Here is a 70,869-nt window from a genome sequence, read left to right as displayed (position 1 = left end):
TGCAAAGGAAAACTGAACCAAGTGGGGAAGCTTTGTGCCCGGCCCCTGAAGCATGGCTTGGGTTGAGCAGGCTGCTCTTGCTTCTTGGATTGGGTCCTGATGGGCAGGGTGGGGCATCCTCTGGCAGCCGGCTCCAAGTTCCACCCGTAATTCTCAGTTCATGATCATGGCGCTCTTTGCCAGAGATAAAGGGGAAGCTGGAACCAAGATGCATTTCTGAGAAAAGCTGTGATCCCAAATACCTGACTGAAGATCCGTGGCTGTTTTCCTAAGGCACTGGGCCAGGCAGAGCCCATTAAGCCTCTCAGCACATGACGCCCAGCCTGGGCTATTTAACCCCTCTCTCCTACCGACGCATGAGGCGCTCCAGGAAGCCCACCTTGATGGAGTTCTTCCTTTAATGTAACTGGAAGGTGCCAATTTGTCCCTGTGAAACCATCTTCTTTTTTGATTTGCAATATCCCTTTGGCTTAAGATTTTGGGATTGTTGGGTGGTTGGGGGAGGGCGGGGGGTGGATGGGAGACTAGGTGTAAAGACAAACTGCTTTTGTGGGAAAAGGTAAAAGTGAGAAAGGCAAGCTCAGTAAATGTCAGAAATGTGTATGTGCATGTATGTGCGTGTGTACACACGCACACACACACACACGAAAACATCTCTACAAATACACATGAGCGTCTGGGTTTGTGAAGGTGTGTTTTCTTCTTCCCGTGACCATCAGAAGCGGCCTGGCCCTGAGAGGCCTGGGGAGCTGCTTTGTTTAGAACTGAAAAGGACCCTTCGGCCGAGCTGCCTCCTGCTGTATTTAGACAGACTGGTGGGCTCGGGCATCCTGCCTCCGCTCCCTTCAGTCCTGGCGGAGGAAAACCCAAGTTTGGAGAGGGAGAGAGAGAGAGAAAGAGAGAGAGAGAGGAGGAATGAGTCAGAAGGGGGAGAAGACCCGTGGGATTCCTTGAAATAGCAAATTCCTTCTGTAACTCCCCCACGGTACACTGACACTGTTATTCACTGCATTTAACAACAAAAAAAATTAATTTCAGGGACACAGTCTTTGTATGAACTAAGAACCTGACACAAACAGGAAGTGGGTGGGTCAGACTTTGGTCAACACTGGTGGGAACGGATTCTATGGCAAAAGCAATTTAATTTTACTTCGGTCCGTGGATCTTGTCCCAACTGGGCCGGATGGCGAGTGTGCGGTTCTGAGGATAAGCTATGCCAAGTGTATCCTTAACGTTTGTCCACTTCACCTCCTTCCAGAATCCTGATGCCGAGCCACCCAAGACCGTGACCGCTGCTCTGGCCGCACCATGTCCCGGACGGCGAACGGCGGGTAACCCAGACCTCCCGGCACCTACCTCCTCATCTCAGAAACGGTGACAACAGCCCCTCTCATTAAAATGGTTATTAGAGGTAGAGAAAATGTCTGGGAAGCCTGGGAGCTCAGTAATGACGGCTAATAATAATAATAATAATTATTATTATTATGAAAAGAGGAGGAGGGAAGGAAGAGGGAAAGAGGAGGGAACTAATTCTAATTACATAAAAAAGTCACTCTACTGGGCCATCTGGGGAACGTAAGAGCGATTTTATAGTACGCTTTAAAGAAATCTCATTGAGCCTTCTCTTAAACAAGCTTGCTAATCTTCCTGATGGGATTGTTTCTTTGTTTCTAAACTTCAACATTTTATTCTGTTTTAATTATACAGTATTTTAGGTCTGACATCAAAAAAGTGCATCATCTGTTTTTATCTTTCTCAGACTCTTCCACATCCTTGGTTACTGTTGCCAGGTATCCTGGGGTCACCCAAAGTACTTTGGTTCTAGAGACCTTTCAAAGTAAGCCAGCCCAGCAGTTTAGAAAACTTCTCTTGTTTGTGGACAAAAATACATTAAAACAACCAAGGGAGTGATTATTCTCTGGGATAATTATTTTTAATGTCTTCCTGGACACGTTTGAAATGCTTTTCGGGTCCTTTGGGAGTCCGACGAGGAGGAAATCTTTCTTGTTTTACGTCTTGGAACTTGTTTGGTAAATGTCTGATGTTTGCACACGGTGTAACATTCACCCCCCCAACCCCCGTCCTAAATGATGTCAGGATTTCATCAGCATTAAGTAGGCAACAAAAACACAGGGTGGAGGGATCAACGGTTTCTTTGTGGCTTTCTGGTTACCTTTCCTTTGATGATACTACTAAACACAGCTCTCAAAGCTTGTGCTTTTGGGTTTGATCAGCCAGTCACTTCAGTTCCAAACCAGAAGAGCTCCCCCTTGGGGTCTCCTCGTTGATAAACCTCTGCCGAGAAATCCCTGACTAATTCCAGCAAAAAGATGCCGTCAGCGTGCTGGGTGTCTTTCCACGCCGGGGCCTTGTAACAGACAATGATGCTTTCCTAATTTTACCCACATTGTGATTCGCTAATTATGAACCCACCGGGGACCTTCTCTGCGAAACTGAATGCCTTTAGTGCTCCCGATTGCCACTGAGAGGAGCCAAAGTGAATTCTTGGACCTGGTGTAAGTGAGGGTTGTTACAAAGATACTTTTTTGTTTGTTTGTTTTGTTAATCCTCACTAGAGGATATTTTTTCCATTGCTTCTCAGAGAGAGTGGAAGGGAGGGCGGAGAGAGAGAGATGGATTCGAGACATTGAGTGGTTGCCTCCCGCAGGCACCCATGTAGACTGGATGCTCTTTAACGTCCCTTGCAGCTGTAACTTGCTGCAAAACACTGATTCAACCTGGAGAGAAATTATCCTATGGATCCCGTGTGAACTGAATGATACCTGGGCAGGCACCATGTGGCGTTAGGAAGAGGCAGTGATGAGGAACTTCTTGGTAATATTTAGATTCCTCTTGCCCCAAATAATGACTGAGAGCATGCACAACATTTCTTTAAAAATGAAGAAGGCCAGCTGTTGCAAATATTCTCATCTTCTGAAAATGGTTCTGTTGATGTAATTCAGAAGGGAACTGCAGCCTCCCTGGGGCTCTCCATGCATGAGACCCATATGAGATGAGCAGGTGGATTTTTTTTTTTCTTTTTTAAATCTGGTTTTCAAACACAGAGATGATCAAGGAGCAGCTTCAGCATTACCCACCCATCTTAGATCCGTTCGTGACAGACATAATTAGAACTGTGCTCGGTGAGTCCAGTCGCCTTAAGGAAATAGAGCAGAATTGACCTAACAGATGTTCGTGCTTATCCAATAATAATGATACATTGTGTTTATTTGGAACACAACTAAATCGTTCCTACTAACTTCAAGGTCCCAGTGCAAAATCCTGGATTCAGATCCTGTGGATTTATCACACCCACCGGAGCACATTGGCTTTCCAAACCTCTGAATAGATTATTCTCTTCCATTAGAGTGGTCTCATCCTTTCCAAAAGATAACATCTTGTTTCTCTGGCATGAATTTCTTTCAAAACACAATTTGTGAAAACGACGTGTGAGAACACATGACAATGGGAAGTGCTCGGCGGGAACGCTGCAATAAATATGTCAGGCATAAAAACTAGCTGATGCTGTTTATTTGGTCCTTAAGAAAGTATCGGGATACAATAAATTACCATCATTTCTCAACCTCTCCGATTTCTCCGGTAACACATCTATGTTGGCAGACCTTAGTGGATAGTGCTAATTTATTTGTGAATCATCAAAGGAAAGGATAAAATACACGTCTCCAGGCAGCAGAGTGGACTGCGAATGGACGGAAAGCCGAACTGGGCAGCAGCAGCGGGTCCCTGCGCCAGGAGCAAACGTGTCAACGTGGGGAGAAGGGCTTTGTCCCACTCCTGGCTGAACTCTGAGGGGTGAGGTGGCTGATGTCGAGGGACCAGCCTTGTAGCCCTTTCCCACAAGGCGTTCCATGATTCACGAAAAGGACAATCTGCAGCATGACACGGTGAACTAGGTCAGAATAATATTTCTTAATGGCGATTCCTACAATGTCCTATTAATTACAGCAGTGGTTCAGGATTTTCTGTGCCTTGATAGGTTGTATTTTTACGTACGCACACATTTTTAAAATTTAATGCGATATAAAACTGAGTTCCAAGGAATCTCTACTATGTAAGTGGTAAAAGATGATGTGGGGGAGAGGAAGCAAAATATGTGCCTATCCATCTATACCCCACAAGCCGGTATTCAGGAGATGATCTCTGTGGACATAAAAGTTTATGCTGCCTTTGATTTGTGTGGTTTGAAAAAAACCCCACACACTAGCAATATTTAAGGATCTTGGAGCGTAACATCAGAGCAGAAACTGTTTGCCCTAAATTTGCATGTCCTCTCTGGTTTTTTTCTCTTACTGCTCCACATGGACTCTCCCTCTTCTAGGTAAGTTACTTTATCCACAATTCCCTTTCTGGACTGCATTCCTTACAACTGATGCCTTGCCTCTCTTCTCACCTGCTTATTTCTGTTCCTATCTTTTTTTTTTTTTTTAATCCGCACCTGAAGACATGTTTATTGATTTTTAGAGAGAGAGGAAAGGGAGACAGAGAGAGAGAGAAACAGACAGAGAGAGAGAGAAACATCGATCAGTCAGCTCCAGTATGCACCCCGCCCGGGATCGGCCCACAGCCTAGGTATGTGCCCTGAGCGGGAATCAAACCCGCAGCATTTTGGTGTACAAGGTGACACTCCGACCAACTGAGCCACCCAGCCAGGGCCCCACCATCCATTTTTTGAGCCTGGGGAAGACGCATCCTCCAGCTCCACTGGGTGGGGTTGGGGAATCTAGCACAAAGCCTCCTGCTCCATGAAGCCTTCTTCTTTTTACTCCAACTAGTCACGCTCTTTTCTTCTACTGGCGGTAAAACCCTGGAGTAGGGTTTCTCGGCCTTTGCACAGTTCACCTTTTAGACTGGATAATTCTTTGTTGCGGGGAAACTGCCCTGTGCATTAAAAATGTTTAGCATCATCCCTGGTCTCTACCCACTAGAAGTCAGTAGCATCCACTTTCCTACCCCCACCGAGTTGTGACAATCACAGATGTCACTAGACATTTCCAGGTGTCCCCCTTTGGGTGGGGGGGGGCAGGCAAATCACCTCAGTTAAGATCCACTGCCCTAGGGCTCTCCCCAAATCGGATCACAGATTCTGGGTAACAAAGGTCAGGTTCTTAGCAGTGTTCTGGTACATGTTCAAAGTTATCGAAGGATTTAATAAATAAAAGATGTTTCCAACATTTGCAGTTTGGAATTAACACATTAGGTTAATTTGAATCAGGTTGGATCCCCAGAAAACTATGAAAAAGGATTAGATTATTGCTTCTCTCCTCTTAGAAGAAACTGTACAGAACTGTAATTTTAATACTATACCATTAGGCTGAAATGAGAAACCATCAATCAGAGAACATCTCTGCATCTTTTGAAATATTATTGTCGCGTAATGACCCTTATCAAAAGACCAGTGAGAGAGGTTCTGCTTAAGTTTAGCACTAAAAAAGTGTGTCTCTTGCGAAAATGTTGTTTTCCTTCTATTGCATAATTAGAGATATTGAACTAGTTTCATTTCCGTTTTTGACATGGCTGTCAGGAAGCTCAGAACTAAGTTTTATGCTTAATTACAGTAACTATCCTCATCTTTTAATTTCTAATATTAGCCGAATCTTTCCCTCATCTCACTAGTTTCACTTAACTCTTGTCTTTTACCTTTGCTCTAACAGCTTTCTTAAATCTGTCTTTTTAAAAAAATAAAATTTTAAGCAAGTGGACTCCTTATTATTTACTATCAGAAGTACCGGGACACTTTGGGGAGTAAAAGGAGAGCAATTAATAATTAAGCTGGGGCAACAGCTTAAACCAAGACTGTCGTGGGCAAAATCAAAATGTGGTGTCACTCTAGAAATAAATAATAAATATAACAGACAACAACAGTCATTCCATTCCCAGGTTGGGGATAATTAAAGATAAACATGTGCCCTAACTAGAGAACCAAAGTTATGTGTTTCTCATTCATCATGGGTCACATCTGTTGATTAAAGTTTAATGCATATTATCTCTTGGGAAATTTTGTAATTAGCCTCTGTATCCATAGGAAAAAAAAAATTGGGTTTTCTTAAATGTATTTAATTTCTACCCAAGGGGAGGGGGGATCCTTTAGATCTGGAACAGTGATCACAATAGAAGTTTCATTTGTTTGTGATTTATGGAGACTTGGAATAAATGCACTATTGACCAGTATCAGATTTCTAATGACTCTATCTTGTTTTTCCTAAGCAACTTCTCATAAACGTTTGTAATATCTTGAGCAGCTAGCTGATACTATGTTCAAGCCTGTTTACAAAGCTATTAATAAATGCTATGTGGCAACTCCAGGAAGAGAGTCAAACTGTTTTTTCTCTCCATTGACTGAAAACAGTTTCCTGCTTATTTTGAAAAACATGGGATGACCAAAGTCCTTGATACACGCTGGATATTTTTGCAAAGAAAGTCAGTGGAAATAAACAGGATTCTAACTTTTAATCTAAAGGGCTCATAGTCGAAAAGGAAACCATGGTCAATGCCTTGATGGCAAAGTTTTTCATATGTGAAAGTGGTACCCATGAGTTTAAAAGACAATGGGAATTTGCTTTTGTGCATTTTCACACTCAAGTTCTTGATGGCTGATCTGGTTTTTTGGAAGTCAGTTAATAGCCTCTAAACAGACAAATTGAAACTTTAGTAACTACCATTTGTTGATTTCTGACTACATCCAGGCACCATGTAGGCACTTTACATGTGTTGTGTTCATTTGTTCTTAAAATAACTCATTGAGTTGAGGGTATCACTAGCTCCATTTTACAGTTATGAAAATACAAAATTCACCCAAAGTCAAACAGAAAATAAGCGGCAGAGGAGAACTTAAATCCCAGCCATCTGATCCCTAAGCTCTGTTCTTTGTACCGTTCTGTACTTCCAGAGTCAACAACTACCAGTGTGAAACACAGGCTCAGCCCAGGAAGACAGCCAGAGTAGGGAAACAGTAACAGTAACATCCAGGCAGCAAACACTATATGGTAGGTACTGTTCCAAAACGTTACATGTATCTCATTTAAGTCTCACAACAGCCCTGTGAGAAAGGTGCCATGTCTACCTTACAAATGAAGACACCCGAGAGCGAACAATGTACCCCAGCACTCTCAGTAGTATTCCTTCCGATGGTTAATTCCCATGTAACAGGTCTTCCGATGGTTCTCTGCATTATCTAGCCTTTTACAGTTTTCAAATTTCTGTATGCTTTATTTCGTTTTTACTATCATCTTCATTTTACAGATGAAGGGAAATGAAAAATTGAGAGCTTAAGTTATTTCCCCAAAGCCACAATCACTGGCAGAGACAGAATTTGAGTGAGCCCAGGTGGGTTTTTTAATCCTCCCACCTGAGGATATGTTTTTATTGATTTTAGAGAGAGAGGAAGGAAGAGGGGAGAGAGAAGCATCTGTGTGAAAGAGAAACATCGATCAGTTGTCTCACATATGTGCCCCAACCCGGGATGGAACCTGCAACCTATTGGTGTATGGGATGATGCTCCAACCAACTGAGCCACCTGACCAGGGCAAGCCCAGGTGTTTTTATACCTAGCGCAGGAGTCTTTATTTTAGACCAGGCTGCACACCTGAAATGTGACTGTGAGGAACAATGCAATCCTAAACTTTTCAGGCTGAAGTTAACCTATATAGCTTTCTACACTAAAAAGAATCTAAGTTTGATTTTGAAGCAAAGGCACATGTTTCCTGTTTCAGGGCCTAGGACAAAATGATTTCCATTTAGTTCAAGGTGGCAAACAATCTTGCTTAAGGTCAGACTTCTTGGCAAAGGATTTCTCTTCCTGCCCTTCTTCCTGATCCCACAAGAACAAAGATTGCTACCTTTTCTTAACTCACACCAATATTGATACTAAGTCTAGAAGTCATCAGTTAATGAGAAGCAAAGAAAAACAGAATCTATGTCAATATAGATAACAGCCACCACTTATTGAGTGCTTCCTCCAACCAGCTAAGTAATGACATGCCTTACCTCACCTAGTTCTCACGACTTGAACAGGTGCTGTTGTTATTCTTATCTTGAGGAGAAAACCGAGTTTTTCAGAGGTTAAGTAACTTTCACAGTCACTCAGCTGGTGGTGGTGATTTTGGCCCAGCTCTATCTAAACAGCTGCCCTCCTGATTCCATAAAGTCCAGCCACCTTGTAGGCAGAGATTTACCCAGCCCAGGCATTCCAAATCCTTCAGACCCTTCCAGAGTCTGGACAGTAGGGTGGGATACTTAGTAAACTCATTAAACTGTGACAGTGTGTTGCCCTCACTGGTCTTGCTCAGTGGTTAGAACGTTGGCCCTCGGACTGGAGGGTCAAGGGTTCAGTTCCAGTCCAGGGCACATACCTTGGTTGCAGGCTCTATCCTTGGCCCTGGTCAGGGGGCCTGCGTACAGGTGGCAACTGATGGATGTGAGAGAGGCACATGGATGTTTCTCTCCCCGCCGCGCCCCCCCCTCCCCCCCCCCCGTAAAGCAATGGAAAAAATATCCTCGGGTGAAGACTAAAAAATAAAAATAAAAATAAAATGTGGCAGTGTGGACAGAGGACCGTAAAAAGTGAGAGCAATGTGTTGCTTCCATTCCCATCTCACCTTCAGTCTCTAGTCTAGCAGATCTCAGTCCTTAATAGCAGTTATCACTATCTGAAAGTATCTGACTGGTTTGCTTGTAATTTGTCATTCCTACTGAAATGTAAGCTCTGAGAGCAGGGCAGAACCTGTCCCGTTGTTGCTACATTCCCAGTCCCTGCCACAACGCAGGGCACAGAGTGGCTTGGTGCTGAACGAATGGATGGCACCTAACGGATATGGAGAGAAGGGGAGCCTATTTCCCTTCTGGGGCAGACACCTTGATTTTTTTTTTTTTTAAAAAAAAGCTTCAGAACAATCATTTCCAAAAGGCAAAGAATGTCTGATTTGCCATGATTTACAGAGAGAGATGTGATTATGATCTTTTCAAGTCCTTGCTCCTTCAACGTTTTGTCTTGGTAAACCTCTGCTAGGATTTCTGGCAACTCTCCTTCCTCACTCCCCCGCCCCTCTTCTCCCCACCTACCCCTAGTGAATACACGTCCTTCTGCAGACCAGCTGCATATCCGGGTTTGCAGACGCAGGCCCAGGTGGCTCTTCACTAATGGCTCATCCGTTATCTGTATGAAGAGTCAGTGCCTTTTCGGAGGATTTTTTTTTTTTTTTTTTTGAAGCTAAATTGACCTTTGGAAAAAAAAGAGGAAAAAAAAAAAAAGCATTCTACAGAATGCAGTGCCTTTTGCTCTCAATTCATCTCTTCTTATTCCTTTGCCTCCCATCAAATAGATCCCATATATCTTTCTCTTAAAAAGTTGTCTACTGAATACTGTATTCGAAATGCAGACGGCTGGGCTGAGTCTTTCCTTTCTGTCACACTTTTTGAAGCATCACAATTCTAACAGGCTGCTCTAAGGAATATACTCTTCCTGCCCTGCTACTGCCCCCATTTCCTAACTCAACATTTGGATATTTTCACAACATATATCCAGTTTGAAAGATAATACTGATATCTTGTTTTATATGGACCTTTATGCACTTGGACCTGCAGAGGGACTGACTTCGTTGGGATACTTTATGGCTTTCATACATCTGAATGATTTATATCCCGTTTTGTCTAAGTATTTATGCTAATAAATTTAACAGATTCCCCGGTACTGCCGGGTCCTTCGTTTTCTTCAGGGGATCAAAGTGAGAGGAAAATAAAGCAGCGTGTTACTAAAGAAAGAAGAAATTGGCCCAACCAATTTAAAAACGCAAAAAAACCCGGCGACACAAATATCTGATTACCGAGCAACCGTCAAAGACATTCCTAGATCCAGGTATATTTCTGTAATTAAGCCGTTTCTCAAAGGCAGAATCACAAAAGTGACAATATTCAGCAAGCTACCTTACTGAGGAATAGTTTGGATCTGTATAATTAAATCCAACACGGAGGAGAAACTGACAACTATTAAACTGAGTGTGGTTGGGAGAGAGAAAGGGGATAAGATAAAACCCAGCCTATAAAATATGTTCCATTATCTTTTATAGGTTAAAAACACAAAAGACATACTTGGAAAGAGTTTCCTAAGATGAAAAGATTTGCAGATTGTGTGGGGATTTTTTTTTTTTTTTTTACAGGTGCAGAATAAGCTGGGTAGTTTATTTTTTTTTCTCTTGGTTTTCTTTTTCCTATTTTTTCCCCTGTTGTTTGCAAAGTTGAATCTGGGGTCAGGAGTTCTAATTGTAACCTCAGACTGGAATTCCAGATGGTGCGCTCAGGACTGGAAGCAGCTCTCAGTTCATCAATTTCATGGGCCTACGTATCTGCTCTGGCCACGGCCGGGCCTCCATCCCCACTGTGGCATTAATGCAGAACAAATTGAGACATATCCTCTATATAATTAGTTCCAGAATTTAAAAAGATTTACGGTATAAGAATAGAGGCAGCGCTGCTGAATCTTTTCACTGGGGACTCTCCGGGAGCTCAGGGTCCGACCATCTCGCGGTGGCATCAGAACAGGCGGGTAACACCGCGAGCCGGGGTGGGGAGGAAATTGTGCACTGCGCACCCTGCAGTGTGTGCAGATCCAGTGCCCCCAAACCGGGTCTGAGAACTGAGTTTTAAATGTCGATGGGGGAGTTGATGAAAAAAAATCGAGTTAATTTTCAAATTAACAGAGGGAGTGCGGGGTGGGGAGCTGGGGGTGGACTGTAACAAAAGTCCCTCCCTTAGTTTATTATTATTGTTTTCAATTTAACGAAGTGTGATTTCTACCGCATGCATGGGGTTGGAAAGCAGCCTAAAAGCCTGCCCCGCGGCCCGGGGCAGGCAGATTCCTAAGAGCTGGAGTCGGCGGGGCGGAGACCATCAGCGGCCACGCTGCCGACGCTGCGCGGGGAAGTCGGGGTGCTGGCCCCTCCGCACCGCGGCCACAGAGCCCTTGTTCCTTCGGCGCGGGCAGGCGACCCCAGCCCCTGACAGATCGCAGCGCTTCGGGGTGTTAATTCAGTTGTCCGCAGCCGCGGGGTGACGCCCGGAGCGCAGCCCCGGAGTACGCGCGGGTCCCTGGAGCCTCGGCTGCAGGCAGGGCCGGGCTCAGGGCTTGGTCTGCTGCAGTTGACAGCGCCAGGGGCAAAGAGGAGGGTTGCTAGGTCCTCACCGCCCCTCCCACTGAGGCACAATTTTTTGATCTTGCAATAATTAAGCACCTTTCAGGCCCAGGTGTGCTTTACCAATTGTCCAAAGCCACATGGGCTTCCAGCTTCTCTCTCTCTTCTCGTTCCTTTTTTTTATTCCCCAGACAATTAGCTCTAGAAAGGCAGAGGGGATGGCGGCGGTGTGTGTGCGTGTGTGGTGCCTGTGTGTGGTGCGTGTGTGTGCGTGTGCGTGTGTGTGTGCTTGCGCGCAAAGCCCAGAGCTGGAGGTCCAGAGACCTGGGTTTCAGCTTGGCTTTACCGCTGACTTGCTACGTGTCCTCGAACAACTGTTACAAAAATTGTAACGTTTACTGTGTACAAAGGCCAACACCATCCCGCCTGCTCCTCACGACCCCACGAGGCAGGCGCGAGCATCACATCATCCCTTTGGCCGATTAGGAAACTGAGGCTCAGAGACGCTAAGAAAATCGTTTAGGGTCACACAGCTGTCGGTTACCTGGCAGAGCTGATTCCAGCCTCTGGCTACCAACCCCTTGCTCTGAAGCATCGCTCTCTATAGCTGCCTTTCCTCCTTCCGTCTGGGCCTCCGTTTCCTTCTCTGCGAAATGAGGAGTTTCCTTCTGTGCCAATCGGCGACGCAAACAAGATTCTCTGCGCTACAGGTCTCGGCGCTGGCGGGGGTGGAAAGGGGGGTGACAGAAGGGAGAGACCAGGTCTCCGAGGGTTTCATTTCCCGGGACCTGGACAGGCCTCGAGCCGCAGGAGGTGCGGCCCGGCGCCTACCTGCGGGGCTGGCGGAGGGAGGACCTTCCTCGCGGCCATACTACCTGCCCTTTCGCCCAGCTCAGGGCGTCGTGGGCAGCTTGGTGGGCGCAGGGCTCCCGCAGAGAACGTTACCCAGGGGTGGCAGAAGAGGGGAGCGTGGGCGCCCTGCAACGGCAGTAGTTTGCGGGTTCCCCTGCGTTGGCCCTGGGGCGCCTGGGCTCCCGAGCATGGGGATGGGATGCGGCATTCAGAGGCTTCCTCTCGCGTGGGGCGCTCCGACTCCCGACGCGCAGCACTTTTCAGCCCCACCACTTCGGACTATGAGGTCGGGGCGGGGGGGCACCCCAAGGTTGAAATGGAATCACACCACAGTTGGTTCAACTCCCCTTTCCTCTCCCCCCACCCCACCCCACCCCACCCCGGTTCCTCTGCACAAAATTTTGTTTTTTAATGTAAAGGCAGAGAGTGAAGTGCCTTTGCCCTATCTGTGATTCAGAAGCACAAAAGCTCACACCCGGGCTATCCCCTTCAAAACACTGCCCCCGAATTTGCAAAGGATAATAAAAGAGAAACAATCTGCCCTTTTCGTTGGGAAATCGAAATCCCTGGCTTTTCTTAAAGGGTCCGCCGTCCCTTCCTTGCAGCGCTTGAGTGAGCCCTACTTAGGAAAAACGACCTGGAAGTAGAAGGGGGGATGGTGGTGAGAAAGGGGTCTGGGGCGTTCTAGGGGCAACTTGGTTTCATAACTTTGGTCTCGCCGGGCCTTTCTCCACCAAAAAGACCAAACGCGCTTGCCCTCTGGCCAGCCCTCCATCCCCGCCGCAGGCTGAGAGATGGGGGTGCGGGAGAGGAGCTGGGGGCTTACGGAGCGCAGGGGGGCGAAGGAGCCGGCCTACGGAGCCAAAGCCACGCGCTGAAGTGCTGCGGAGAGGTGTCCACGCCCGCGGTGGTGGCCGGGGGAGCAACGGGCAGCGCGTGTTCCCGACCTTTGCCCTTACGGTCTCCGCGCCTCCGGGACCAGCGACCCCAAGAGGAGGAAACTGCACTTGGCGAGTAGGTCCCGAGCCGGACCCCGCGGCTGCTTCGTTTGCTCAGCGCAAATGAACTGAAACCGAAGTGTCAGACATGGAGAGGAAGTCGAGGTTTTTAAAATGCTCGGTTGCTTTGTAAAACTCCCACTGCCCTGACTGTTGCTTCACGTGGGATCGGCTGGAGAGCTGCGGGCCCCATCCCCGACCAGCCGGGTGTAAGGCGGCCTGGCGGCGGCCGACCGCTTCCCGCGCGGAGCCGCGCGCCGCCCCGCCGCCTCCTGGCTCTCCTGGGCGTTTCCAGACGCCCCTGAAACCCACTCCAACCGGGGTTCCCGGCGCATCTCCTTGCCTAGCATCAGTTCCCCGATGGATGCTGACTGATCTTGGAAACAAAACAATGCAAAACCTCTAACACCTGCTCTGAGGCACGGGTCTCCCAAACAGTGACTAGGTGGAGGGGGGAGTCTGGTCTGGCGATGCTACGAGGCTCTCGGAGCCCCGCGCGGTCTGAACGCGGCCTTGGACCGTGGGGTCTCCGGAGGTTCCCCTCCTCGGTCCGCCTAACTGGCTTGCGCTCCCAGGTCAGTTACTGCGAATCCGGAATGGTACCCGGACGGCGGGTGGCAGCCGAGCGGGGCGGGCGCGGCTCGGGAGACCAACCGCCCCCGAGGGCTTCGCACTCGAACCCTGCCCATTCCCCACCCCCGTCTCCAAATTGGGCGCCGGGGTTCTACGGTTGGCATATATGCAGGTTCTGGACGTTTCCCTAAGAGTTTTCTTCCTTCCCCAAATGCCGCTGTTTTCCCGGCTTCGCCGTAGAAGAGTTGGATACTCCCGACTGGAAGAGGGAGTTAAACGCCGCCGACGCCGACTTTAGGCAGACGGCAGCCTCACCACGGAACCAATTACCAGACGACCGAAATACGCCCCGTTTATCACGACGGAAGCAGCCCCTCCAGGTCACCCACGTTTGCCTTGAGTCTGACCTCCGGAACCCACAAGGGGCCCCTCTCCTCCCCGGTGCCCCCGAGAGTATGGCCCCCACTCCAGCCCCACGGCTCTAACAGCGAGAGCCCGACCCTCGCGCGCGGAGCGAGAGAACCCGCCTCTTTGGAGTCGGGGAAAGTTCCCTGCGCTTTCCTGAAGTTCCCGCCCTCGCGGAGCCCCCCGCCCCTCCCTCCACCCGCCCTCCTAGATTAACACCCCCACCTCCCTACCCCGTCGCGCAAAGCAGCAGAGGGGACGTTCACCGCTCACCTGGGTGCGCCCAGCGCCCCGAGGCGCCCACACTCGCGGAGGCCGAGACGGGGAGGTGTGTGGGGGGGAGGGCTGTGTCCGCGGGCCGGCTGGGAGAGCTCGGCGGTAGGAGAGGAGGGTGTCTCCGAGAGGGGCGCTCCCTCGGGCCCGCCCCGCCCTCAAGGCTGGGGCGCCGCGCAGGAGCCGCCGCTCGCCCTGGACGGGCTCGGACCGCGGAGTGAATGGAGCGGCGGATTCTTGGCTCCTCCCCCTCCCGCGCCGCCGGCCCCTCTTATTTGAGCTTTGGGAAGCCGGGGGCAGCCAGGCAGCTTGGATAAGGAGTTCAAGGCAGCGCCCACACCCGGGGGTCCTCCGAAACCCGCCCGCCCGCCCGCGCCCCCCTTCCCGCCCGCCCTCGCACCCGCCCGCCCGGAGCCGGGGCTGCAGCCCACACGCCAGGGCCCCGCCGCCTCCTCGCCGCGACCCTGGACTTCCTCCTGCCACCGGAGCCGGCTTCCACGTGTGTCCCGGAGCCGGCGCCTTCGCACGCGCTCCGCTCCGGGCCGGGGTGTCTGCAGCAGCCTGAGCAGTCGGGGATCCGGGGCCCGGGGGGCCTCTGGGCCAAGTTAGGCGTGGCCGAGCCCGGCTCCGAACGGCTGCAGGACCGCAGGAGCCGCGGGGCGCCCGGGGCAGAGCTGCAGCAGATGGGCTCCGACCTGCGGGACCTGAACGCCCTGCTGCCCGCGGTGCCCTCGCTGGGCGGCGGCGGCGGCTGCGCCCTGCCCGTGAGCGGCGCCGCGCAGTGGGCGCCGGTGCTGGACTTCGCGCCGCCGGGCGCCTCGGCGTACAGCTCGCTGGGCGGCCCTGCCCCGCCGCCCGCGCCGCCCCCGCCGCCGCCGCCTCACTCCTTCATCAAGCAGGAGCCCAGCTGGGGCGGCGCGGAGCCGCACGAGGAGCAGTGCCTGAGCGCCTTCACCGTGCACTTCTCCGGCCAGTTCACCGGCACGGCTGGAGCCTGTCGCTACGGACCCTTCGGCCCTCCTCCGCCCAGCCAGGCGTCCTCCGGCCAGGCCAGGATGTTCCCCAACGCTCCCTACCTGCCCAGCTGCCTCGAGAGCCAGCCCGCTATTCGCAACCAGGGTAAGCAGGCCGGGGCGCGCCCCCTACGCCGGGGCGGGGGCGCGGGCGCGGGGCGGCCGTCGCGCGCGGGGTGCTGCTCCGTCCAAACCTTCCCTGACCACAGCTCTGAGCAGCTGCCTCCCCAAGGACTGTGAGGGCAGCGGAAGCAGCAGCCGGGGAAGCGGAGGCCCAGGAGAGGGAGGACGCGCCGGCTTGGGCTCCTGGCGGACGTCCTCGGGAACCGGGCTGTTCGCATGACCCGGGAGGCCGTATGGGGCCCCTCGGATCCCTGGAGATTCCGGGGCCGCGAGCCCCCTTGGCAGCGGGAAGGGGGTGCAGTGTCTGGCTGTGCCACGGAAGAGGTTTTGTTGCTCAAGGCACCACCAGACTGTCACCTGGCCTTTTCACGCATTTGGGCTGGATCCAGAATGGGACCAGCACAGGATGAGCGGCCCGTGCTTGTCTCCGCCTCACCAAGATGCCCAGGAGCTGCTCTAGGCCTCAGCACGGTGTTGGCACATTGGGCGCACCGTGGGTATCACGGAGCACGGGCTTGAAGATGAGGAGAGGGAAGAGCTAGCGACTAATCAGTGGCTTCCCTGGGACAAAGTCCGTGTCCGCGCGTGGCGCCCGCGCCTGCCAGTGTGGAAGCGGATCTCCTCCGTCCCAGCTCAGGTGGCGGCCACGGCTCCAGGGCTGGAAGAGGCCCCGCTGGTCCGATTCCAAGCGGTGCGGGACCCGGGCCTACTGAGGCCCGAGCTTCAGGCGCCGCCTCGTCACCGAGCGCGGGGCTCAGCTGGGGAGGTTTTTGCAGGACTTGAGGGTTGGAACGATTTCCAGTCACTGTGCATCGAGGGGCACAGACGGTAGTTTTCTCGTCCCGCACAAGTCTTTCTCCTGGACCAGCACGGAACCAATCGGGCCGGGCCCCTGTAGTTTGGTTTCTAAATTTATTTTAAACTTGGCCCCCCGCCCCCCACTGTTGAGAACCAAAACCGATTCGGGCTGATTCCATATTTTACAAAATACTTTCAGAACGCAACGCCGAATGCTTTTACTGCAGCAAAATTTCTCGCGGGCCTAGAGACTGGGATGTTTTTGGACGGAGTGGGGTGGTAGAAGCAGAGTGTGTACTGTTTGCAGGAGGTGCTGGGGCTCCCAACGCGCGGAAGAAGGGCTCCGTTCTTCTCCCCGTAGCGCTCACTTTCTATACCGTATCTCCAGGTGGTCTGTCCCCACGTAGCCCAGCCAGGAGCACCTGGCCCACAAGAAGCCCTGGCAAAAGCGAAACCGCCCTTCTCTCTTCCAGGGAATCTGGGGTCCGTGTTTCTTGGGGGTCCCTCCACTCTAGATATTTCGGAAATGAAATGAGTGTTTCAGGCTCAGGGGGTGTTGGAACAGCTCAGTGTCCTTCTTAGAGGCTCCTATCCTCTGACAGTGCCACCTCTAATTAGCAGGCTTGTGTTACCTTTGGGAAATCTCCAGGTCTCAGTTTCCCAATCTGTAAGAGAGGAGTTGAGATGGACAACTTAGGTATTGGGTCTGGCCTGATATCTATGCAGAAGCCCCACTTTCCCTGGGCTTCGGGCTCTCAATACAGAAGGTAGAGCAGCCCATCTAAACTTGACTGGTCCCTTCTGGCCAAGACTGGCAGGCAGGTGTGTGATGTGAGTTTCTGTGTAAATGTGTGCTGTGTGGAGAGGCCTGAGAAGCCATTGATTTAAGTCTTTCAAGGGCAAAATACTATTGCGCCATTATTTGAATCCATCTAGGTACTGTGAGGATTTTTGGAATCTGGGCTCTGCCACTTGTTGGGTCCCTGTGTCCAGCGTTCTGCAGGGCAGGTCTGTTGCCGGAGATGTCATCAACTCAGCATGGGTGGGGAGGCCAACTTTGGGCACTACTATCCAGTGGGCACTATTCTAGTAGGTAGGCCGGCTGCCAAAGGAGTTCCCCCTTCCCACCCTGAGGAAAAGCCCAGTGGAGAGTTGACCTCAGACCCAGGCCACAGCCTGTAACTCTGGTTCTGTCCTTGGGCTTAGGTGTTTTCTCTTGCAGTGAAAATGTAAATGGGCCACTGGCTCAGCTCTTGGGACTCATTTGGCAGCTGGGAGCTGGGGTGGGATATCAGAAGCTGTTTCTGCTTCAGCCCTGATGTTGGCCCTGGATGGGCCCTGAGGCCTGGAGATTCCAGATTTATTTTCTTGACTTCTGGGGTTTCTGTGGCTCTCCCAGAAACGTAAGGCTTGGTGGGAGGCTTGGGCTGAGGGAAGCAAGGGCATGGGTTCCTTCCACAAAGCGTAGGAATGGCTATCAGCAAGCCCAGGACAAACTCCAGCGGAGAGGAGTAAAGATCTGGATCCCTGTCCCCCAACAGGGCAGCCTAACCATGGTCCACAAGAGAGGACAATTAATTGCTGGCACCCTCTCAACTGCTCCCCACCTCAGGCATCAAACCTTGTTTTTTTCCTCCTATTTCTTTCTTTCTTCCTTTAAAAATATGTTTTTATTGATTTCAGAAAGAGGAAGGGAGAGGGAGAGAGAGAAACATCAATGTTGAGAGAGTCATTGATTGGCTGTCTCCTGCAGGCCCCGAAACCCCGGCATGTGCCCTGACTGTAATCGAACCCCTGACCTCCTGGTTCCTGGGCCAACACTCAGCCACTGAGCAACACTGGCCGGGCTTTTCTTCTATTTCTTAAATATGTTTTTCCTATTTCTTAAAAACATTTATAGCTGACATCTTAACCTTACTTCTAAACAATTCAGCAAACATTGAGCACCTACTCAGTGCCAGGCACTGGAAATTGTGTATTAAAACCATGTGCCTCAACCTTTCCCAGAAGCTGAAAGCCTGACATTGGAGGAGCCCCTTATTTTTGAGTAAGGAAATTTGGATTCTAAGTGATTAGATGTGCAAGAGGTCTCTCAGTTTGTGGCAGAGCTGGGACTCAAACCCAGACCATTCTAGGCTATTTTCTACCTCTTTTTTTCAGGGATCTTGATCCACATGAGTTTCTTCTGTCCTGCTGGATAGGCATGGAATCCACTGTAGTCAGTTTGTGTGAGGGTTGGGGGGTTGCCAGGGCAGAAGTGGGGTGAGGATTTGGGTAGCCCCAGATTAAGGGCAGGGGTTTGGGGGAGAGGAAAAAAAGCCTGCTTATCAGTCAGCCTATTCCCCAAGCCCCACTGGAGCACTGAACTATAGCGTAGGAGGCGGCCTTGGCATCACCAGCCACCCAGGGGTCACTGGGGAGACCAGCTTGCCCAAGGGCCAAGGGCTCCCTCTTTGGGTCGTATTGGAAAGGGTATTTCGTTGTGGGAGAGATTTTCCCGTTTCCTGCAGCAGCTGCGGAGCCCTCAGTAGCAGCCTCCGGCCCACCTTCCTGACTGCGAGCTGACCACCAAAGCCCTCAACTTTGGGGGGAGGGGGCGCTCCCGGGCCAGGTGGTTTCCCGCCCTCGGCGGCTGTGGGAGGCGCAGAGGCGTCCAGCCTCTCCGCGCGGTCAAGGTTGCGCTCTTCCGGGCCGAGGCTAACCGTGGGAAAGGCGCTACCTTGGAATCTGGAATCCTTTCCCCTAAGGCCTGTCTGAGCTGTACAAGGAGCCTTTGAACACGCTGCCCCTTTCCGCCCGCAGCTGTCCCTCCCGCGGCCCCCGCCCCCGCGCTCTGCGCCCCGGCCCGCGCGGGGCTGCGGGACAGCGCGCTCTAATCAGCCCCGGTGCGATAAGCTCCTATTGTAACTGAAAGAGCCCGCCCTCCCCTCGGCCCGAGCTTTCACCACTGCCTCTCCCCGGGGATCTAAAGGAAGGGGCTGGAGGCCGCCCCTGTCCACCAGGGTGTGCGCGTCCTGCCTGGGAGGGGCTCTGCGGAGTCTCGCGGGGCGTGGAGGCGACGCTGCCGCCCGCGGCCCTCGGCCCTCGCCGCTCGACGGTCGCGGAGCCCGACTCCGAGGACAGCACGGTGCCCGGGGCCGCTGCTTACTCTTTGGCTCAGGAATGGAGAAGGGTTCGTCCAGAGGCAATTGCTTTGCCAATTCTGTTTCTCCTTTACTTTAAAAAAAAAAAAAATTTCCTTCCAAAATTCGGCGTTCCCTCTGCAAAAGTGGGTGCTCGGAGCCAAATTTCGTTTGTAAGCTGATCTGCAGGCCTCTAGCAGGGCCTGGCCTCCGCTCGCAGAAGGAAGGGCCCTGGGAGCCCGGGCGTGCTCGCCGCGCCTGACAGCCGGCGGGCGGGGGTTATCTTTGCCCACTTAGCAGGCGAGAAATGGAGGCCTCTGGGGTCATGTAAATTATAGAATCTGGTGGCTTCTTAAATTGTAGACCCGTGGAGCCAATTGGTCCGGGAGATCTGGCCTGCCCTGTGCAATCCGGTGATTAAGACCTGCCCCAGCCCGCCCTTCCACCGCGTTCCCCGGAGTGGGCCAGTGGAGCTCGTTTGGGGGACTGTGTTTCAAAGATGGGGGTAATGGTCTCCTTTCGCTGTCCAACTTGTCTTCTGGGACACTTGTTGCAGAGAGATCATGCCCGGGACAAGAGTGGGGTAATGGGGACCGTTCGACTCACCTCACTCCCAAGCTTTGAGTGGGGTTTGGAGACCCAGCACTTGTCTGGGGTTGGGGGGGGGGGGCGGCTGGGACCAGTGGTGGATCTACAGGGAACCGATGTGAGTGTCTGGGCCAATCTCATTGGTCACTTGGTCTGGACCTCAGGCCAGAGACTCCCAGCCGACACAGGAGGCGACCCTACCATTGGGTTCAGAGCCCCAGGACTGGTTCTTTTTTTAAGCTATAGGATACTTTTTCCCCAGAGAGGCAACAGTTTTTCCAGAAGTTGGTGGGGGCATATGTTTAAGGCAATTTAATAACAATAATCATAGCAGGAGGCTACATTTTTCAACTGAGACACCACATTATTTTAATTCTCACCTCGGGAGAGTTGGGCAAGAACACGGGGCGGTATTACCTTCCATTTCTTGGCAGAGAAACTGAGGCAGAGGACCCGTGCACTGCCTTGAAGTTGAGGTACAGTGCCGGGTCCCTCTTAAAAGAAACAGGCTTCCTGGCCCGGGGCACGAGGGGCTGGTCCCCGCGGTGGTGGTCAGAGTCGGACCCACCGAGCACAAGGGGGTCCCTGCAGAGGGGAAGCAGGACCGCGGGGTCAAGGCCCGCGGGCCCAGCTGGAAGGACCCTACTTTTCCCCCTCACTAGTCTTCCCCGAGGGCCTGAGGTGTCACGGGGTCGGGTCGCTCAGCCTCAGACAGATAACATTACTCGGTAATTACTCCCCGCATTTAAAGCCCGTGCCGTTTAACTGGCTCCGAGTAATTAATGAAAGTTGGTGCGCGGGCCCCTGATTTACGGCTCCGAGTCCGCGCGGGGTCAGCGGAGCAGATTCATTTCGCTCGCCCGCGCACCCCTGCGCGAGGGCCGCGGCGTCTGGTTTTGGGGGGGAGCAAGTTTCTCCACCGAGTGGCTGGCGGTTTTCATACTTCTTTGCGGGGTGGTTCGGCCCAGAAGCGGCAGACACGGTGGAAAGGCAAGGGCGTAAATAAATTGGGAAGCTGCGGGGCGATTCGAATTTTACTTGGGACAAGGCGCAGAGGGGGCCCCCAGATCCCACCTCGGGGCTTGGGCCTCTCTTCCCGCTGGAAGTCCCGGGCGGGTCCGCGCAACCCTCCGGCTGGGGATCCCGATGTCGCGCCCGCGCTCCTCCGCGGGGGCCCGGTTCAGAGCCGCCCCCGCGTCCCCAGGTTGACGCTGTGCTTCTCTCCGCCGCGCCCGCAGGGTACAGCACGGTCACCTTCGACGGAACGCCCAACTACGGCCACACGCCCTCGCACCACGCGGCGCAGTTCCCCAACCACTCCTTCAAGCACGAGGACCCCATGGGCCAGCAGGGCGCGCTGGGTAAGCAGGCGGGAGCGACGCGGGGTCCTTTCCGCCTAATTCCACGCGCCCCCTCCCCGTCCCCTCCCTCCCAATGAATTTCCATCCCACAGCACATTGGGGAGGGAGGAGAGGACTTCCAAAAGGGATTTTTAGAAATCATTAGCCCAGTCTCACTCAAAGTAAAAGAAATAGATCGATTCTGACCCCGCAAGTATGTTGGGTTCACTCCACTCGGCTAAGTCCAAGGATGGCCCGAGGGCCTTTGAGGTGTACGAGGCAGTGACTTCGAAGAGAGTGTAAAGTGGGGAGCTTAGCTCCTTCCGTCCGGACGCCCCCTCTCTGCACGCCCCCAGCTTAGCCTGGAAGCCCCGCTCACGACGCTCACTTCCCCTGCCCGCCCGCGGTCCCGCACCCCCGGATCCCTCGGGGCGCGCTCACTCCGCTCTCCCCCGCTCTCCGCAGGCGAGCAGCAGTACTCGGTGCCGCCCCCCGTCTATGGCTGCCACACCCCCACCGACAGCTGCACCGGCAGCCAGGCCCTGCTGCTGAGGACGCCCTACAGCAGGTAGGAAGGCGCGTGGCACCGCGCCTGGGTCCCCGGAGCCGGAGGGCGCGGGAACGGCCGAGGCGGGGCCGCGGGGCCTCTGGGCGTGCAGGGTGCGGGCGAGAACGACTCCTTTAATCCCTCCCACCCACTTAAGAGCGAGTTAAAGCAGATCTCCAGGCTCCGATCAGAGGAGTAGTTCTCCTCGTTTCCGAATTCTATTCTGAATATAAACGAGAGCGGTTCCAGCGTGGAACTGGAAAAGAGAGAGAGGCGCTTTGGAAAGTTATTTTTTTAAGGGCTCTTCGCCGGGAGAGCTTTAGCATCCTCAGGACCAAAGATTACACACGAAGTCCACGCCACGCGGCTCTCCTCAAGCCTCTGTTCGGCCCGCCTGCTCTGGGGCTGTTCGAGGGCGCGTACCCCAGGCAACAGCCCCCCCCACAGGCCTGCAAGGCGGCTGCGCTTCGTGGGTGTTGGCGGCGTCGGGCCACGCGCTGGGGCGGGGCCCGGGACTGTGGGGGACCGTGGCCGGGTCGCGGCGGCGTCGCGCGCCCGCCCGCCCGCCTTCCTGCTCTCGGGCGGCGGGAGGCAGCCTCTCTCCCTTCGAAGCGTTTTCCGGTCCCTCGCGCCTTCCTTCGGCTCTCGCTCCACCCTCCACCTACTCTCCCCCAAATTTATTCTTCAACTTTGGGTGAACTTGGCCGGCATCCCGCGTCTCCGATAGGGTTGCCTAGTAACTGGCGCTCACACCGGCGCGCACCAGGCGGGGAGGTGCGGCAGGGGGAGGGCGGCGGCTGCCCCGGGATTGGGCGCGCGCGACCTCACACGGCACCCCACCCCCGCCCCCCGCGCCCGCGCGCCTGACACCGACCGCCCCCGGCTCATCTCCGCCCGCCCCCCACCTCCGCTGCAGGACCCGCGGCTGACGTCAAGGGAAGGAGGTAGTGAGGTAATGAAGGAAGGAAAGCGGCCGCCCCGGGGGACTGGGTGGGGGGCGGCGGGCCGCCGGGGGCCCCCAGCCCCACAGGCGGAGGAGGGGACGGAGCCTTGGCTCCCGAGCGGCCGTGGCTCCTCCCGAAGCCCAGGCGCGCTTCTCAGCCGGGGCCTGGTGCCGGCCTCGGTGCGCTGCCCGGGGACGAGCCCTCCCGCGTCCGCGCGCAGGCTTGGGGAACCTTCTAAGCGGAAAATGCGGCGTATCTAATCAGATCTTGGATTTCAGATCACTTTTAAAATTTTTACTTCTCTCTTTTTTGAGAGAGGGAGCAAAGAAATGCACGCGGGTTGCACAGATAAAGGTGGAAAGGTCACAACTCCTCGCCCCGCTTTTCTCCTGAACTCAGCCCAGCTGCGCGCTTCAGCACCGCAGGCCCCAAGCGCCGTCTCCGCGCCTCCCCGCCGTGGGTCAGGTCGCCGGCGTGGATGCAGAACCCTCAGCCGTTCTCTGTTGGACCCTCTTCTCTTAGCAAAACCGGGCGGGGGGGGTGCCATTCCCCCCCTTCACGGGGAGCTGCTCCTGCCCATGGCCAGAGCGCCTATTGCTATTAGTCTAGTACGCATCTGGGGTGCAGTTGGAATGGTTCCCTATGGGATGGCCTTGGCCTGCGCCTCTCTCCTTGCCCCCTGCTTAGTGCCTCACCCCAGGTGGAGAGGAAGACCCTGATTCCTGAGTGGGTGCTGTTTAGATGGGCCAGGATTCCACCAGGAGTTGGGGGCTGAGAGGCCAGTGGAGTCTAGTTCAGTAGTGACACCCAGCTTACACACATTTCTTTCTTCCATTTTAAATTTTTATTTATTGATTTGAGAGAGAGAGAGAGACATCAGTTTTTTGTTCCACTGATTTATGCTTTTACTGGTTGATTCTTGCATGTGCCCTGACCAGGGATTGAACGTACCACCTCACCACCTCGGCTCATCAGGATGACTCTCCAACCATCCCTGGAGCTCCCCGGCCAGGGCCTTACAGACATTTCCTACTCTCCTTTCTCTTAAGTACAAACCCACCTTATGGGACACTAGGGTCCATCAGAGGGACTGAACCACCCACAAAGAAAAGGAGTCAGATATAAAGTGATCACAACCACTGGTTTAATAACAATTCTCCAAACCGAGTCCCTGGGATGGGTTTTGACTTAGGGCTAAATTTGTGGTTATTACGGAAGTCGCTTGAATTGCATTTTATACATAAAATTTTCACATTTTAAAAATCCAGTTTCTAATTGGCCACTGTATGAAGCAGTTTTGTCAGGTTTATCTTTGGGAAGTATCCACTTATCTCTTTTTTTCTCTCTCTACATAGTTACAACATTTTGCTTCTCATTTTTATATGAATGTCATAAAAATACCATTTTCTCCTGTTACAGAAAATGTCCTAAGCAGTAACATCTCCTAAAAAAGAATTTGTGACCCCAGAAGGAAAAGGGCTTGTTCCCTTGAAGTTTTTACTGAGTCTCTGAAGCTCCACCCACCCCAAAGTCACATTTCGAATCACTTTTCAAAGATCAGGTACTTGGAGCCGAAGGACAGGTGATCATGTGCACTGTTTAAACAGCTGTATAAACAGGTGTTCCACATGTTCTCAGTAACTCATTTCCATCCACCTCTTAAAACAGTCGTTGATCAAGGGACTCTCCAGGTACTGAAGTAATAAGTCAGAAATTTAGTTGATAATTAGGCATCAGGAAAAGAAGCCTTCAAGGTTTAGTATTGCTTGATATATAGTGCGTGCTTAATAAATGTTAGTTATTGGTGTTGTTTTTATTAGAAGGTTTATTGGTACTACAACCAAGGCTGTATCTTCTCCCTAAGAGTTGGGTTTCTTTTGGCCGTTCTTCTTGAAAGAGGTGAAGTCTTTCTCCTTGGGCCGTCACTGTGTTTGCTTAGTGGGCCCTTTTCACAGAAACACTCTGATGGGTGCTTCATGTGAAGCGTTCCCTGCCTTTTCCCCAATTCTCTGGGATGGATCGCTTGGGAAGAGCGCTCTATAGGCATCTGACATGTCATTTAAACAAATTGCTTTTTTAAAAGATTGGAGTAACAATGGTGTCTCAAGACTAATTATGGAGAAATTTCTATCAGCGTTTTTATAAACTTAAACGGACAAAATAAATTGGATTAGTTTTGCTTAATTAAAAAAAAAAAAAATCAGGTACTTCCCCTGAAGTAATGACGAATGGACAGGTGTAAGGATATTTTAAAACTGGGTCTGTGTGTGGACGTTTCTGTAGTTATGTAATTTTCTTCTTTCCTACTCCTAAAGCAAGTTTGAAAGGGTATTTAAATGCTTTTGGGAACAACAGTGTTTGAAAAAGCATAGAAAATAGGATTAAACTTCAATCACTTAATAACTTAACTTTTGGATTTTTAATATTCAGTGGTGCTTTTCTGTCAAAAATTGGGACCTCCTGGGAAAGGCTGGCTTGGGTTTTGTTTGCCTCATTGCACTTGACCCTTCAGGCAGCCTGCCCAGCTCCTTCCCCACCCTCTTCCCAAAGCTCTGCCTCCCCAATCTTGGGTTGTCTCCCTTCCCAGCATGAAGTAAAGGTAATGATACATAAAAGGACATTAAATAAGCAGCACACAATATGAATTTGCTTTGAGGAAATTCTCAGAATTATCTACTTGTTTAGGAGAAAACTTTACAACAAAAGAAACATTGTAAGTTCTCTCCTCTGTCCCAGGTAACAGATCTGAGGAGTTAGAACTCTACACATCTGTGTGTAGGTGTAAGCAGTAGTGAGTAGAAAATGCCCCCAACCAACTTAGGGGACGTGATAGAAGATGGTTTCTCTATCTTCCCTGTCCCCCACCATTGAAGATGGGTAAAGTTTTTTCAAAGGTCACTAAGGCTTATGAAACTAGAGGCCAGTGATTACAGCTGGGGGAAAGCATGAGTCCCTGTAACACAGTAACTAGGATTTATTATTTCATGCTGACTACGTACTGCTGGGCATTGTGCTAAGTGCTTCACTCATTCACTCAATTCTTCTGATTACTCTGAGGTAGGTTCTCTACAGTCCACTCTACTGAGAAGGAAATGGGTTTAGAGACTCGAAGTAACTTGCCCAGGGTCACGCAGTGAGTGAGAATCAGAACCAGGATTTGATTCTCAGTATCTCTGACTTCAAAGCCCACCTGTGCTCTGAATCACCGAGGGATACCAGGCCATTCTACCTGGAATATTCCCCTTGGACAGTCCATGCTTCTGCTAATAAGTAGTCATAGCAAATGCTTACATAGATTTACTTCTCCCAGACACCATTCTAAGCACTTTACAATGACTGACTTACCTAATCACATGACAGCTCTTTGAGGGTATCATTCCTTTGAGGTTATCACGCCCACTTCATAGAGGAGGAAACTGAGGCCCTGGGAGGCGAATCTGCCCAGTGTGACACAGTAAGGGACAGAGCTGGTGTTCAGATTCAGGTAGCGAGGTTTCGGAATCCATGCTCCTACCCACCGCACCCTCCCTGCTGCCTCCCCTGATACGGGAACGCCACCCTGTCTCCAAAGGTAGCATCTGCCCTGGGTCTCGCTAGAGAAAGGTCTCTGTTTCCCACGGTTGTGCAAGAAACCCGTTATCCATTAGTTTTACCCATACCTTTCAACAGCAAGCGCTTAGTGGATTGGGCGCAGTATTTTCCCCTGGTGAGTACTGTGGGAGCCAACTTGAACTCTCTCCTCAAGTCCTAACTAACAAAACAGTCATGTCTTTCAAACTGCAGACTCCTCTAACTTTGCCTTTACCACTGGACTTGAACTATTGGCGAAGTTCAGTTCCAGGCACCTAAAGAAACCCCGGGCAGAGAACTTTGTCCCCTCCCATCGGCTCAGGAGGAATGTCTGCCACCCAGCTTTCTACTTGCTCAGAGGCAAGGTCCCCGGGAGTGCTGGACCCCACGCTCTCCTGAGGGGAGAGAGTAGTAAAGTACACCCTTGTTAACTATGCTATAATGTTCCCCGTGATTTCGACCTAGAATAGGCAGCTAGCTGGACTTTCCTCGCTCACGTCCCTGAGTCCTGTTCTGCAAGGCCCCTCTGCCTCCTCTGGTTGCTGACCCCCTTGCGGCCCCCAGCCCCTGACTGTGCCCACTGCCCAGCTTGATTCTCAACTTTGAAAAGTTCTGGGTACTGTGTTTGAAAAAATATTCCCATGCACATGATTTTTAAAAGACATTCTAGTTGTTTCTCTTTCATTTTACTTTTATGTGGTTTGCATAGCCTTCTTTGGCAACTGTGCTACTAATATAGATGAGAAGGTTTCCTTTTGCCCCTTAGCAATTCAGAAAGCAGTCATTGCTGGTTTGACCATTTTTAGTTGAACGTTGATGATTCACAAGTGGTGAAGTGGACGGTGGAGCCTTTACCAGTAGATAGTCTTTCACGGGAGAGAAACTTTCTTAGCCGCCATAGAGTTTTCTGAATCCAGGCCCGTGGGAAGTTCACAGTCCACCATTGAGGTTAGTTTTTGACTTAGATATAAATCAGAGGACAGATTGTGCCCAAAGAAATAATCACTTGTGTATCCAAGTACACGCTACACAGTGTCCAGATTTCACCGAACACAACACTGGTATATGTTTCCCGCACAGGTAGGGGTGAAGGCGGAGAGCCTGGTTTCCAGGGTGGTCGGTTGGCAGTGTTACCAAAGCCAAAGGCTTGCATGGGACTTGTCTCCAGGGAGGGGGGAAAAATCTAGTTTCAAATATTCCTTTAACTTTTGTGCTGACCAAGTGTTTATTAATAGAAATTGAATCCCCAGTGGGTTTTTCTTTGGTTAGCTGGTGAGCTTGAGAGAAATGACAATACCAAGAGATTGACTATAAAATAATTATTCACCGTGGCCTGCTGGGCAGAAATTTCTCAACAGGCAGCCTCCAAGGCGCCTCAGAGGGGAGAACGCAGGAAGGGGGCAGCGGGGAAGCCCGGCTGCAGCCACCGTGGTCCATGAGCCGTGGTTGCCAGGTGCAGGTGAACCCACAGAGGCCGCTTGGTTAGTGTGGGCAGAGCTATCACAGCAAACGCTGGAACCATCGTGAATTCTGATCACCGGTGCCAGTTATATTTGCCTTTTTCTTGTTTGGCTTTTTAAAAAATCATCCCACGGGGAAACTCTTTTCTTCTACCAAGATGTTTCTTTACGGGGAGATTGAGGAGCTGCGTCAAAACGGTGAAGGGCTTAAGAAGTTCAAATTGACAAAATGGTAGTTACGGAACAGTCACAGGAATGTGAAGCACAGCACAGGGAATATAGTCAGCAATATTGTAATAACTGTGCGTGGTGCCAGGTGGGCACTGGAAATATCAGAGGGACCACTTTGTACCTGAAACTAATATAGAAGAACATTGAATGTAAACTGGAATTGGGGGGAAAAAGGTTTCTTTGCCAACTGGCAACCATCTGGCAGAAGTAACTCCAATCTCAACCCAATGGTTCCATTCCAGGGGTGATACGAACTTTTCTACCTTGTTCTGCTGAATGTAGTAAACACACTTAAAGATAAAAATGTCCTTGAGTTACGCATGCATTTGAGGAGTGGAGGAGTTCTTGTCCAGATAATAGCCAAGGGTTTCTTCTTCCTTTCTTTTTGTGTGGAGGTCGAGAACTCAGTAATTCTGCAGCCCAGGCCAAAACAAACTCTATATGATCTACTACTGATTTCCTTTTAAGTTCCCCTTTTTGCTAGGACTGACTTCCTTTTATTTTACTCCAGCTTGCATTAATCCCGGTTATAGAAGTTTCTTTCCTCTCTTGCCTGCAACTTCAAACATCTTTTTTTTTAAAGATCTACTTAGAAAAATATAAAGGACACCAGGACTTTCAGAATATATTTTGGCAGCCTGCAGTTTCAGAGATCACTTCCGAACAGACAGAGTTAGACGGGGAGCTGAAATGCCTACGTGACCACCGTGGTCGCTCTGAGCCAAACCACCTGCTTATCTGATCTCCTCCGGGAATGAGGTGGTTTACACCTACGGTGGTTATTTAATAATTAGATGCTTTATTTGTCAGAGGCCATATATTCTTTGACCAGTGCTGCCTCTTTCCGTGTGTTTTCATGACGAGAGCTGGGTGTTGAACGATTGCCCAGAGAGATCAGAGCCTGAGCATGCTCGGGCCCAGTATTTTTAGCTCGAGCTCACATTTGGTTCTCTCCCCAGCAGCAGTTATTGTCATTGCTGTCATTGACTTCCAGGCGAAAGATTGTGCCAGCCAAGCCGACTGAGTGGCTGAAGACTCCCAGCCAACAGAAGGCAGGATGTGGTCAAAATTGTGCTCTGATCCTATCACTGGCGTCAGGAAACCTATTAGTAGCTTGGGGATTTTCTGAAAGTCCTTCTTCCCATCCCACCTTTTCTCCCCTTCTGAGGATTTACAAGCTGAGCTATCAGGACCGCTGAAATCAAGAAGTGGGGCTCCTACTGGGATCTTAGCGCACTGTCCTTAGTTAGCTCGAGAGGGTGTGCTGGGCATCCTGCATCTTGTAACTTTCTGGAGACAAAGTAGGTTATGATACTTCCTTTTGTATGTTCTTTCACTTCCAGGCTCTTGTCTGTATTATTATAATATTATTATTACTATTATTTAAATGGTAGTGAGAGGAGGATGTTCGGAGGCCAAAGGATACCTGTAGCCTTCAAAGGGGCAGGGAGGGGTGGGGGTAGGGGCATCGGTCAAGTCAGCACTGGGCACCTCTCAGAGACCAGGTCTTCCTCCGATAAGTGGGGATCATAACGATACCAGCCTCACAAAGTTGTTGTGAAGACTATGGAGATGTGTGAAAGTGCTGTGCCAGATTTGATAGATCAGAAAAAATAAAATATGTGTACAGTCCTCAGAGGGCCATTATTAGAGCTTTAAAGCATCTCTGTAAAGTTAGACTGATTGAGATTAACATTCCCATTTGGCAGGTGAGAAAACTGAGGTGCAGAGAGCTGAGTTGATTTGCTCAATTTGCTCAAGATCATAAAGCTTACAAAATAGCACTGTCCAGCAGAAACATAATGTAAGCCATGTACATAATTTGGAATTTGCTAGTAACCACATAGAAAAAAGAAACAGTGAAATTAATTTTGGGATATTCTATGTAACCTAATGTAGTAACATTTTATTTCAACATGTGGCACTTGCAATGTTTCAGGTGCTCAATAGCCACATGTGACTAGTGGCTACGTTATTGGACAGGGCCGTATAGAGGACTTACTAAGCACTTACTAGAAAGATACCTATATGCAAGACATCTTGTATCTTGTATTTGAGGTATTGGGGGCCAAGAAAATGTCCTTAAAGTATTTTCTCTTGGGAGTACTTCCTTATAGAGACCGTTAGGAATCTATTGAACTGTTCTTTAAATCTGTGAGAAAATTCCTAAATCATATTTAGGACTCATTAACCCATATGTGTAAACTTTTGTCACTCATGTTGTTTCTCAGCCCTCTCAGAAATTAGGATTTTCTTAGTCTTATGCAAGGATGAAATAATTTCAGAAAGATCCCACATCCCATAGGGCCTAGGAAAATTGTCAGCTGGAGCTGAGTGATTTTAGCTGGTGAACAATTTTTAAAAAATTAGTGACAAAAATATAGAGCTGCCTGGGGAATACAATGCCTGTTGGCTGAGATTAATGGCAAGATTAATAAATGGATTGCTTGATGAAAAGGCGCAGGAGAACAAAAACCAGTAGAGATTGTGGAGGAGGCTGCTTATTAATGAACTGTCAACCCAAAGAAAGTTCAAGAAACTCTCCTGTGTTAAATGCAGCAGGCTGGCACTTCTAATAAAAATTGGGGTCCTTCAGGAATTAATTACACTGGCCTTACAGCAAGAATTTCTGGAATTGAGAAACGTAGTGGCACAGACCAGCACCGGCCGCTGCTGCAAAGCGGGAAGCTGCAGGAGAAACTAATAATTTTTTCCCATTGATATGTAAGATATTGTAGTAGCATAATAGCTGGTCAGACATGGGGATGAGTGATGGGGTCCAGATATACACTGACTAATGAAACTACACATACTTTGAGATTGAAGTCACTTCTCATTTCATATGTAAAATTCACTTCTGGAATCTGATTTCTTTTTATCCTCCGTGCCTGCCACCGAAGAGTTCCAAATAATTTTCAGAATGATTATATGAGAGGCAGATGGGCCCTACCTTGATTTATCAGGCTCTGCCAAGGGGGAGCGCAGTATCCATTTATTCCGAGTTGCTGTAATTTCCCAGTTACCTTCTCTTAATTAAACGTTGGTGTTGCCTCGGCCCGATGGATGAAGCAGCCCAACGGAGTGTCATGACGAGACGGAGATTGTCCAGAATCTGCAATCTGGTATCGCACGTCAGATAGTGAAAGCGTCTTACCCTTTGTTCACGTCCGCCACGAAGGTGGAGTGAAAACCTTCGTAATATGTTTAGACCGAGGGTTCCCAAACAAACCATTCATCTCTTGGGTTTCACATTTCATAATTAACCATTTCAGTTCAGGACTAGATTCATTCCTGACGAACAGAGCTTGGCCATTTGGACTCTGAGGATTGATTTATGTGCTAGTTTTCTAGGAATGAGATAAATAGGAAATGAATGAATTAATAAAAATTAAGAAACATAGTAAAGGTGTTTCAGAGATCGCACACGTGGGATGGTTTGAGAGGGGTGCCGTTTCAGGGCACCGGTGTGACAGCTCTTCTATAATGCATTTAGAGTAATATTTAAAAACACATGTAATAGAGATGTTTGTAAGAGTCGGATGTGCAAAGTAAACAGGAGAGAACAACCTTTGACTGGTTTGCCTCTTAGTGTATTTCTCCTCTGGGGTCTTAATCTAAACGGTCGGCCGTTGTTTTCCCTCCTCCAGCTTTTATAGAACTGGGTCGGGGGCTCTCAGGAAAAAGCTCCATTTGACCTGTACCAGGATTATAAAATGTATAGAAAATGATTCCTTGCATTGTGCATAGAACTTACTCTCTTTTGCTTGTCACATCCTCGAGTGTTAGACCATCCATCACCCATCACTCTGACTTTTCAGGCCCTCATAATCCACATGACACTTATCCTTTTGATTAAAACAACTTAATGGCCTTTTCACGAATAATTAATCTGCTGTCTTTTTACTTTCAGCTCTAGGCTTTTAACTTTAATGTTGAGTTATCCAGCCTGTGTTGCCTTTCAAAGTTTCACTCCCTTTAGCCTGTTTCCTTCAAAGGTTCAATACCTCCTTAGGAACTCCAGTGTTTGCTGTACTAAGGATTTTTAAAGGCCCCCAAGTTACTCTCCTGTCTTTTCTGCTGTGTGTGAAATGAATAACTGTGCAGAGATCGGGGGAGGAAGTGAAAGTTATTTCAGATGCGTGTTCTGTCATTCCGGGAAACGTGGAGGCTTTCGCCGTAAAGGAAAGTTAAAAATCCACTGCTTTTTGAAGAGACAGTTGCACATTTATTTTTTTGTAGTTATGTGTTTCTAACTCTGGCTGTTTTTCTAACAGTGACAATTTATACCAGATGACCTCCCAGCTTGAATGCATGACCTGGAATCAGATGAACTTAGGAGCCACATTAAAGGGGTAAGGCCATCTCTATTCCATTGCCCTTAACGGTAACTTACACCTGTTTGAACCATTTTAAAGGTGCTTGTAACTTATGATAAGAGTACAGTTTTAGAAGAATAGGCAAGGCTCTTTGTAGAACCAAGATGTTTTCCTCCCACCCCCAGTTGGTGGTTTGTGTTCAAGTACTAAATTTTCAGGCATATAAATAGGGGATTTTTTTTAATGGAACAAGGGAGTTGAGAGTATTGGGGAAACTTACTATGGCCTTTAGTTACTGAGTTTTTTAGAGTTCTTCAAAGTTATGTCCATTCAACCTCGTTTAATGTTGATGTTTTGCTAGTGATGTCACAGATGTTAACTATTATATTATCTTGTCAAGAAATGCTTTTCGTTGACAAAGTTCAGGATCTAAACCTATATTTGAGAGTTGATGATTTGGACAGTCCAGACTCAAATGTTCTCAAACCTGGTTGCACCGACAGGTTTCTTCACACTTGATAGACAGCCACAGTGGGGTGAACACAGTTATTAAACATAAGTAGGGCACCTGAAAATGAACAAAAGAAAGCAGGTAGGACTTGCTTTCAACAGTCAAAGAACTTGTTTTCAGTTTTCTAGCAAGTCTGCGATGATAGGCAGTCGGAGATGACACTCATGAAGCTCCCGTGATGTATCAGGTGGTCTTTTAGGTCACCTCATCTAAACTTCCTAGCAACATCATGAGGCCTAGGTACAGTTACCCTGTTTTCCAAAGAAGTAAATCAAGCTCAGAGTTAAGTAAGTTCCCAAGTTCACATTATATGAAGTGGTAGAGCTCAGACTCCAAACCCAAGTCTGATTCCAAAAGCCCAGGCTCTTTCCAGCCTCCCTGTGGGGCCTTTCACCCCACCATCGGCTCCAGTGGGACCGGGGACGTAGTTCAGCACTCTTGACTAGACAGCTAGCTTCACATCTCTGTGTACTTAGTGGTTTCTCATTGGATTCTGGGTTCCGGGGGCCTTTTAGAGCCACCCGTGCTCCGTTCCCCACCCCCCACCTCTTCTTCTCTTCTAGAGTTGCTGCTGGGAGCTCCAGCTCAGTGAAATGGACAGAAGGGCAGAGCAAGTGAGTGGAAAATGCAATGATGGCAAATGACGTAGGTCTCGTTGATGGTGCCTGGGGGCGATGCAGGAATTAGGACTGACAATGGGTAATCAGGGCAGCTGGCCGTGCACTGGGATGGGAAAAATCTATCCATCTCTCACTTCCTGCCTCTTCTTATTTATTGAGAACATGCTGTGGACGAAAAATGGAGGTGGTGACATTTCTCATCAACACGCTCCTGGAAAACCATTTTTAGAATGATGCCCTAGGAACCTTGCTCATTTCCTTGTGACTGTTCCGTAAAATACTATATTCGTGGCATTACACATAGTCCTGTTAGATCAACCAAATCTTTCAGTCATACTTCACTTGTATTTTCTCCATTTACTTTTAAGTCTCTAAGGGAGAGGTTAATTTTTACCCCAAGTCTATGGCCAGGCTTTCTGCAAAGAATTTTTCATTCCCAAACATCTGTGCCTTCCCCAGCCCTGCAGCCTGCACCCTGGGACAATTCTGTGACTATTTCTTTTGATTTCATTTTCTCTGCTTCAGCACCAGGACCAGCCTCCCTCTTCTCTCCTCTCTCTTGTTGGCTCAGTCCTGATTTTCGGATCACCCTTCAATCATCAGCAGAGTTGTTTTTCATTGTCCTGATTTTCGGATCACCCTTCAGTAATCAGCAGAGTCATTTTTCGTCAACCGTTAGATGGTTCTCTCTACCCTCACCCCCAATTTTTCTTTTTTATCCAAATCTCCACTTCCTTTCTCTAGACCCCAGAATAGGAAACCTCCTATTGATTGGAATTTTTCTTTCTCCGCTTCCATCCAAGGGGCTGCTGACAGTTTCAGCAGTCCAGCTTTCTACCGACTCTCAACTTGTCTTGTATTTCTGAATGTCTTGGTCCCACTCTTTCTTGCTGGATCTTTCCCTTTTCTTCTCCCTTCTCCACTCAGACTTCAGTGACTCTCCTCCAACTAAATGCCAAGATTAGGAAGAACTTGATTGTGAAGTGTGTATGTTGCAGTTTTAAAAATATCTTTATGTTGGGGTACAGGGTTTGTTTGTGGTTTTGTGGGTTTTTGGGTTTTTTTGCTTAATTACAAAAATTATAGATAAGGAATCTTGGCATCTTTTTGAATCTGGGTCTTTCCATAGTTGAGGTAATTTTGATATCTTTTAAGGTCTTTAGACACGTGATATTAGTCACTTGCCGGAGAGTCAGAAGGTATATTGTGAGGATGAAGCACAAAGTGTGAGTAATTTGTTTTACTCAAGTCCGCATAAGAAAAAAAAGCTGGAAGAGTTTTTTTATTGGTCTGGTGCTTACATTTTGAAAAAGGATTTCTGAAATTGAAATATATTCTTAGAATACTAATATTCCTTCAGAAAGCTGTATCAAAAAGATCGAATGGCTCCAATAGATAGTTCTACAGAAGAGCAACTCTTTGGAGAGCAGAAAGGTGTGCAGTTGGCTAATGGACTAATGTCTTCTCTCCCACTGGATTTGTTCTTCTGGAACATAGTGTAAGTCGGCTCGTGTCTGCTTCCATCTGTGAACTGAACTTGGGTCTAAGGATGGATGTTAACATTTTGGGCCCTGTGTGAGCAGCTTTACATGTTTCCTCTTTTGATCTCATGACAATCCTAGGTTTATGGTCAGGTCCATCTTTCAGATGAGGAGTGTGAAAGGATTAAGCCACCTACCCAAGTTCACGTAGGGAGTAAACGGCAGAGCCATGCTGGAACCCCCTCTGTCTGACTGCAGATTCTGGGCCCTAGATTAAAGTTTAAGTTTTTTAGATTGTGGCCACAGTAGAAATACCTTTTACATTGAGATCCAATATACCCCCATGTGTTCACATACGATACAACTTTTCACAAAATAATACTTACCCTTACTCTGTGCTATGCATACTGATATTTTCTACTCTATTCCTTATCATTTTTTAAAATGCTGGTAGTGACGTGTAGATTAATTTTACAAACCACTGACGTGTCATGGCCCACAGGTTGCCCTTTGTATAGCTCTTAAAGAGAATGACTCCTTAGCTCTTTCCTCCAAGCCATGAATAGCCGAGAACTGGACTCAGCAGAATCTGTGATTCCAGTAGAAAGCTTGGCTTTTCCCCAGCGGGGAACATAACCCGGGGGGGTGTCATTTTGCTCTGTGATACCAGATTGACTTTCTTTTGCCATCATATGAAACCATCGTTAATACAGAAAATATATTTGAGAAAGAGTATTTCATAAAGAAAAGTAAAGAGAAATAACTTTTTCTTTAATCCGTCACTAGTGTCTTGACACTATTTGAAATCAGTGGTAAGAAAAACCATGGTGACAAGGTAGATATATAGCAGGAAGACTGGAGGTTTGACTTATGTTTTGGAGACGAAAGATAGGATTCCCATGTTGTTCATAAAAATGAGGCATTATCAATTTTTTATTAAAAGATCATGTACTTCAGACTAACCCCCACTAAATATTTGTTCATGTCTTCTTGCCTTGAAAATGTTACTTTTATACAAAAAAGAATAGGCTTGTTTCCTCATTTCCTAACAGGTCCACGGAGACATCCTTCATTAGATGTGGGGAGGGGGTGATAGTCTAGTGGGCGGGGCTGGGATTTGAGGGAGAGCATGGAGAAGACAGGGTGACAACTCGATAGAATGGGGAGGGGACGGTGCTCTTGCCACTGATTTACTCTTGTCTCCTCCCTTTCTCATTTTCCAGTCTCCACATGCCCATGGGGACCAGAATTAGTTTTATGACCTCAAACGGGAGAATATTGTATTTTGATTTTAAGTCAAAGAGAAGATACTTCATGAAACCACTCTTTTAATTCTGACCCTTGACCTCACCCACAAACGCATGAAATTACATTTTTAAGGCAGGTCCCTAAGAGAAAACATTGTCAGGGACCCTTTCTAAGTCTCAGTCCACCTTCGGGAATAATTCTGCTTATGGTGCCTTGTGCTGTCTGCATTTTAGTTCTTGAAAAAGACTTTCTGTGTGTTCTTAATGGCTGCTGATTTTTTTAAGGCTGCTCACAAGCCTTGGCTACTCTGTTGGCCTCTGTTTTGTCTCTCCTGAAAAAAATATCCTGCAAAATGGAGAAACACATCAACCTTGACTGTGGTCCAAGTTTTTAAAACAAGGAAGAAGTTCTTCCCTGGGGACATGGGTAGGGGGAGTGGGAAATCGAACACAATAGAAATGTTAAAGGAGTGCTGAGCAAAATGAATGTCCCTTTGCTGGTCCAAGAAGTTCACAGACTGTTGGGAACACACAGTATTTGACCTGTGGATGCTTGAAAAGAGAAACGAAAGACTCGTGACGAGTGATGTATGGTACAAACAAAGCTGCGCGGCCTGGTAGGGCCAAGGCTGTCGAATCTGGAGAAAATCCCCGCTAGACGTGGTCTCATCCCTGAGAACCGGTGCCAAAAGAGATAGCTGTCTCTCTGGCTGGGAGTTCCAATACACAGCCCGGCACCTTCCCTCTCCAGCTCGTGAACATAAGGTACTCGTCTAAGAGATTTACTTCTGGAAAATACATAGCTTGCTTTTAAGTGACTCCCGGAGTTTGAGATGCAAAACCAAAGGTGGAGAGTAACAGCTCTGTGAATATCAGCATTTTTTATTTTTTATTTTTTTTGCCTCATGCAATCCCCCTATCGGGGATCAAGCCCGCAACCCAAAACTTGGGCATGTGTCCTGACTGAGAATCGAACCTGCAACCTTTCAGTAGACGGGATGACACCCAACCAACCAACCGAGCCACACTGACCAGGGCAGTGTCAGCATTCTCGAGTGCACTCCTTCCCCTCCACCCCAAAGCTCTCCTATTAAATAAATGGTTACACTGATGCCTCGGAAGCCGACAGTTCTGTGCCTTGCATGGGCCCTGGCTAGGGTCTGTCAGCCATAGAACAGAACAGAGCGTGGGACTCCGGGGCTTGCAGGAGGGAGATGGAGACTGACTTAGAGCCGAGTCCCCTGTCCCTCTCAGAGTGGACCAGTTCAGTGGCTTCTTTGCCTTCGCTTCTCACTTGCCTACTGCTGCATTCTCTCCCCTGACCTTCATGAGAGCATCGACTTTTCGAAAATATTGTCAACCTCACCTCTTAAATGATACTTCACTTAGAAAGTATTTTAGGCTTTATAGACTTACTGGCTCCACTCTAGGTTCTTCACTTTTATTTTAAAGCAAGGAATTATTTTGTTCTTGTAAAGGTGAGGAAAAATGACAGGTTTGTTCAGATTAGGAGAAGAGGGAAGCTAAGAAGGAAAGATAGAAGGGGAAGGTGGTGAGGAAGGGGCCCCCCCTGGAAATGAGGAGCATAGAGGACTGGGCTCAGGGAGGGGAGGCAGGGTTGATGAGGACTCCAGCCTGTCGATAGAAGGTGTGTGTGTGGGGGGGGGGGAGGCGTTGGAGGGGGAGAGGGTACAGCAGATGAGTGGAGGGTATCTTGCATGAACTAAAGGAGTTTTTGAACCTCTCATGTCTGTGATCCCAACCCAGTCCCTTCTGAGACCTTCTATTCACCATTTATCTTTCTCTCTGTCATCTACCCAAGAAAAAAACCATCACTTCTAGCTAGAAAAACATTGATATAGAAGCTACACTCATAAAAAGTCATTGAAATAAATGTTCTCTGAAGCAAGGGCTACTGTATATTTTAGTAGGTTTTGTTTCCTTTTTAAAAGCAAACAAGTTCATTTATTCTGGCTTTATTTATTCATAACTCTTCATTTTAAAGGCAAAGTCACAGATGTAGTGTTTTTAAGAGTAAGATGGTGACTTCATTGAAAATGAAAACTACTTTTTCCTTTTGATTATTAAAGTAACACAGGCGTATTATATTTCAAAAATTCAGACAGTACCAAAACATTATAAAGGAGAAAAGAATCTGTTATCTCACCACCCAGAGATAACATTTTAAAACAAATTGGAGTATGTTTTTATCTGCAGAGAAAAAATTCTGGAAATATTTACCAAATCTATTAACTGTAGTTGCCTCTGGCGAGATTAGAGAGAAAAAGCCTGATAGAACTGGGTAAAAGAGATCTTAACAGCAGATAAACTGGACAACACTTTCATGGAGTTTTGCTGCAAAAGGGAGCAAAGAAATGGGGTTCTAGTTCAGTGGGGATAGAGGGTCAGGAGAAGGTGGTTTTACTTTAATTAATTAATTAATATTTAGAAAGGAGTACCCACATTTGTTTTTTGATGAGAATGATCAGGAAGAGGTTAAAAAAAGACAAAAACAAAACAAAAAACAATGACGATGGAGGGGATAGAATTGATGGAACAATGTCCTTGAGAGAGGAGAGGCTCTGTGAGCAAGTGCGGGTTCCTAGTTGGCTAGGAACTGGGATAGTTCATCTAGTAACAATATTGATTTACAAGAGTTCTTTGTTTAAAAGGATAGTAACCCCTTGCTGCTTATATTTATTGCAAGTCTTTTCTCTGGTTTTGTGTTTTGACTCTGTTAATGTTTTTTTTCTGTCAGAAATTTTTATTTATGTAGTAAATATTATCAGTTCATGTGTTTCTTTGTTATGCATATTTTCACCTTTATTGAGATTCAGCTGATATATAACATTAGGTGAGTTTAAGATGTAGTGTGATTATTTGAAACACACATAACACATATGTTGCAAAATGATTATGACAGTAGTGGTTTGTAAAATGATTGCCACAATAGTGGCTAGTTAATACCTCTGTCACTTCATTTAATGCACAGAATGGTGACTGTAGTTAACAATAGTGTATTATATACCTGAAAGTTGCTAAGAGAGTAAAGAGTAAAGCTTAAGTGTTCTCACCACACGTACACACACACCACACACACACACACAAATAGGTAATTGTATTATGTATTTTATATGGTTGCTTTTGAGCAATAATGGCTGAGTAGAGTTTATGTTTTATAGTTTCAAGTTTTTGGCTTTTATATCATACCTAGAAAGATTTTTCCCATCCCAAGATTAAAAAAAAAATTTACTTATTAATTGGTATATTTTTAATTTGTTTTTTACATTTAAATATTTAATTCATCCTGTATTTATTTGACAGTTGTATTTTAACTTGATTTGTCTCTAGATGACTATCAAATATCCTCAAACTATTTTGAATAATATTTTTCTCATCCATCTCTATCAATACTTGGATCCCATCAAATTCCTTGGATCCATTTCTTGACTCTCTTTTCGTCTTTTGATCAGTCTGGCTCTTGTTGCCAAGTATCAGACTGTTTTTTCTGGAATAATTTTGTAGTCTGTTTAAATATCTGGTAGTTCCCTAGCATTACACTTTATTTTTTTCAGACTATTTCTTGCTATTATCTCTTGTTTATTCTAAAGTGAACTTTAGGTTTATTTTGTTAATTTCAAAGAAAACCTTTGTCAATATTGATTTATTAATTGTGACAAAAGCACCATAGTAATGTGAGATGTTAATGATAGAGGAAACTGGGTGTGGGGTATATGGGAACCATCTGTATTATCTTAGAAAATTTTCTTTAAATCTAAAATCATTCTGAAATAACAAGTTTATTTTTAAAGTGTTAATTAGAATTTTGAATGAATTACATCAGGTTTAAAAATTAATTTTGGAGAACATTGACTTTTGAAAAAAATTTTAATCCTTCAAGAACATGTTATGGCTCAGCATTTTTTTCAAGTTTTGTTCTATGTCAGATGTCCCTTTTAACAGTAATGCCTCACGCCTCCAAGTCTCTTTGAGAGTGTGATTCCTTTGGATATACTATGGGTTTTTCTTTGTTTCTTCACCTTGAATTACTTTATTGTGTTACTAATGTCAGTTTGGAGGAGAGGGACCTGCAGAAAGATGATTATGCACACAGCCTTCATACCTATTAACCCTCCATTTCAACTGGAGAAGCAGAAGAGCTCTTAGTCTTAAGAGCTCTGTGCTTGACGCTGGGGTTTTAGGAAGGACACTTTTTAATATAATTGAGCACAGTTGAGTACATTTTTCTGATTCAAGAATGTGTGATCAGGCTGGGTGGGAGCCTTTGGGAACCCAGGATGAAAGATCCTGTTCCATCTTTGCTGTGTGAAATGCGGGGTTCATCTATCATGTGGATTTGGAACACTCATTTTGAGGGTGGAGCTTAGCAGCCATCTCTGGCCATAGAGCAAAGCACTGAGGTAGGCAACATTGGAATTTTGAAGAACTAGCACCTCAATGTCAGACCATGTGTAAGCAGAGATCCAGTTATTTCTTATATGGTCTGATGAGGTGGTCTGTGAGAATGTGAATTCCTACGTGTGCATGTGTTGAAGTAGGAAGGAAAGTCATGCCTAAAAATATTCTTCCGAATAGTAGGGGCCAGTAGACATTGTGGATTTTTTTTGGATTGTGATTTCCCCAAACTGTTGTGAGGATTTAAAATATTTCTGAGTGTGAAATAAGAGGAAAAAGGTCATTTGGAGGACGTTTATGTACCATTTGAATGGTGAGGAAATCTTGAGGGTTCATAAGGACTGATTTATACAAGCATTTTTGTCAAACCATTAACCATTCAACATGTGTCCCCTATTAAATAGTGGCCAGTGACTAAGATGCATGGGACGTGGAGACATATGAGCTGTGACTATAAAAAAAAACTTTCAGAAGAGGAACACAAACAAGGTTTTAGTAATAATAGCATGGTTGGAACAAGTGGGCATCTTCGAAAAGGCAGTACCTTGAAGGGACCAGTACTCATTTACAGGTATCATGTTTTGATATATTTGCTGAAAAAAATAAACCCAGTTACCTTTAGATAACTGTTAGATTACATATTAATCAGGACTTTTGGTATAGAAGTTGGCAGAGCCCCAGTTGTAACTGGCATGGGTTAAAAGAGGAATTTAGCAGCATATTGTATTTAAAAGCCCCATGTCTGAATTCGAGGGTTCGGACAGTGTCATTAGAACACTTTCATAGTCTCCTGTCTCTGCTCTTCTCTGTGCTGGCTGTCCTCTCAGGCAGGCTGTCTCTGTTGCTGCAAAAATAGCTCAAGGAAAATGCTTTTCTGGTGGTTCTTCTCCAGCAAAAGACCCAGGGAAGGCTCTGATTGGCCTGGGTTGGGTCATGTGGCTAGAGCATGCAGCGATCTGATTGGCCAGGCCCTAGGCATATACTCAGTCCTGGAGCCTGAGGGTGGAATTGGAGAGCAGTGGTTCCCTGAAAGGAAAAGAGGGTTGTATTATCAGAAGAAGTGGGATGGATGTGGAGTGGTCAAAGCAAGAGATACTCAGTAATTTAACAAGTCAGTTAGTGAACGTGGGGCGAGTCTTCTTTTCCTCCAGATACGATGTGGAGGTGAATGCCACGGAGATGTGTGAGACCTGCATGGAAAACAAATGAAGGATGGAGTGAGGGGAAAGCCTTCTTTCCAATGCCCTTGGGAAAAGTGTTTGTACAATAGGATAATCACCATCATGCAATTTTAAATTAAGATTGAAACAGAATGTATCGTTTTCATCAAAGTAAAAAATGCACAGTTTTCTTGAGGTCTGAATGAAATAAAACACCTGAGGGCAGGAGAAAGGTAAATTTTTTAAGTAAGAAAAAATATAGGAGTTTTTTCTGTAGATTGCACTTCTGGGGAACTTTTATATCTATACATTATCAAAATTGTAGGCATTTCTTATGGGTTTTTTTTAAACCTACCCAAATTTAAGATGGTAGTTTTATTTTTAGGCTCTACTTTCTGTGTTAGATTAGGGAGAGAAACTTCATCTTTTGCCCTTTCCCTTTATATTCTCAGAGGCAGAATAATCTTTTGGTTTTTAATATATCATTGATTTATTATATTTCCACTATAAAAGAATCCCAATTTAAAAGATCAAATTACATGGATAAAGAAAAAGAAAAGAGAATGATTGGGTTTAAAATATCTCTTAGCTCTGCTCTGAGTGTGAAATAAAAGAAGAAAGGTCAGTTGGTAGATGGCCTTGCTGGTAATTTGTGCAGAATTGTGAATTTTATTCGAATATTGCCCTTAGCCTATCCCACTCAGGCGAAGAATAATGTTCATGTTGAACTCTAGAGGTAGCTGTGCTAGGTGGCCACGGGCCCTGAGTATGTGGGAAAGGACACTCCATTACCTATTCCTTTCTCCAAGTTGGATCTTACAAATGAATATGAAAGTGAGTTTTGAAATTGCTCTGGCCAAAGGGAAATTATATTTTCACTCACTAAAGCTTTAAACCTAAGCATTCTGGGGTGACCACCGAGGCTTCCTAGAGGAAGTTCCTGGCTCTTTGGGCCCCACCCTCAACCCTCTGTGCTGTCATCTCTTGATTTGTTGGAGATAGCAGGTCAGTTGGCCAGTAGAATATCCCAGAGTCTAGATTTGGCAGGTTGCTTCCTCTTACAGTCTTTTGATGTTGGGCCTCCACCTATCTCTTGTGTTTCCTATATATGGGTATTTAGATTTGGAGGCTTGATTAGATTTGGGTTCCTTTTTTGGGGAGGGGCAAGTACAATTGAGGAGTGGTGGTGTGTTTGGCCTCATCTTGAAGCACACTTTCTTACTATTTTTGTTTGCTCATGTCCCTCAAAAGCAGCACATGAGACAGGTGTGACAGTTCTCCAGGCTTGCAGCAAAGCGTCTTTTCCACACCAAAAGGAATCAGTCTCATCTATAAGCCTCAGTATCAAGAACAGAGAGAGAAGAGGGGTTGATGGGTAAATTCCATTTTTTTGAGACACAAGAGCTTGAAGTTCTCCCAGGTGCTTTCCTTCAGTCTGATAAACTCTGCAGAGGTGAGAAGACAGAGGTGACGATGGGGGGGTTGCCCACCTGGCCAGTGACAAGGGGTGAAGAGAGAAATCCCAGGCCAGGGTTTTCCCTTTTTGAATATTCATATCAAATGCTAATTTTCTTCAAAATGCTTTTTTCCCCTCCTCCCCCTTCTGTTGATAAGGGATTTCAGGGCAGCTCTGGTTTTCCTCATCTGTAAAACCTCAATTCCTTTTTATTAATCTTCTTGTGCCTGTGGAATATCAAAATTAATCATTTCTAAAGAAGCTACTCTTCAAATGTTAAGTTTTTTCTGGGCCAAACTTCAATGTACAAATTTTTAGCATGAAGAAAGCTCATAATTTGTGTTATATGAGGAACATTTTTCTCTTTTTGCGGACTTTCTAAGGACAAGTGGTTATGTATTTTAAAGCTGTCTAGGAAAAGCACACTTTCTCAGGATACATTTTTATGCATTTTAAAGCTGTTTAGGAAAATGTACAGTCCACACCTACCGCCAGAAATGGAGTCACAAAGGGTGTGCTTCTGCTTAGCCTATTGTCCCAGTTAAGCGGAAAGATTCCTTTTAATAAAAATTGTGCTCAGTTTTAAAAATTTTCTTTATTTATTGCTTTTAGAGAGAGAAAGAGAAAAAACATCAATTTGTTGTTTCACTTAATGGTGCAGTCATTGGTTGCTTCTTATATGTACCCTGAACTGGGGATTGAACTCACAACCTTGGTATATCGGGATAGTGCTCTAACCAGCTGAGCTACTCAGCCAAGGCTGTGCTCAGTTTTGACTGCTCTGTCACACATTTCCATCAGTGTGCCTCACACTTGCTTTATACCAGATAAATATTGTGCTTCAGAACAGAAGATGAAGTATACTGAAAAGTGAAAATTTTGAACTTGCCCTTCCTCATTGCTCCCACTCTTATTCCATTTCCACTACATTTTTAAGAACTTCAGTGGTCTTATTTTCATTCACACCTGGAGAAAAGAGCTGGGAAACATTCCTATGTCACGATGGTAGACGTGAGCCCAGGATGGGTTACATCACCAGAATTGCTCCCCAGTTTTGAAGGAAGAAGAGCTGAGCTGACCTGCACTCAAACCCCTTCTCTGCCACTTGCCATCTGTGTGACTTTGGGCAAATAGCTCAGTCTCTCTTTAAACCTCAGTGTTCTTTGCTGTAAAATGGGGATAATACTAGTAAGTAGTGGTTAACAGTCATTGAGGGCATGCCAGGTACAGAGCATTGTGCTTTACTTACCTCATTTCATTTGATCCTGTAAGAGTCTGATGGGGATGGGTGGGAGGGGCCGTTTTCTAATTTCACATGAAGCTGAAGCCAGGGATAGTTAAGTCATTTGCCTCAGGTGATATACCTTAATGACTCCTAGGGTTATGCTGAGGATTAAAAACTATAAGTTTTATAGATCTCAATCATCAGGCTTGTGAGAAGCATACAAGAAATAATTTTGTGATTGTTGGTCACCTATTACATATAATCATTGACCTAAACATTTTGTTGGGATAAGGTTGCTGAGAGATATTAAACTTTTACTCCCCCATATAGCTTCTGTCTTTGATTTTCAAGGAGATCTATGAAATAGGTTATTAGCTTCATTTTCCAGATGATGAGAGGTGTAGATGATTTCACCTGTGACCACAGAGCAAATGGAAGTGGGCCTGGAACACGGGCCTTCGGGCGAGGAACCCATGTTCTCTTGGAATAGTCTTTCACATTAGTCTGGAGATAAAGGATCCAGGTTAATTTAGCTCTTTCAAATGTATCTGTAAGAATAAATCCAGTTCCCTTAGTATGGTGGGTCGAATAATGACATCCAGGGCCTAATCCCTAGAACCTGTGAATCTTGCCTTATATGGCAAAAGGGACTTTGCATGTGTGATTGAGTTAAGGATCTTGAGACGGGGAGATCATCCTGGAGGGCCCTAAATGTAATGTGTCTTTATAAGAGGAAGGCAGGGGGAGATATGATCACAGAAGAGTAGTAGGAGATATGATGAAGGAAGCCAGAGGTCAGAATGACGCAGACAAGGGGCCAAGGAATGTAGGTGAGTTCTAGAAGCTGAAGAAAGCAAAGAAAGAGATTCTCCCCTCAGACTCCAGAAGACTGCAGGCCTGCCAACACCTTGACTTTAACATGTGAGGCTGATTTTAGACTTCTCATCTCCAGAACTGTAAGAGAATACATTTGTGCTGTTTTAAGCCACCAAATTTGCGGTAATTTGTTACAGTAGCTGAAGGAAACTACCACACTTGAATTAGCTGCATAGCGAAATAGGCTTCTCTGTCTGTAACTTCAATGCTTAAACCTAAGTGGGCCAAAGAAACTTAAAGGTAAGCCACTGACACCTATAGATGGTAACTTCTGGATTTTGCTCTAATAGGCCATTCCTCCTGCACAAGTATAGCATCCTTTCAAGCTTTCTAGGGGTGGGAAGGTTCGAAGAGTCAGTTTTCAAAGAGTCAGGGGCACCCACACCTCTACTTTGTTGCCATGTGGGAGGAGACAGCAGAATCAAGATGGAATTTTCCAGTATGCAGCTTAAACTTCACTGCTCAACCTTTAAAGCAGAGGTTGCAAACTGGGGGTCCTTAGGCGAAAGGATATTTTATATGACCTGACAATGATTCTATAAATTTTCAATTATTTGCCGGAATTTAAAACTCAGGCGATCGCATATAAAAATCCAGATTTCTGACTTTTCTTGGAAAATGGAAAGATCTGAAAATGCGGGGTTCATAATTATGGACAGTACTGGGCTGGGAGAGTGGAGTCCTGGTTATTTCCTTTGGATTGGAAGTGAGGTGGCCAGGGTGGCCTTCCCTGTCGGTGCAGTGCCATCTTGCCCTCCAAGACCTTCCTCATGGCTCTGCTTTAAAGAAAAAAGAGCCAAATATTCTAATTAGTTTAACAAAAACATAAAATGATTATGCCCCTTGACTAATAATCTCGAAATTCATGGAGATTAAAAGAGGTGACAAGAGAGTTCAGGCAGTTAAATGTCTTAGTTTTCAAGTAGGAAAAAGCAACAACAGTGAATTGAGCAGAGAGGTTAGCTTGAATTCTTGGGAAAGTTATTAAGCCAGATCTTTGGGAGCATGTAGGAAAGAAAACGATCATTAGGAACTGAAGTATGTTAACCACGTACAAGGCGATGCTCAGGTCTGTTTTGTGGTAGAATTACTCATCTCACAGTGGAAGGCCACTAGTAAAATGGGTCTTTACTGCAAAAAGACATTTGAGAGTTACTTTTGATATCCTTGTGGGCAAGATAGGGAATTATGGGCTAAATACTTGAATGAATGATTTGTGCCTAGCTGAACAGCAAAACCAAAGGGGCTGTCTTAAGCATATTTATCAAGCTGGCAAGTGATTCCTAGTACAGTGCTCTGTGGCAGGAGGGGAGAAGCGGTCACAGTACTTGGAACCTCCCTCTGCGCCAGGCCTCACCTAACCCACCGGCTCTTCTCTGAACCACAGCCGCCCTCATTCCACCTCACTGTAAATCCCTGTGATCTCCCTGATGATCTTGGCCAAGGGGTCACCAAATCCCTTTTCCCTCTCATTCAGCTGGTCAAGTATCTTACCTGTCAAAGAGAAGCTTATTAGGCAACAAAACGGAAAACCAGGAAAACACTTTATAAAGCACCAGTTTCTTCTCCTAAGAAAGTCCCGCCTTACTCAGGCTTGGGTTGTGTGCCTTGTGCTTAGCGCCAGGGTTCCTTCACTTTGCTTCTCATTGTCTGGATGTAAAGGTGGGTCAAGCCCACTACGTGCATTTCTACCCTAAGGGAGATTTGGGTCTCTCAGTTACGTGGCCAGTGGGATTCACACTCTGCTCTAGAACCTTCTTTCTGGTATCAGCTCCATGAATGACAACTCCCTTGTCCCTGGGTCAAGATGCATTTTTACCCCACAGCTGTTACAGATCTGTGATTCCTTAATTTGGAAAGTACATGTTTGGCTCCAGAACTCTCTTCATTAGGCTGGTAGCTCCTCACCCTTTTTGGGAGGCCTTATGGCTCCAGACCTCTAGAAATCCCACCCTTATTGTTTCATCCACAGCATAGTAGCTGAAAGTTTTCAAGGTTGGTCTCTCTTGAGGTAAAGCTCGGCTTCACTTGGCCATCGAAGCAAACAGCTGGTTCTAACAGTGGCTCTTGTTCCAGTGGCAGCCACCACCCTCCTGAGCCTGACTCAGGTTAACTCCCGCTGATGACTTATGCTCTGTTGGACTGGACCCCATACAAATGACTAGGTTCTCTATGATGTCTTCCCTCCAGTTGCCCCTGGAGAAACCTTCTAGAATCCTCTAGCTTCCTGAATACCAGAGAACAGGTATACCTATTATAAACACAATAGTTCCCACCAACAGTGGGGAAGATCGTTTCCTCTCATGAAAACACAGAAAAGCTGCTTTTCATATGTAGAGGTAAGATGAAACAGGAATGAAAGCAGATGTTTGGAAGCCAAATCGAGAGTCCAAAAGATTTCAGCAGTTGGGAATGAATGACTCGCTAAAAGAAATGGAAAGGAATTTGAAGGATATCATTGTAGTCCTGAATTGCAGCTTAAAAAAAAATCATATCTTCAGGCTCAAGGTTGGAGATACCTGCCTTACTTGTGGTTCATACTGGGTGGGGGCTGTGGTTGGAGATTGTACTTGACTGAGGAAGACCACTGTGACCTGAGTGCTCAGAAGTGATGTGCTCTCAGGTGTGTAAATAGCGCTGCTCTGATCAGGTTGGGCCCTTTGCCTAGGGATTGAGCCCTGGCAGCCTATGGGCCTAATGCATTGTGTTGTGTTTGACTAGCATATTGATTCTGAAAAATTTGGAATGGAACTCCTTTGGGTGAGGCACGTACTCTCCAGTCTGAGGCACTGATGTTCCTTCCCTGTTTCTAAAGACTTGTGTGTGTGGATGTTTCTTTCTCCCCACTCCTTTATGGAAGTCCTCTTCTGGGGCACAGGGATCCATCCTAAGCCCATACTCTGAGAGACACTTAGCAAATTGAAGGGGATCAGGAAGAGAGGGATCCAGGTAGTAAAGAAATTAGATACCAGTTCATGTTGCAATAGTTGATCGAGCGACGGTTCTGTAGCCCACAGAGCTGTCTTCAAATCCTGCAGAACTGTCATGTGGAAGAGGAGTTTCAGTCCATCTTGTGGGACATTTATGGACCACATGCCTTACTTCAGTCACTAAGTCGAGAGGATCCAGAGACGAGCCAGTTGTCCTCAAGGCCGAGTTTACCGTAGAGCAGAGGAGATACACAGAGATGGCTGTAAAATAGTAAGACTCACTCACTCTGTGGGTTCTTCAAAAGACAGAAACAAGGAGGCCGATTTCAGCTTGGTGTATAAAGGCTTTTCCTCACAATAAAAACTTTCCCCAAATGGAATGGGCTGTCTTGAAAACTTGTCATTAGTCCTATTGTCCAACTCTTGAGGATGAGCTAGAAGAGCTTTGAATGGGGGTTGGAGTAGATGACTTTTTCTCCATCTACTAGTGTATGGTTCCCAGACCACTGACTTGCTCTCCTTTACCTTTCTAGAGAGTTGTCACCGAGCCCACGGGTTGTACTCGGTGTCCTGGGCAGACCACACTGGGGAGAGCGTTGGGTTGCAGAGTTTCTACCGTGTGGAATTGCACTGTGTGTGTGTCTGCTGTAGACACAAGAGCCAATAGGCAGGGCCCAGATGTCTTCCTAATTCATGGACCTGGTAGAAGAACCTAGTGGCGTATTTGGCAGGTACAGTCTTGTGGCTGGCTGCTGCTTTTGTCTGGCTGTGAAGATCATGTGATTCCCCGAGTGGCACAGCACTTCATTTCCTGGGACAGGTACCTTGAGCACTGTCTAGTCCCTGGGTGCTCCACCCTCCAGGAACCCAGAAACATCCAAGGATCAGCTGCCAAGACAGGAGATTCCTAATTCTTCCCCTTTGATGGCAGAATTTTAAAATAATTTCTATTTCTATTGCTGTGTCCCTAGAGATCCCTCAGCCCTAGAAAACGTGCAAGTCACGTTTTGGCTGCAGGCAGAAGGCTACACCAGGCAGAGACAGCATCTCTTCACAGCCTTTGAGGCAGAATGTTCTGGCCGCAGCCTTCTTGTCCTGTCCTCTCTCTGCTACCCCGTCACCATCGTCATCAGCTCTCACTTCCCAGCTGTCTGCGTAGTTGTAAGGAACGCAGACACGGCCTCTTTTTCTTGGCAGGCACATTCTAAGGTTCAGAAAGGCAGATACTATCTGGATTTGGCATGTCTTTCCAATTTTTACGTGTTTGAACCTAGTTTAGCTCTTTGGGACATTTCTCTCCAGATATGTCAAAAACCACCTGAAAGATGTAGAAACAAGGTGTATGTGGTAGGTTAGGGGGTGCACATTGCCACCCACCTCCCCAGATGGCTGTCATTGCTCTGTGCAAAGGAGACAGGCAATCCTTTCTCAAGAGCTCTCTGCCAGAGCTACACGTGAAAGCCCACAGCTGCTGTGGCTGCAGGCTGTGTGGACATGTCAGTTGTCCTGGCAGACCCTCTTCCCTTCCAGGAATTCTTTTCCCTGGGTGAGTGAGAGTTGAGCCAGCACCTTTAGATGGAGTGGGCTCATCAGCCAAGCTACCTGCCTCCCACCCCGGGACCCCTGACATCTCCAGAGTAACAGTCAGAGGGTGGAGGTTCTCAGCCCTGACAGCCAGTTACATTGCACCTGGAGGCTTAAAAAAATACTGATGCATGGACCTCACTCCACAGAAGTAAATTTTTTATAAGCAGCTTTATAGCATACCGTTCACTTATTTAGACTGCACAGTTCAATAGTTCTAGTATATTCAGAGTTGTATGACTGTTACCACAGTTTTAGGACATTTTAGCAGTCGGTCTCCAGTTCTCTCCCCCTTTCCCAGCCCTAGGCAGCTCATGGCCAATCTACTTCCAGTGTCCATAGTTTTGTCTATTCTGTTCACTTTGTATAAATGGAATCACACAATAGTGGTCCTTTGTGAATGACCCCTTTCACTTAGTATGTTTTCAAGGTTGTGTACATTATCCTAGATCAATATTTCATTCCTTTTTTATTGCCAAATAATATTCCATTTTATGAACATACTACATTTTGTGAACCCACCCATCAGGTCATGGACATTTGGGTTGATTCCAGTTTTTGGCCAGGATGAATAAATGCTGCTCATAAACAGTATGCACAGGGTTTTGTGTAGACATATGATTCATTTCTCCTGGGAAAACACCTAGACATGGAATTGTTGGGTGCTTTTATGTCTAACCTTTTTTTTTTAAAAAAAGTCTTTATTGATTTCAGAGAGAGGAAGGAACAGGGAGAGAGAGAGAGAAACATCAATGATGAGAGTCGTCATTGATCAGCTGCTTCCTGCACACCCTCCACTGGGGATCGAGCCTGCAACCTGGGCATGTGCCCTGACCGGGAATTGAACTGCAATCTCCTGGATCATAGGTCAATGCTCAACCACTGAGCCATGCCAGCCAGGCTATGTCTAACCTTTTGAGGACCTGCCAGGCATTTCCCAAGGCTGCTGCACCATTTGCCAGAGGTATTTCATAAAAGCTGTCCATGATGATTTGAGATGTGATCACAGTGTGCCATCTGTGTGGATAAGAACCCTTACTCTGCCTTTTCCTAAAGGAGAGAATACTTTTATCCACCCTTCCGAGTGCTTCTTTTCAACATTTCATGTCCCTCAGCTCTCACTAGTCCAAGGCTAACCTGAACATCGACTAGGGCACTAGTCAGCCTAACGCCGGAGGAAGATTATCCGGTGTCCACCTTTGGCACGGGCTGGCTGCAAAGAGTTAAGTTGATCTGGAAAACTGATCTGTAGGTTAAGTGGAGCAGGTCCACAGACGTGTAACCCTCAGTTCTGAGGATGTGACATCTCTTCTTGTGTCATCACTTTCTTGGTGCTATCTGGTAAAAACTTGAGTCATGAAGTGCCGACAAACATCCATTGCACTTGACATGAACTTGAGGCGTCTGCTCATTCCTGAGATATTTGCGGCTGTCAGCCCTGCCATCTAGAGGGTCAACAACTTGCTGGGGATGAACTCCCGCCACTGTGACTTTCCCGGCTTGTCTGAGAGAGGCAGAGACCCAGACGGTGCACTGTGTCTGGGAGGATCTGAGCATAAGGCAGAGCTGCGTGGTGGTGACACCAGGATTGAGCAGCCCCGCCCTTCACAAAACCCTGCTTCCAAACTAGCCCCAGTGGAGGGAGGCAGAAACCAGCTGTTGTCCTGTGAGCTTTTAAAACCATTCCTTCTGCTGCAAATGCACATTTCCAGATGGCGCCTGGGGACCCACCTGAGCTTTGTTCTCTCCTTGTGTTTGCAGCCACGGCACTGGGTATGAGAGCGATAACCACACCACGCCCATCCTCTGTGGCGCCCAGTACAGAATACACACCCACGGCGTCTTCAGGGGCATTCAGGTGAGTGAGTGTTGAGTATTCAGGGCCCTGGCTGGAAGTGGGGTTCACAGCCTCTTTCCCTTCTCAATGCCCTCTCACTTCCTTGCTCATGGCCATTTGACCCTAGCAAGTCTGTTCCTAGCTGTATGCTCCTGTGACAGCAGGGATCCCTCCTCTTCCTCCGGGGCAGATAAGGCAGCGGCCTCCTCTCCAGAAGGGGGCTGCCTCCCTGGCTCAGGCCAAGATGCTTCCTGCAGAATCCCATCCTTTCCCTTTCCACAGTTTAATTCGCCTTCTCCATGGTGGGCTGCAAAGCTCTTATATTTGGGGCTAAATGGGCTTGAATTAATAACCTGCCTTTGACTTCTAAGAAGACTTGGCCTGCATCGTAAAGTGCCCAAAGCTAGACTCTGTCTTGCCAAGTGTTGCAAATGACAACAATGACATCAGTAAGAGCATCTCTATGGCTGGACACTTTCTGTATGCCAGGCATTGTGCTAGGTTTTATATATGGACTATTTGAAAATTTGACATTTTTTTTCCAGCACTGTTAGGTTCAAGGAAAAACTGTGCAGGAAGTACAGAGAGTGCCCATATCTTCCCTCTGCCCCCTTCTCCCCCAACACAGCCTCTCGGATTATGAACATCTTGCTTCAGTCTGGTGCATTTGTTACAATGGATGAGCCAATAGTGACACTTTATTGTTAACCAAAGTCCATAGTTTACATTAGTGGTCACTTTTTGTGTTGTGAGGTTCTTTGGATTTTGTTAAATGCATAATGCCATGTATCTGCCATTACAATATCATACAGAACAGCCTCACTGCCTAAAAATGCCCTAGGCTCTTCCTGTTGCTCCCTCCCTCCCCCCATCCCCTTCCCCTGCCCCACAACCACTGACCTTTCTGCTGTCTCTATGATTTTGCCTTTTTCCAGAGTGTTGCCGAGTTGGAATCGCACACTGTGTAGCCTTTTCAGAGCAGCTCCTTTCACTTAGTAATATGCATTTAAGCTCCTTCCTTGTCTATACATTGCCCCCCTCCCCCCATTTAATCCCTGGCACGCCTTTATGAAGGAGGTACTGTTATTAGCTCCGTTTTATAGATAAGGAAACTGAAGTCTGGAGAAGATGAGTGACTTGTCCAAAACTGCGTAGCTGGTAAGAGGTGGAGCAGAGACTTCCAACTCGTCTTGTCTGATTCCACAAACCCTGTTTTTAACCATCTCATAGGGAGGCTGTGAACAGTTTGGGGGAGGAGGGAGTCTCCAAGGAGAGCAAAGAAAGTAAAGTAAAAAGGTAAACCTTTCACAGAATTGGGAAGCTTGGTGAAAGCCACTTCCGCAGAGCCTCTTGTGGGCGATCAGAACCATGCGCAGTTACCAAGGATTTGCATGTGACTCAGTGGCTGCACCATGAGTACAAGTGTGATACTTTCCCCAGGCTAGTCAGTTCCTTAGAAATCAGTCGTGTGTGGGTCAGGTCCCCATGTGATGTGTGGGGTGAGTAGCTCTGAGATGTCCTGCTTCGTATTGCCAGGAGCATCCTGGTGATGGGACAGTGTGTTCCCTCATCCCAGACCAGTGGGGGGAGTAAAGGCAAGAGTTATAGAAATACGGAAATCTGATGGAAGTACGGAGTCATCCAGTCTCTCCTCCGACAAATACCATCAGACTCCTCCATGAGGACCCTGGCTGACGCTGACGCCTCTATCTTCTGCCTTGCTGCTGTGTGCGTTGCTCCCAGGATGAGCACAGGATATGAAAATGGCTCCTTTTGCCTCCTTTCCACCAGGCCCAGTTTGTCAGACCCACTGTCGTGGCCTCTGATGGACCCAGCCTGGTTTCACCACCCACTCAGTTTCTCCTGGAGTGCACCAGTCAACACAGCCGGCTCACCATTTAAATCTATGTCACCGTTTGCCTTGAGACGCTATGGCCTATCAACAGCAAAGTTCCATGTCACCACAGTACTTTTTTTCAAAACAGAAGATCTCACAGTGCAGGACAGTGTGAAATAAAAAGTATAACATAAGCACAGGGGTGGTGTGGAAAATGCACAGGGCAGAGAATGGGTTAAGCTCAGAAGTGGTTCCAGATCTTAACATAAAACATGGATGTGCTCTTTGAAAGCCTTGACTTGTGCATCTGTAAGAGGATGTGGAGGATTCAGCTGCCCCTCAAGCACTGGCACTGCTCCTCTCTGACTCACTGATCCTGAGAGCAGGAAGGGGAGCTTGCCTCAGCCGTTTCCCTCTAGCTCTTTCTCATGAAGGACTGACTGTACCCGTAGTCACACTCACAAGATAAAGGGGATCAACAACATGCCCTGCAAAGGACACGTATGGTGCATGGTGGAAGGCAGACCCAGTGTTTTCTTATGTCACTATTAAGGGATTACACTGGCTACATGTTGCTGCTGGTGTGTTCAGCTCCCCTTCACAGACAGAAACCCCCAGATCTCAGATCTTCCTTGTCACTTACTCACACGTGGAAGGTCTGGTTACTTTGGAGCTCATCTCATATCCCTCATGTCTCCCTAATACAGACATCCCCCACCCTTTGCAGATGGGGCCCCAGTCATGTGGCCACGTGTCTGAGTGGGAGGGAAGGAAATAGAATCTGGGGCTTTGGGCTTCCAAACCTTACCACATCTAGTGGAGAAGCTGAGAGACAGGATTTTTATTTCAGATACTCTGGATCAGCGACTCCAAATAGACTTCAAGCACTGGTTCTGGCTGATCAGTAGCAATGTCGTTAGAGCACCGAATTGCAGAATGTGCTGATCTGTCATCCATTAGCGATGTCTGCTGTGGGCAGAGGGGAGCGGTTTTAGGCCAAGTATCTGCCATCCCTTCCTTGGGTATATTCCAATGGTCGCTTTGCCCTGGGACCCACACGCGTGTTCACATGTGGTTTAAAGCCTCCGTTTCTTACACTCTGCTTGCAGGATGTGCGGCGTGTGCCCGGAGTAGCCCCGGCTCTTGTCCGGTCGGCATCAGAGACGAGCGAGAAGCGCCCCTTCATGTGTGCTTACCCGGGCTGCAATAAGAGATATTTTAAGCTGTCCCACTTACAGATGCACAGCCGGAAGCACACTGGTAAGTGTGTCCACCGTCCAGCCTTGGCTCTGGGGACCTTTGGGCAGGGATGGTTCCGGAGCTCCTGCTCCTGGTTCGCACACCGCTAAGGACACAAGCGATTCCTGGGATGGAAAGAAGGCACTACTTTGAAAGGCTGCAAGACCATTTTGCATCCTGATTATCCATCCTTTAGTAAGGAAGTCAGTGAACTGTCTTCAGGACGGGCAGAACAGAGTTGTGGAAAGAGACCCACGCAGAATTAAAGAGCCTGGTCTTTGAATTCTGGCTCCATTACCAAATGGCGAGACCTAGAGGAAGTTACTTAACCTGTCTTTAAACTTCATTTGCTTCACATGAAAAATGGAGATAATCATGCCTGGCTTATGCAATTGTTGAGATCAGGTTAAATTTTAATATTAAATTGAATTAAAGGAGTTAGAGGAGTGAAGCACACAGTGCAGTACCCTGTGTCAATAGGTCTGAATAAATGGTAGTGTTACTATTAGAGTAGTAATTAGCGTCTCTAAAGAGAGAGGAGCTGGGCTAGGAGTTTGGAAATCAGACGATTTTGGGAACTTGATGGGCAAGGCTATCCTAAGATTAGGAAGAGATGGTCCAAAGTAAAACTTAACTGCTTGGGTTAATAATAATCAGCCAGATGAGATTGTTTTTAATCTTTAAAAATAAAAAAAATGGTGATTTTTGATGACGTGTCAAAGAAAACTTGATTTTTTACAGGGCCTGTGGGCGCTGGATGGGCGCGAGGTCAGGTTTCCCCTGCAGGGAAACTGGGAAGTGCAGGCTTTCCCACAGGGGCAGCTGGTGCCATACTTATTTTATTCTTTTATTTTATATTTTAAATTAAATTTTATTTTATTTTATTTTATTTATTTTAAAGAGAGGAAGGGAGAGAGAAACATCAATCGGTTGCCTCCCCCAGGCACTCAAACCGGGCCAGGGATCGAACCCGCAACCAGTTCAGTGCTTCAACCAGTTGAGCCACACCAGCCAGGACATTCTTTCCACAACTGAAGGACAGCTTCTTTGTGATGCTCACCATTATTATTTTATTGCTACCGCTGTCTTTGCATTGAGAAGCTGGAGGAGAAAATGATCTGCGTTTGGATTTCTCTCTAGACCATTGGACTTCGCTAAGTCGTTGCGTCTGCAGGATGCAGTTCCTGCGTAAACCTGACTTTGTACTCAGTGGGCCACTTGCTCTGAGGCTAAAGATGAGAGAACCAGTGGCATGTTCTATTTTTACGTAGTTCCCTAAGTGGGATCACTTGGAAAGTAAATGTTAAGGTTAGAAGGAAAACGGTGAAGTAAAATTCTGTGTGGAAAAATGCAGGGGAATACATTGAAGACAACGTAGTTGTAGAAAGTTTTAATGGAAAAGAGACACTTAGAAAACAGTGAGGGTTAGATGTCGGTGTGAAGGGGAGACAGTAGACAAGATCGCCAAGACTGCCAGACCCGCCGCAGCATCTAAGGAGACTTTCTTGCAGAAGCTGGAGGGGGCAGGCTGGTATAGAACAACCCCGTGGCCCCCTTCTTGAAAGAGTGCAATTTAAAAAACGTTATTTACACTAGTAGTGCAGACTATAATATTAAGTAATTTTATATTAAATGCTTTCTGTGTGCCAGGCTTTCTACACGCATTATTTCATTTAATCCTCACACCTAAATCAATTGTCAGGAGAGTAGGGTAGAGCGGAAGCAGGACTCAAACTCAGGCCTTTTAATTCCCAAGTCACAAGCCCCCTGCTCTAAGGGCGTATGGTCTGTTTCAGAGCGAGAGTACACACAGATGAAAAGAGACTAAGAGCGTAAACAATAATGTACTAAGCCGGAGGCTGGAGGAGTTGGGAGGAATTGTTCAGGGAGTATCCATTTGAGATAGGGTCAGGAAGGATTTTTGGTGGGGGAAGGGCTTGGGCTAACCATCAGGGTTGGTAAGGTCAGGCCGAGGAAGGAAGACAGGAGTAGAAGCAAAAAGGCAGGGAAAAGAAATGAGACCGAGTAGGGGTGTTGTCCTCTCCAGGTTGTAGAAGTCCCTGGGCTGGGTACAAGTAGCCAGTTAAGGACAGGCTCCTGCCCTTGGATTTTCCAGCCTTGGAAGAAGGTAGACCTGGACACGGCCCACCACATTAGATGTTCAGTAATGAATTCTGTACTGAGGGAAGGAAGGGCTTTCAGTCTGCACTTGAAGATTCTAGGAAGGCAGCCCAGAGGAACAGGCACTTGTGAGGAACACACAGCAGACTTTTTGCTGGGTAGGAATGTTGAGATAAAGAACATGGGCATTTATTGTGAGCAGAGGGCGAGGCAGATTTCGGGAATGGTGAGCTCTGGTATGGCAGGAATACAGATTCCTCGGGGGAATAGACGAGGTTATGGGGCTGGAAAGGTAACGAGGGACTGTCCTGCCATGGAAAGACCCGGCTGAGCCTGGGATGGCTTTGCCCTCTGTCCCAGAACGCCGGTGACTCAGAGTTCTCATAGGAAGGTGGAAAGGCCCGAGGTCGCTTAGTGCACTTGTGGGGCTCAGTTCCCAGTATTTGGCTGAACTTTCTCAAGCGAGGCCAGGGTGGGGCTCCTCCATGCTGAGACAGGAGGTTGTGTAATCCCACTACCGACTTCTCTCTGATAAAGGGATAGCAGAAACTTTCTGAATGTGTTGGCTTCTGGTTTAACTTGAGCACCTCACAACCATGGAACTGTTTATGCTTGACTCCGGAATGAGAAGTCAGTAGCAGAGAACACCAAATCTTCAGACCATAAAATATAAAACACTTATTTCATGGGGCCGGCTCCAAGGCACATCCATCCCAGAATTCTGCCTCAGACTCCGTCTAGGAGTTAAGACTTCTTTAGTTTATTATTTGTCTCAATGTTCTCTGCCAGTGATTTTCAAGCACGCTTCTGTGCAAGGTACTGGGCTAAGCCCTTTATGTGGATGGTCTGGTTTAATCAGTTTATAAATCCTTGGAAGCTGTCAGATCATTGGCCCCATGTCACAATAAGGAAAATTGCATCTCACCCAGCACTTAAAGTGCCAGAGCTGGATGTGACCCTAGTACCAGACTCCAGAACCTGGGTTTCCGTTTATGTCCAACTGGGAAGGTGAGGGACCACCCTCATTCACCAAGTGCCCCCCCCCCCCCCCCAATTCTACAGCCACTGTCCGGGAGCCCAGGTGCAGGTGGGCCTTTAACCGCACACCGCAGTTGGCAAGGCTACCCTAACGTGCTCCAGCGAAGTGCCTTAGTCATTTTGGGATCCCTTCAGTCCCAAGAGGAAAGGCTGCCTTTAATGAGATCCCCACTTCCAGTGTCATTTTCAAATGGAGTATGTGTCTTCCCCCAAGGTGAGAAACCATACCAGTGTGACTTCAAGGACTGTGAGCGAAGGTTTTCTCGTTCAGACCAGCTCAAAAGACACCAAAGGAGACACACAGGTTTGTAGGTTCACTTCTCGTTGCTGGCGGTGTGCTCCCTCGCGTTAAGGTTGATGTTGTGATTCTCTTTGTTGTTACATATGGATGTGAGAGGGTCAGCCATTTGTTTCATTTTTCCAATTAGTATTTTTTCCTAATTTCGGGAATTTTCCTTCTCTTAAAAAAAAAAGTTAAAAAGAGGAAAGAAAATGAAGCACCCCACATTTATCGTGCAGACCACAGAACAGTGAGATCCCCCCCACTCTCAACTGGCTGGTGATACACTGAGCGTCAGTAAAGACCATGGGTGCTGGAGATTAGAGTCCCATCTGGAGCATGTGATTCTCTTTTTCAGTCTCAGACCCAGCTGAGACCGTGGTCAGAAGCTGGACGTCTGCGGTTAAGGAATAACTGTTTCCAAGACCAGAAGCAGGTCTTCCAGGGTTAGGCGCAGAATCGGGTAGTTCATGCCGGGCCTGGGGAAATCTGGGGTGAGGCAGATGTTGCAGGCGTGGCTGGAAGTGCCCCGTGTCCCCAGCCTCCGGGAAGCGGGCCTCTCGTGGGCCTCCTTATGACCCACGTTGTTAGGGCTGCGGCTAGACCTTCTCTGTCCGTCTAGGTGTGAAACCATTCCAGTGTAAAACTTGTCAGCGAAAGTTCTCCCGGTCCGACCACCTGAAGACCCACACCAGGACTCATACAGGTAAAACAAGTGCGTAAACTTTTCTTCACATTTATTTTTCATTATTTTTTAAACTACTGTTGAATGAAGTTGTTTATGATGAGAGAGATTGGAGCAGTCTAGTGTAGAAGGGTTCTAGATAGGTTTAGACTCAGATGAGAGAGAGAACAGCCTGTGGCTATCTTTAAATAATAACATTGTTTGAAAAGGGGTGGGGGGTGGATACAGAGCAGAGGATAGATGTGAAAGGGACCCCTTTCATGAGTGTCCAGAATAAAAATGAAGAGATAAACTAGGTCCCTCCTGTTCCCAATTTGTTGCACCACATTTTTATCGCTCGGCTTGATAGGATAATCAACCTTACAGAAAAACAGCAGATTCTAGCAAGCCCAGATCTAGCAAGCTACACATTTGTTCTGAAAGTTCACATTTCACGCCACTATTTTCAGAAACCTGAATCCTTTCTCTGCTAAAAGTTCATGCCCTGGGAGCTGTCATGGTTTCTGCTGGACTCACCAGCGTGTGGATATTATTTCCTTCGTACTAGGCTAGAGAGGGAGACTGGGGCATTTATTCACTGGCTGCTGAAGGCTCTCACTTCTCCGGAAGGCTGCTGTGATTCATAATGAAAACAGCACTACCTTCATTGTTTATTTTACAGCTTTGGAAGGAGGGCCAATGCCTCAGTTATCTTATTTTACCTTCACAACATCCTTGTAAGAAGAGTAGAGCGGGTGTGTTTTATCCCCATTTTACAGATGAGGGGACTGAGGCACCCAGTGATTAAATGACTTGTGTGAAGGCCCACAGCCAGCAAGTAACAAACCCCGTTTTAGCTGCTCCCAGCCCACAGTATCCCACTGCCACCTTTGGTGGAGAAAGGTTTTGGGGCTTGGGGTTCCCCTCACAGCCCAGGGAGGAAAAGGAATGAAGAAGAGAGCCAGTGTGAGCAGAGTTGAATATCACTGATAGACAGAATGAAGACAGCCAGAGAAAGGGCCAGACAGGACTTTGGCTGCATGGCTGGGGGTGGGGCCGGGGAGCAGGAGCCAGGTCACGCAGGCAGAGGAAGCGTGGATGGGAGGTGAAGGCAGGCGTGATGTCACGTGCAGTCCCAGATTCTCAACTCCAACAGGCTGCACTTACAGACGAGTCAAGGCACCTGCTCCTCAGGGTTGGTGCAGTGGGCGTCACACTTGTCCTACTCAGGTGCCTTTGGTGTTGCTCCTTTGTCTTAGTCTTGGGCTCATAATTTGGTGCAAAGTTTCCATTCCTTGTAACCCAGCCCCCTACCTTGTGCTTATCTGCATATGTGCAAGTGACCTGTGCCACTAGCAGACTATTTAATGCTATACTCGCCTGGCCCCCAGTTCTGACCCTGGGACAGCACCTTCCCTGGGACATTTCTCAGTGCTTGTCCTGATCGGTAGTTCTCAGAAAAGGCAAAGTGGCATCAGCGATATCCTGAGCAGATCCCCCCAAGGTGTGGTACAAGGGATTGGCTTCTGTGACATTTGTATTTGTCATTAAGTCACAGTTGTATTTGCATTATGGCTGGGCCCAGGAGGTGGGATACAGCAAAGTGCATTGGCTTTGAAATTAGACTGGAATTTGAGTCTTCCCTGGGTCTGCCCTCCCCAGATGTCCACCCTTATCTGTAGAGTGGGGGTAACAACGCTTCCCTTACAGAGCTGTTCTAAGGAGTACATGAGGCAAGGCATATATATATGATGCCCAGCACAAGGCTTGGCATATATTAGGTGCTCGATACATGCTAATTATCTTTACTGTACAGAATGAGCCTTGGAAAGAACTTCTGAGGGCCCCTTACATGGAGAAGGCTCAATCTTTTTGGCAAGCTTGTTAAAAATATGAAAACTATGCCTCAACTTAGAATTTCTGTGTAACAGGAATTCTGCTCTGAGTAACACTTTAAAGAAAAAAAGCCAATAGCATGCACACTGGTATCAGTGACCTATTTAAAAATACTCAGCCTGTCCAGGACATCTATACAGACAGAGATAGGAGAGCTACAGTTACAACTCTACTGCTGGATGGTGATTAATCAGTAACATCCAAGGTGACGATCTTGAGGCCCTCGCAGCCAGTTAAGTTCAAATCCCTCCTTAGGTTCAAACAAATGTTTTCTCTCCCTTAATTAAATATGAATTACCCAGGCATTTCCATTCCCAGTCTCCCATTTCCCAAGTTTTCTGACTAGTAATATTTTTAAATTTGTACCGTATTTTAATCCTAAGGCGTCAGAGGTGCTGCCGTCTCGAGGCTGCCCGTGAAGTGAGCCGGGTGTGTTAGCTTAGGGACAGAACTAGAGGGGATCTGGAGTGGTGACGTAACTTGGGCTTTTGAGAGTTGAACTTACACCATCTTTTCCGCTGCAAGTATCTGACTGGCAATTGTGTCAACAGGTGAAAAGCCCTTCAGCTGCCGGTGGCCCAGTTGTCAGAAAAAGTTTGCCCGGTCAGACGAATTAGTCCGCCATCACAACATGCACCAGAGAAACATGACCAAGCTCCAGCTGGCACTCTGAGGGGTCCCACCCGGGGGACTGCTCTGTGTCCCAGGCAGGACAGTGTGGGAACTGCTTTCACATCTGACTTTAAAATTCCTCCTCGCTCACCTCTCTAAGAAGGAAATGGCAGTTCGTCTCCTCTCTCCAGCTTCCAAGACAAGATGCGTGTACTACTGGATCCCACCAGGTTTGCCCAGAGAAGGTGGCCTCCGCTTTGCCAGCTCGTAGTTGACTCCCAAGGCCCTGGAGAGGTGGCTGCCGACGTCCGGTTCCTTAAGAGCCCATCGCCATTTGGTCTGGATTTTCCAGTGTAAGAAGAGCCATTGTTGAAACGTTTCCCCACCCTCTTCTTTTACGCTCATTTTCACTGGGAGTGGAGTCATTGTACCATTTTCCATCATAGAATATTTATAGGCCAGGGCATGTGTATGTGTCTGCTAATGTAAACTTTGTCATGGTTTCCATTTACTAACAGCCACAGCGAGAAATAAATCAGAGAGCAGGGCCCTGGGGTGAGTCCTGCCCGACAGTGCAGAGCGGAGGTTAGGCGGGCTGCGCACTGCCTGGCAACTTCTAAAACTTATGTGTTTCAAGCAGCTGAAAAAAAGAATCAGAACTAACCAGCAACTCTGTAGAGAAATCCAAGAGAATCTTACCATTCAGTTGATTCAATGTTAACATTAGCACAATGCTCTTAAGAAACCATGCTTGAAGGTCGGAGATTTTGGTTTTGTGTCTATTTTTGACTTTTTGAGTTGTAGTCATATGAATCTTCAGAGATGTACATATCTCCTCACACAAAGGAAGTGGGATTCATTTTTATCACTTGGGGAGTCCTTAGAGTCCTTCGAGTGTACAGGCCACACTGGTTATGTGGCTACAAGTTGTAAAAATTAAAGCGACTCTAAAAGAAATAGGGGCTGACTCGGGGTCTCCACTGATAAGACTGTTCTTAAGTAACTTAAGTAACTTTGGGTCTACAAGTATATATGCAAAAAATGATTGCTTACTAGTGTGAGGAAATCCATTGTTTAAAGGTAATTGGGTGTGTGTGATTTTTTTTTTTTAGTTTTTTTAAGGGAGGGAGTTTATTATTTACTGTTGCTTGAAATTGTGTAAATATATCTATCTGATAATGATTTGCTCTTTGACAACTAAAGTTAGGCAATGTAAAAATGTTAGATGCATCACTGCCTTGGTGTTGATCTTACGACGTATCGATAACACTGAAAATGTAACCTGCTTTTTTCACTTTGCTCTCGATTAAAGTCTATTCAAAAGGAAAGTGGCAAGATTCTATCAGCCGTACTGAGTTCAAATCTTGAGGACGGTTGAGCCTCTTTTAAATAGGTAAGAAGATACCGCTGACATCGATGACCACTAGTTGAGTCTGTCCAGGTCCTGACCACTATTTATTTCTCTCCGTCGAAACTCAGGAGGCAGTTATCCGTCCTAGAAGCAGCGTCTTCCGTTCGCATCATAAAGTGACTGCACTGGAGCCGTTGTGGAATGGGCCTGTGGACAGCCCGGTGGGAATTGTGTTTTAGGGGTCATTTTAATCAGGCTGTCCTTGCATCGCTTCTTTTCCCAGGTCAGCAAAAGAGAATAGAGAGATGCTAATGATAATGTCTTTTTTGAAAAGTTTGCAATTACACACTAGATTCAGGAGGGCATAAGCTGAACACCTAGTACAAGCGAATTTACAGCTGTAGTTGCTGCAAATCAGCTCAGCAGGTTGAAAGCCGCTTAGACTTTCCAGGGTGGCCAAGTGTGAAAGCAAAGATGTCCATTATCTATAAACTATAAACTCTCTTTCCGGTTCTGGTGTATGGTTTTTCAGTTGTAAATAAGGAGATTAACTTGGTGCTGCCCTCTCAGCTCCATTATCTTGGAGCTTGCATGCATTCTGGGTTTCATTTCTTCCTTTAAAATGTACCTTGAGCAGCCGGCAGTTCAGCCACAGACTCTTTTCTGCATTGAAGTGCAACTCGTAGTTCTGGCCGCCTAAAAGTCAGGTCCTGAGGCCCCTCTTAGTTTGCATCTGGCTCTTGCATCACTGTTAATTATAGCGAGTGCGGTGACTCATCTGTATCAGCTCTTTTTATCTTTTCCTGCCAGAAGACAGCATTTCTCTGGAAAAGCTCAGGACAAGCATGGCAAACGTCAGGGAGTCCAAAGGAGCCCGGTTTCACAACAAAAGCAGAGTCAGTCACATTGTTTCAACTGCAGGAGGAAGACCAGGAATTCTCACGTTACCCCGACAGTTTAGCCTGCGGTTAAGGTCATGGGCTTTGGAAAGCAGACCAACCTGGATTCTAATCCTAAATTCCCAGTTTTCTCATCTGTCATATAGAGACAAAAGAGTCCCCTGCCTGATAGGGTCACAGTAAGGATTAAATGGAAAAAACAAACAAACATGGAAAGATCTAGTACACAGCAAAGGCTGAAGAAATACTACCTAGGAAACTGATGATCCACCTGCTGATTTCCTTCACCTCCCGCTCCCCCAGGCATGCTCTTGCAGTGTCCAGGCATCTTCACAGCTCAGCTCTGCAAAATAACAACTCCATTTCCGTATGCCCGAAACCAGAGTTAAGGTTTGTAGCAATAGGCTCTTGCCAGCCTCCCCACAAAGATTGCACCCACTTGCTTTGTGTCTTTTGTAAAACACCTAGTGGCGTTGAGTGCTTTTCTGAGACCCATGCTATTTACCATTAGCAGATTGTCAGGATGAAAGTTGGTCAGTGGGAGTTCTGTATAGAGCCTGGTTCAATATTTTTAAAAGGCTACCTCTAGCTCCCCCTTCCCATCCCCCAAGGATCTTCCCAGACCATTCCAGTCGCCCCTAGCCATCTCATGTCTGAACCTCTGTAGCCCTCCATTAAATCGTATCACATATGGGTGTATTACTTTCCCACCTAGGGCAATCTTTAAGGTAGACAGGACAAGTATTTTCCCCGCTTTACAGCTGAGACAGCTGAGGTTCCGTGAAAGCGAGTGGCTGAGGCAGGATTGGCCTTGGTCTTCTGCACTCAAGTTTCCTTCTGCAATGTGCTTGGCGATTTGACTTGTGCATTGCTCCATTGTCCCATGTCTATGAGTCAGATCTTCCCAACCACAGTGTGAACTTTAGAGGGAAGGAGCAGATCTCCCTTTCCTGAGTTAGTTACATCAGGACTTCTCAGCCTTAATAGTTATAAACATTCCCAAGGAATTGGTTCAAGTGCAGACTCAGATTTGGAAGTCCTGGGGCGGAGCCTGAGGTGGTGCATTTCTAACAAGCTCCCAGGCGATTCCCACCCTCTGGGCTGTGGCCCATGCTTTACCTAGCAAGGACTTAAAAGGTGGGCCTGTAAATACTTGCTGAAAGGTGACTGGAGGGATTTGTACTTGACAATCCGTAGACTGCACTGAACCTGTCCAGAGTGGCCAGTGAGGACAGCCCAGGCTCTGCTGTGACGGTCCATGGGCTGTGGTTCAGGACATTCAAGCTGAATACGGTCAGAACTTCGCATTAGCCCGGGTGAATTCATACAGGAGGAGGTTTGTTTCCAAACACAGTCTGCCCATTCTTTGTCAGTGACTTGCCACAAGCAGGGGAGACCTCCCCAGGTGGGATAACGTATCACACCTGCATATCCAGATAAGGTATGGTGCATGGTCACACCTGCATATCCAGTCATTGTGCCTCATTCAGTCCACGTTTCAACAATAGGACTCTACCTCTCTGACACCCGCAGCCTGAAATCTCACGGCTTTGGAGAGGATTCCAGTAGGCAGGAATTCCCATGTCTTGCTGCTACTGGGAACCACTTGCTTAGCTCTCTCAGGTACTGAAGGGCAAAGGCAGTGACTCCTAGAGGCATGTTCTCCCTGCTGGGTGTTTGCACCTCTGATCCTGGGCCAGCAGGTGTGTAGGGAGGGGGCGTGTATGTGCAGAACAGTGGTTCTCAGCTGCGAGCATTTTTCTTTAGCTGCCCGGCAGGCAGAGTGGCTTATGGGAATTTCTCACAGGTAAATGTATAAGAACCACACTTAGAAACCAATCCTTAGGAACATGAAAGTATTGGCCCTTTTCAGCCAGGTCTTTGCTTCTACTCTATTTATCAAGGGATTGAAATCTGTGCAAAGCTTAATAAATCTATCTAAATGGTCAGGGTGATGACCACACCTGGTCCGATTCCTTGCACCAAGGAGAAAGCAGCTGCCTCAGTGGAGGGCTTGGGGCTTTTCTCCATTTTTCAAGCAAAAATCATGATTCTGTTAGTTTTCAGACTGGCCTTGGGAAGGAAAGGAAGAGCTAGACAGCATAGGAAGGGCGGCCTTCGAGCGGGCTGGAAGTCCATTAGGCCGTCCAGCAAATGGCCCTACGCAGTCAGGACCTCCTGAGTGACCTGGGATTCAGAGGCTGGCAAGGGAATGACGACACACCCCTGAGGACTGAGACTCCACAAAGTCAGTGCCTTCAGCGTGATCTGAAGATCGGCCAGCTATCAGTGGGAGCCGCAGACAGAAAGATCTCAGATGTAAGCAGCTGAGGCAGACCACGTCAGCCAATGTGAGTTTAAGAGAGACCGAGATATTTTTATGGAGCAGGGCCGGACTGAAGGATGGTCCGGGGGAATGGGGCTGAGATAAATGTAGACGGTGGGTTGGTTGGAACAAGTGGCTTCTCCCCCTCACGGCATCCCCGGAGCACTGGCGATGTTGACACTGAGCGAGAAGGATTGCCTGACACGGCAGGGATCCCGAGGGCCACTGAGGAGGCGGTGAGGCTCCAGGAGAAAGAGGAAGGAGGGTGGAAAGAGGGAGACAACTCTGGGAAGAAACATGAGACGGATGAGGAATGGAGTGCGGATGTCAGGGAGGTCTGACAGGAAGAGGGGGCTTCTGTCTGACAGGGCCTGACCCCCGTGTGAACCCACACAGCTCTGTGAACACACCCAGGGCTGTCCCGGATAGGAGATGCTCAGTCGCAAGCATGAAGACGGTAATAACGGGAACCATTTATTGGACCCGCATGTACAGGCCAGTGCCCTTTTACCTGCACCCTCTCGTGGAGAATGTTCCCATTTTACAGATGAAGAAACTGAGGCCCTAAGAAGTACCTCACACAGGGTCATACAGCAGGGCTGAGATCCTAACCCAAGGCTGACTGAAAGTCCACAGTGAACTGTACTTACCGCCCTAGTCTTGGCATGTTGGCCCTGTGAGCCGGAGCAGCAGGAGTGCTGAGGAAATGCAACAGCAACGCCTTCTTGCTTGTTTGGATGCTAGGAATGTTTGTCAAGTGCCCAGAGAAAGGATAGACATGTTCAGTTGTGGAGCCTGTTTGTAAAATGTGTTTTCATTCAATATTTTATATTAAATACCGGAAGTGAAGAAATGACATAACATAATGTTAGCCAGACAGTGATAAAAGGGGAAAATTGAGAAACACATTTGAAAGTTCAAGGTCAATGAGTACTTTTTAAAAGCAGCATCCTGCTTTCCCAAGGAGCTCTACGTCAGAGGGAGAGGGCTGAGGAGGAAGCTGCTGGTTTCCAGTGGGGGGGCGGGGGGGGCAAGTCATGTGGCCATGTTCCTTCATTTCTCCAAGATGTCTCTGCTTGAGTCCTTACCAGCCAGACAGAGAAGTCCAAGAACCCATCACAAATGTCTCCTGTCCCAATTTTTCTGAGGTCTAAAACTCTAACGGCCCATGTCCGCGGCCTTTGCCACTCAATGCAGGCACCACCTTCCTTCTAGGCCCAACCCAAGCCAACCCTTCTACAGGGGTGCAGGGCATGGTGCTCCCTGGTGAGTGCTCATGGAGATCTCAGGGGAGGAAGTCCAGAGGGCCGCCCGGGTCAGCATCTGCCTTCGTCCAGCGCCGGTTGAGTGGGCAGAGTTTACCTCTCCTGGTAGGCTCCGCCTGATAAAGATGCCTTTGAATTCACCCGGTGGGCAAGACAGAGCTTGTTCTGAGGAAGATCCCTGATAACTGCCTCATAGACACAAGCTGCGATGGTCTTTAGACAGGGATTCCTGGGTCCCGGAAGAAGCAGCTGAGGAGATAGGAATGTTAAAGACCCTCCCCACCCATAAGTTCTAGAAATATCCAGCTACGAGTGGCGAGACACGTGGTTCTGTCTGCTGGTCCAGCCCCTGGCCTGTCCCCCTGTTCACCTAGGCCAGGAGCAGCTAGAAGGGCCCAGAGACATGTCCTCCTGGAGGCAGGGACATCTCAGCAGTGTGATACGGAGGCTGAGAACAGGCTTCGCCGTTCACACCCATGAGGCATGAAACAGCTGAACCTCACAGCATCTCAGATCACAACACTGTTTATGTCCAGGGGTTGTCTTGGACCCAAAGGGGATGCCACAGGTGCTCCGCCCACACAGCTAGTCAAAGGCAGCCAGGTTTCTCAGATCAGAGCCATTCAAGAAGGACTGCCCCCGGCGCCTGGCCTCCGCTGGCCCTGGCCTCCTCCGCTAGCAAACCACGGGCTTGCCTTGCAGGAGAGCAACCGAAGAGCTGGGCTGCCCCGGTGAGGCCAGCAGGAGCCCAAAGTCAGTCACTCCAGACTTCTCCTGTCACGCACTTGTCTCTGTCTTCCTCATCTGACCCGCCAAATCAGGAGGCTGAAGGGACTGGGCGTACAGGGTCACTTCCCCACCTCCTAGACAGGAGGCTGCGGTCAGGGGGCACTGCTGGGACCCACCCGGCGCGAGGCCAATGCTCCAGGTGTGCCGTGGCAGTCTGCCTATGAAGGTCCTCTCTGGACCCATCACGGTGCCTCCTGCTGGCTTCAACATCCCAGAAGAGAGGAGAGGAAAGGACTCGGAGGGCTGCCACAGGCACATCTGTTTCACCCAGAGTTGGTCGGCAGGTGGGACAGTACCAAGGTATCGGAAGGTCTGTGGATCTCAGTTTTCACGCCAAATCGGGGCCTGGGAGACACCTTGCCTCCTAAGTTGCTGGCTTCATTTCTTGGTAAGGTCTCCACACGAGCCGATCGGTGGCTCAAATAACCAAAAGCAGCAATGATGAGAAACTCTGGTACTGGGTTCTGAGATGAATTTATAGTATGTGGGTTTTTATTTTTTAAACCACACTGGTAAATTCATTTCTCCAGTTATGGTCATCCCCATGATACTACCAAGCCTGGATGAAACTGAAAAGTTTACCCATTTACCTGACCATCTACTGCCAGATCCTCAGCTATGTAATGTCATTTTGCCTGTTTCTCCACACTTGTCCTTAGGATTACAGGCTCTGCGGATACATGAAACTCGGTGTCATTCCCTGTATCTGCCACTTACCAGCCCCATTACCCTGGACAGGTTTCCTTAACCCTTAGTTGGCTCATCTATAAGGTGACTTCTCAGGATAGTCGTATGTGTTAAATGAGGTAAAGCACTTGGTGTGGTGCTTGGCCCATCATTTCTGGTTAATAAGCAGCAGCGCTCGTCCTTGTCATTTTGTCCTTGACACTGTGGACACCCACTGGGTGTGAGGCTTGGCATACTCTAGGGGGCCCCTTGGCCACCCTGGGCACCCATCCCCCAGCTGGAAGTCAGCGAGGGGGCCCAGGGTGATGTCAGCACGACCCCCGCTTGGGCCGCGCAAGCCTGGCCGCCCTTCCTGCTCTGAGCAAGCATTCCTTGCCGACGCAAACCCCGGGCGAGTTCGGTACCATGCCCCAGGCCGCCAGGATGCACTCCTAGAAGCAGATATGCGGAGGCTCCAGCCGTCGGGAGAATTCATTAGGACAGCCTGTGATAGGGCGCTGAAACCCGAGGCTCGCTCAGGCGGGTGGGGATGGGGAAGGCTCGTCCCTGCTGAACTTCTCCGGCTGATAAAGGCAGCCTCTGCTGGCAGATTTCATTTTTCACTGGGCCATCTGCATCCAGTCAAGGGTAACGTGTCTTTCTGAAAAAGCTCCTCGTCAGCGTCAACCCTGCACCCCGCTCCCCGTGAGTCAGGCACCACTCCTGGTGCCTGGGGTCATGGGGACCGTGTGGTGTCAACCAACCAGTGTCATCATAACATGCACAGAAGGGAGCATTGAGGTGACCAGGGCGTTTATGTGGCTGGTGCTCTGTTGCTCTTTATCAGCCTGAGTTATTGCCAATTGAGCTCCGTGTTCGGTGGTCTATCTTCAGGGCAGTGTTTTTATTTTCTTAATTTTGTCTCTGTTACGATCAGCCTGTATCACCTGTTTACGTAGAGAACGTTACTACCCTCTCCAGTCATTCCTGTTCTCCATCCTGCCTCTCTCACTCTCCCCCTTTTCATTCCCTCTTGCAGGTTGGAAATTCCCAGTTTGAGAGAGTTGGTCTAGCCCTTCCCTCTGATGCCTGGGTTCTCATGGCAGGTCCTGAGGGGACATCCTGGAGGACACTCTCCCTGCCTGCAGTCCATCCCTGTGGAAGGCTCATAGGTTAGGGGAACTTCAGAGAAGAATCAAGTTCCAGTCTTAAAAATCCACCCCACCCTTTTTTGTGGTCACCCAAAAATTTAAGGTCAACTGTAGTGGTTCTGGGTCTTCCCAGAACATCCCTTCAGAGCTGTGATTGATCACAAGGGGCTCTGTCCCCCGCAGTGGTCAGCTCCTTCCCACAGTGGCATGAGACACACCCTATTAGCCACTGTTTCCCAACTATTCCCGTTAGAATTGCTTTTCTGGACCTTCTGGAGACATGAACATTCAAACTAGGTCAAGGAGTGATGTCATTCACTGCCTAACTTGAAATCAGAGATGTTTGTAACTTCATTTAGCAAATATCTAATTGTGAGCCTCCTGCGGCTCTGGCCTCTAGTTCAGAGGTGAAGCAAGCATGGCTCTCTCCCCAGGGGCTTCCCAGTCCAGGAGCAGAAGCAGAAACTTACACAGATAATACAGGCATGGGCAAAGGGTCAAGAGTGAGCTCTGCCTCGAGAGGCTGGAGGCGGTCTAATAGACTAAGGGTGGGAAGGGCAGGGAATACCTGGCTATGCCTGGAGCCACAGTGGGGAAGGAGGACACGGGGCCATTGTCCAAAAAGACTCCTGCGTCTCAGGATGGGGTACCTCAGAGCTGGCTATCCAGTGGTCTATACAGCTGGCTTTGAGCCGATTGTTAAATATTTAGGCATTTTGCAAGCCAGTGGTTAAAGCATTAATAGCTTGAATTGAGAGCGTTTATACATGGAAATGGGCAACACATCTCTTTGTGCTCAGAGTCAGTTACTCTCTCCTGCCAGGAAGGCTTGGCTAAGCATCAGACACAGGGTCCAAAGAGAAACAGAAAAAAAATTCCTTCTGTTTTGAAGATGGCTTGGTTTGTGCAGACTTTCCCCTGCATCATACCATATTCTTGACTGACTTCCCACATGCCTATTCTAAAGCCTCTTTGGGGTCCGTATAAGCCAGTCCCCACTGATATCAGTCTGGTGCCCTTGATTCCTCTCTCATGGGTGGGACATCACTATTTGGAAAGAACTCCTGCAGGGCAGGGACTTGGCCTCAGACTAAG

General features: G+C 47.7%; 1 protein-coding gene across 11 annotated transcripts; it reads left to right on the top strand.

Annotated features, from left to right (window-relative positions):
* The first annotated feature begins 14,573 nt into the window (after positions 1-14,573).
* WT1 (WT1 transcription factor) lies at positions 14,574-61,388 on the top strand. 11 transcript variants are annotated; one of them, XM_087822347.1, is made up of 10 exons: positions 14,574-15,364; positions 21,128-21,250; positions 21,695-21,797; positions 32,256-32,333; positions 33,372-33,422; positions 51,565-51,661; positions 54,587-54,737; positions 58,090-58,179; positions 58,778-58,870; positions 61,267-61,388. In XM_087822347.1, exons 1-10 carry the CDS (start codon positions 14,929-14,931, stop codon positions 61,386-61,388), a joined length of 1,344 nt encoding a protein of 447 aa, XP_087678473.1. In that variant the 5' UTR covers positions 14,574-14,928. The 11 variants fall into 11 exon arrangements, with proteins under 11 accessions (XP_087678473.1, XP_087678474.1, XP_087678478.1 ...); XM_087822348.1 differs by having other exon boundaries at positions 14,716-15,364; positions 58,778-58,861; XM_016206139.2 differs by lacking the exon at positions 14,574-15,364 and adding an exon at positions 19,342-19,351 and having other exon boundaries at positions 58,778-58,861.
* Positions 61,389-70,869: the final 9,481 nt, after the last annotated feature.

Source organism: Miniopterus natalensis, chromosome 11 (genome assembly GCF_054644295.1).
Source record: "Miniopterus natalensis isolate mMinNat1 chromosome 11, mMinNat1.hap1, whole genome shotgun sequence".
NCBI lineage: Eukaryota > Metazoa > Chordata > Mammalia > Chiroptera > Miniopteridae > Miniopterus > Miniopterus natalensis.
Note: the sequence above shows the minus strand (reverse complement) of the source record. Positions and strands in the feature narration are given on the sequence as shown.

What these genes read in the sequence shown, in the direction of transcription:
- WT1 (XM_087822347.1), top strand. Translation starts at nt 14,929, where the DNA reads ATGGGCTCCGACCTGCGGGACCTGAACGCCCTGCTGCCCGCGGTGCCC. An exon ending in GGGCCAGCAGGGCGCGCTGG is followed by an intron (nt 21,251 to 21,694) that starts GTAAGCAGGCGG and finishes CGCTCTCCGCAG; the next exon opens with GCGAGCAGCAGTACTCGGTG. An exon ending in GCACAGCCGGAAGCACACTG is followed by an intron (nt 54,738 to 58,089) that starts GTAAGTGTGTCC and finishes TCTTCCCCCAAG; the next exon opens with GTGAGAAACCATACCAGTGT.